General features: G+C 32.5%; 2 protein-coding genes and 1 pseudogene across 2 annotated transcripts; all 3 read right to left on the bottom strand.

The window, feature by feature from the left end:
- Positions 1-12,323: 12,323 nt before the first annotated feature.
- On the bottom strand, positions 12,324-24,309 carry LOC129318399 (protein INVOLVED IN DE NOVO 2-like; annotated as a pseudogene).
- A 15,144-nt stretch (positions 24,310-39,453) lies between these two features.
- On the bottom strand, positions 39,454-45,002 carry LOC129317193 (porphobilinogen deaminase, chloroplastic). Its single transcript, XM_054961558.1, has 5 exons — positions 44,696-45,002; positions 43,082-43,487; positions 41,375-41,581; positions 40,449-40,626; positions 39,454-39,964 (listed from the first exon to the last, which is right to left on the bottom strand). Exons 1-5 carry the CDS (start codon positions 44,914-44,916, stop codon positions 39,852-39,854), a joined length of 1,125 nt encoding a protein of 374 aa, XP_054817533.1. The 5' UTR covers positions 44,917-45,002; the 3' UTR covers positions 39,454-39,851.
- A 2,621-nt stretch (positions 45,003-47,623) lies between these two features.
- Positions 47,624-52,905, bottom strand: LOC129317126 (RNA-binding protein Y14). Its single transcript, XM_054961484.1, has 4 exons — positions 52,541-52,905; positions 50,870-51,006; positions 50,076-50,227; positions 47,624-47,949 (listed from the first exon to the last, which is right to left on the bottom strand). The coding sequence occupies exons 1-4, from the start codon at positions 52,827-52,829 to the stop codon at positions 47,904-47,906; spliced, it is 624 nt and encodes a 207-aa protein (XP_054817459.1). The 5' UTR covers positions 52,830-52,905; the 3' UTR covers positions 47,624-47,903.
- Positions 52,906-72,089: the final 19,184 nt, after the last annotated feature.

The following is a 72,089-nucleotide window of genomic DNA, read 5'->3' as shown; positions in this document are numbered from 1 at the left end:
CTAGTCATTAATTTGTACTCTTATGCATGTCATTTTTTGGCCAATTATCCTCTTTGTGTTTGTTGTAATTACTAGAGATTGTGATACACCTCAGTTATGACTTGTTGGTTTTATGGTGTTGGTCTTCTGGAATGCCTTGTAGCCTTTGTTCATAGTAGGTTTGCTCATTACAGAAGAAGCCCCCTCTTTTTTGATAAGCCATTCTTGTTTGGTATTGTAAATGGATTTTCTTGGGGTAAGACCCTGGTCTAGTCTTAATTTCGTGTTTAGTTTTAGAGTTGTATAACTCATGGTTTAGTTTTAATTAATCCTTGTCTTCATTTGGAGGGGTGTTGCACTAACCACTGTGTGCAACTCTTAATAAAGGCCATACCACATGAAATTTATCATATCACCCTATACTCTCTCTTGAATGAACTCCCCCCAATCCATAATGATGCAAGTCAACTCAATGCACTGACATGCATACTCATATTCATCTCAAATCATAACAATTCATGCAATCATTATTAAGTACACTTAATCCATGAAGTAGGCTACTAAACCAATCATATACTCAATTCAAGCATGCCCAACCATATCCTTATATCCCAAAGGTACATGATGATACAAGAATACATTCAAGCTCAACATAAATGGTCTTGTTTATTACATAGCCACATAACTCATGCCATTAATATACGAGGTCATAATAACAAACACAATAATATAGTAAAATTAAAGTTTTGATTACCTCAACCCTTAGGGTAACACCCCAAGAGTACAAATTTGGATTTTTAAGGCAGCTTTTCAACAACCCGATATGCTCCAAGATTAATAAATCTACATACTGAATTAAGCATATACCATTAATAACTAATCCTCATTAATTATCCCTTAATCATGATTAAGGCCTAATACCCTCATTAAGCATAATTAACTAAAATAAACCCTATTTCTCACTTTTGGTAGCTTTTCGACCCTCATTAAGCTTAATAACCACTATTGACTTGCTTCATTTTGCCTAATCTAGGTTGATTAATATTAAGGTTAACTCTAACCAATGATTAATACTCATAATCATTGTCATTAGCTTAAATCCAAGATTAGAAGTATAGATAACTATCATTCAACTCCATATAAGTCATATGAATGGCTGGAACTTAGCCACAATTTTGAATCTAAGCTTCCCATTTCCTAAAACTCAAGAAAAATGCATAGAAAGAGAGAAGAGAGAATGGAAGCTTACCTAAAAGGTTAGAAGTCTGAAACCACCCTAAATGGACACCAATGTAAACCCCTAGTATAGCTTCTTTGAACCTCTCATGCCATCTCTTTTTTTATGTTCTTTCTTTCTACCTGAGCTTGTATTTTTGGAATTTTAAATTTCTTTACTTTTGCCATGGCACTTAGCACCATCTATCATAGTAAATTGCCTAAAACAAGAACTCTAATAAAGCCCATTAAGTTAGGCCTAAAGTGTGCAATAGCTTCTAAGCCCTATCCTGAATCCCATATAGGGTCTAATGGAACCAAATGGCCAACCTAACTCCTAATTACCTTAATTAATTAATTAATTAATTAAACTCCTCAATTCATTTAAATAATCCTTAGATTAAACTTTGGGATGCTATAACTTTCTCCTCCTATAGAAATTTTGTCCCTAACATTGAACAAGCTCAATAAACACATAAACCAAAAGTAATTAGATTAATCAACCAAAACAACTAGTAATAAATCATTCAACCAAGAAACACCTGATCAGACAAAACAATAAGTCAAACAATCCCTCAATCATATCTAAGCAAACAAGTAAGGGTACTGATGATGTATCTTCTCTTTAATCTCCCAAGTAGCATCTCTAGGCATTATGCCCTTCCTAACTACTTTCACCAACCAAAAAGTCTTGTTCCTTAATTGCTTATCCTTAAAATCCATAACCTACTTTAGCTCGATCTAGTAGGTAATATTTTCTAAAGCTCAACATATTTTGACTCCATGACATGTGATGGGTTAGGATGATACGTTTTCAGCTATGAGATGTGAAACATATCATTTACTCTTAATAAATAAGGTGGTAAAGCAATCTTATAAGACATCGAGCCAATTCTTTTGGAGATCTCAAATAGACTGATGAATCTTAAAGTTAACTTCTTCACTCAAATAGACCTCCCAATACCAGTCATTAGAATTACTTTCAGAAAAACATGGTCTTCGACCACAAACTCAAGTAGTCACCATCTCTTATCCACATAGTTTTTCTATCAACTCTAGATGGTCAATAATCTCTACTTAATCAATTCAATCTTCTTGGTTTAATTCACTAAGTATAACCCCTAATAAGTTCCTCTTGCTAAATTATGTCTAATATAATGGAGATTTGCACTTCAATCGATATAAAGCCTAATATGATGCTATATGTATGCTCAAATGATAATTGTTGTTGTAGGTAGACTCAGCCAATGGAAAATGGCATCCTAATTGCCTCCTAACTCAATTGCACATACCCTCAGCATATATTTTGGAGTATAAATCATCATCTTTGTTTGACCATCCGTCTATAAGTGATAAGCAGAGCTAAACTTCAATCATATACCTATAGCTTGGTATAGGGCTTTCTAGAAGTTCGAGGTGAATCTCAAATCCCTATATGAACTGAGGTTCTCAGGCATCCCATAAAGTTATACTATTTCATGAATATAGATCTCTACCAACTTCACAATGGATGAGAGTTCTTAATAGCCAAAAAGTAAGCTAATTTTATAAGTCAATCTATGATTATCCAAATTGAACCATTCCTAGATGATGTCTTAGTAATCTAAATATGAAGTCTATAGAGATACTACCCCATTTTCACATTGGGATTTCCAAACTCTGTAACAACCTTGCCAGCTTCTAGTGCTCAATCTTCACCTTCTAACAAGTTAGACACTTGGTAATAAATTTTGTAACTTCTTTTTTCATGACCTGCCATTACCACCTTCGCTTCATGTCATGGTACATCTTGGTGGCACCAAGATGAATAGTAACTTACTTTGATGAGCCTCTTTAAGGATCAATGTCTTCACCTCAAGGTCATTCGATACACAGATTTGATCATGGTACATCACAAACATGTCATCATTAAACCAAAACTCAAAAATCTTTCTTGCTTTAATCTCTTCTCTCACCTTCATTAAAAAGTCATCTTTCACAATCCTTCCAAAACTAAGTAGTGACTTCTATCATCTGAATTGGCACCATAAAGATATGAGGATCATTATGAGTCTCACTTATCATAGCCTATGGGTAATTTGTTTTGAAACAAGTTTAGAAAGGATAGTCAAAAGGACATTTTTGGAAACAAAAATACAAAATAGGGGCATTTATGGAAATTAATGTAATTCATAGTGACCAATGACACAGAGAGCCATGTGTCACAACTGATATGTTTTTTACCACGATACATGACACAAAGGGTAAAATCCTCCATTTATGTCGCGTACCACAGCTAATAACACATGTACTGCAATGCACAACATCATATTATTAGCTTGTAACAGATTGTGACAAATGATGTATGGATACTAATGGTTATCAAGTATGGAATGGATGACAAAAGCACCTAGCTTCTCTATGTGATAAAAGAATTTTGGAACACTCCAAAACAAGTTTGATTTGACTTGCTTAGTTATAGGCTCTTTAAGGTGAGACTTCAACTGAAGGTAAGCAAGTTCCATTTCAAGCAAAGATTATCCTGATCCAGGCATGCAATGTCACTCATGCAAAATCAAGATGACACTCTTAGACAATTCAACCATGAGGAAAAAGTGCACTCAAGCACAAATTAAAACATAGAAGTATCTCTAAGACATTTCTACACTTAGCTGCCAAAATATGTGTAGATCACCCTAATTCAAGCGTGGAATGTAACATCTAAAAAAATTTAATCCTGGTTTATTAATCTAATGAGGGTAATTAGTAAGTTAATGAGGTGTGTGGTTAGAAGGTCTTAACTTGGTGTATTTGTGGTGATTTCAGCCCTAAAAGTGGTTCCGGATCAATAGCGAGCCACCCAGGCAAGGAAAGAAGAAGAAAAAGTAAAGAATTGTCCTCTGTGCCACATGTCGTGGTGTGTGGTCAGTCTACTATGGAACACAAAGATGAATTTGAATACATTAAGCTCCTCTGTGTCATGTACCATGGCGAAGGGCAGTGTACGCCACGGCGCACAAGCAAAAAACTGATAAATCGGATACATTTTACGTGTAAAAACAAAAGAAGAGGAGGAGAGGAAAATGAAGAGCTCAACTTAGGCGCTACTAGAGCACGGCATTAGCTTCCATTGTTGAGATTTTGAAGCTTCCAAACACCCAAGGTAAGTTTATGTTGCCTTATTCTTCCTTTCTCTCCCTCATTTATGATAATTTATGGTAGGGTTTGAGTTGGAAGATGGATTTTTTATCCATAGGAGTATCGGTCTTATTTCATTGGTTAAAATGAGTATAATGGGAGTTGTTTAAGGTATTGAAACACCACATTGAAGATTTTAGAAGTGGTTGGTCCATGGGAGCATTTAATATCCGAAAATTAACATAAATATAATAGTTGGGAGAGGTTTATCTACATTAATGATGGTTTGAGGTGTTATTAGTGATAATGTGCATTAATAGAACCTAAAGAGCCCATTAGATATAAATGGGTAGAGATTTATAGGATTGGTAGAATAGAGGAAAGGTGGAATCAATATTGATATTTCCCTTAGAGTGAGATTGTAATGATATTCTTGCTTATGATTGTAGTGTGAATCTTCTGGCACCATTCAAACTTGTTGAAGCTTTGGGAAGTTGGTATAATGAGGGGTAAACCTTTGATCTCTCAAAGGTTTGAGGTAACTGAGGGAAACTTAAATTTTATGGTTGAATGTTAATTATGTTAGTGAAATGTGATTAATAATTTAAATGTATGATGCGTATTGGCAATGTTTGACATGTGAAATGATTTTAGGAAAGAAAATGTTGATTATGCCACTTACTTGTGATTTAAAAATTTACTTGTGGCATGTTGTTACAAAAGTAGAGATTTATGTTATGTAATATGTTGAATGTATGGAGTGATTTAATATGAGTATGTGAGATTGTTAAGCATGAAATTATTACTTGAAATGCATATTACATAAGAAATGTGCATAGCATGATCATTAGTGAGAGTTCACCTAGGGAGAGAAGTAGATTGATCTAAAGTCACGTGGTATTGGCAGTGATTATTGAAATCAGGAACTAGCCTTGACAATGACCATTGAAATCAGGAGGTAGCCCTTATCCCATGGTTGATTCAGGACTGTCCCACTGGTTTTACAAGGGACTTGAACCTAACCAATCTCCACCAGTTCATGAGGAGGCTAGATTAGGGGTACGGCACCCCATGGTTGTTAGTATTGGGAAAAACTAGATTGCATAAATGAGTGAGTTCACCCTGGCCCAGTAGCTCCTCACAAGTGGAAGGCTAGGTTAGCTTAAAAAGTAGAGATGTAAAACCAAATTATTTTTCAACATCAAAATCATTTGATATTTCCAATTAAAGTAGGATATCTATGTGGATTCTTTATCTATGTTATTTGACAATATGATTTTGTTATTAATATTATTAATATACTTAAATTCAATTCTTTTGATTTGATTAGATAAAAGTATATTAAATATATAAGTACTTAAATCTTGCCCTTTTAGAAAACATCAGGCCTAATGACTCGCACTTCATAAACTTTATTTTTAATAAAATTCTTGCTACTTATATTTTTTTTTATAACCATGCTAACTATATTTTAAAAATTATTGCTAAGCTACAGTTAGTCCATTGAATGACTATCTTTCGTTGACAACTTTGTAAATAGTATAACTGGGTGCAGATTTTGTATTTTATATTGATTTGAAAATGATTAGTTGACAAACGAATAACAGCTAATTTAAAAAAACTATCATCAAAATTACTCAAAGTTATATGCTTTTTCTTGAATAATAGTCCATTTTTGAAGTTGTTAGTAATTTGACTCTTGAAAATGAGTATAATGCTAAATTCTTAACTTGCATAAACTTGAAATTTGGGTTCTTCAATGTAGTTTTGGAAGAATGACAAATAAACTCCATTGAAATAGCCAAACGATAAAAGAGTACTATGGAATGGGGGAATTATTTTGAAGCCCCTGATGACTATAGACATGATTTTTTTTACGAAATTATGTTCATGACTCCTTACAAAATAATGAAAAGCATAGTCGTTAAAAGCTAAATTAAAATTACTAATAATAAAGGTAAAGTTGATAATATAGGTTGCATAATTATTATTGCATAACACAACTATGGTTATGGTCAGCTGTATTACTAATATCTAAACAAAAATTACAAATCACTAAGATGAAGTTGTTAAACTATAAAGCATACTTATTATTGTATTAATAACTAACAACTACACTTCTTATTTTAATAACTTTACCTTTCTTATTAACAATTTTAATTTACGTTTTAACAACTACACTCTTTATCATTTTGTCGAGGTTCAAAAATATAATTTTACAAAAAAAAATTATGTCAAATAAATTTTTAGAGATTTCAAAATAATTATTTCGTTTTGTGTTATTTTTTTTCATCATTTAGCTAGCCATTATTCAATATGATTTATGTCAGATTTTTTTTTTTTCTTAATGGTGAAGAGGATTGATGATATCATTGATGTGATTTGCCTATATTAAATGCAAAATTATTGACTAAAGATTCGATTGAATTAAATTAAAGAGGCTACAAATTTAGTGGTGAGTCCGGTGACCTCTCATATTGGGAGTCGCAATGGAATCTTTCATAGGCCCCACGTTTTTAAACCATTCTTTTTTTAAAAAAAATGTTGTTCTTACTTTGGCCCAAAAAGGCTTCAAGATTCTGTTTCGTGGAAAATAATGGCTGGCCGAAGGATCCTTCGCTCATTTATTTTTGTTTCCAATGCATACAATTTATAAGCTTGATATTATTCTTTCCATCTCAAATTATAAAATATATTTAAATAAAATATTATATATCAATAAATTTTAATAAATAAATTTAATAATTTTATCTTTTTAAAATAAAATATAAACTTTTAAAAATAATCATCACTTAATATATTAAAAAAAAGAATGAAAATTAATTATAGAAAGAGAAAGGTTAATATTGAGGTTGGTATATTCAATGAAACCTTAATTTATCCAAAATTTTTTATATTTTAAAATGAAAAATTTTTTTAAAAGTGTCATATAATTTGAGAAGGAATGAGTATGTCTGATCTCATTTACAAGACACATTTTTAAAAATTTATTTAATCTCATTTATTAGTCACGGTGTGACTTTTTAGATAATATTTAAATAATATTTTTAAAATTACCTTTCATGACAAAGAAAAAAATATAATGGCATCACTTTTTATATTTGTCATATAAGGACATATTTAAAATTTTATACACTCTAATTCCTTTTTCTGTTTTTTAACATTGATATTGATAAAAATAATTTATAAAGAGGCTCAGATAAATATGCCCCAGCAAAAGTGCTTGACTGCTTGTAAACTGTTGACCGTATTAATCTAAATCAAAGTATCTAGAATAAAATAATAAAAGCTAATAAAAAGGGTAAGTTTTTGTTTTTTATATTGGTGTTTGACTTGTAAGGATTCATCAAAGTCAAGATATATTTAAAGAATATTTACAGAAATACTTAAAATTTAATCATAGATAAAATTCTCACACATCACAGCTTAGATTTAAGCCTGCGTTTTTGTGGGATATCACCAACAGCTAACCAATTGAATCAATGATAGATATTTGTAATTCATTTACATGACAGATGAATTATCAGAAAATAACATTTTAAAAATTAAAAGCGATTATAGTTCATTATTAAATGAATTAACTTTATTAGACAGTAATTTCTCTATAGATTTGCAAAATCTTATAACTAATTTAAATACTTTTTCTTCAATAAAGGCCATGTACAGACAAAACTTTAGTTAGTGGTTTACTTTTTGGATTCATGCCCTCCTTAGGTTTTCTTGACTGGCGTGAGAAAAGAAAGCTTAACTTCTTCCGTGGCCTCTTGGCTGCTGCTTCTTTCAAATATAATATTACCTCATGAGTTTAAATCAATACTGTCAAAATCAAATCAGGCATCGAACCTGTCAGAGTACTGATTTATTGAACCATAATCAAACCGAGGTCTATTAAACTAATAAAATCATATTAAAGATTGCATTTGAGTAAAATAAAAAGATTTTTGACAATATTTAACCATATCCTTGTTATACATTTTAAATTGGGAGAATTTAAGTTAAGGACAATGGTAAAGACTTAATTATTAGTAGGTCCAAAAAAATTCTAAAATTTTAGTTCAATCCACAGGAAAAAAAATTAAAAGAATTTATATTGTAAAAAAATTAAAATACCCTTCACTCATCATGCAGAATTATTAGTTATTAATTTTGTTACTACACTTATTAATTTATTAATATCACTTATAAATTACATTCATTTGTCAGACAATTAATAACATTAATAGTTAATTTGCGATTGATGTTAGTAAATTAACAAGTAAGTTAACAATTTAACAACTAATGTTACTGCTTATGATTGAATAACTAATATTAAGTCTTATATAATTATTAACATGTCAATTAATGTAATTTACAATTCATATTCATAAATTAATAAATGGAATAAGAAAATTAAGAACTAGTGATTTTGCATAACAAGTTAAAGGTATTTTAGTCTTTTCACCATTAAAATTTTTTAAACTTTTCTCTCCTGGACTAAACTAAAATTTTAGAATTTTTTGAGATCCATCAATAATTAAGTCTCTACCTAGGTCTTTAACTGAAAATTTTCCTTTAAATTTATACTCAATCGTACCAAACTCAATGCCCTTAATAATGTCAATAATCTCAATGATAGTAGGTGGACCAACGTTTGAATCAAAACCTGCAATCCACTTGGCCTGGTCATCTCTAATGCTGAAAATAGGAGTTTTGTGTGATGTTTTTTATCCTTAGAATCTAAGGATTCCATTCCATGGGATTGTGATTCCACTCCGTTCTATCATGGAGGATAAGTTTTGCAACATTATCAACCCATTTGATTCCCGGAAAGAATGAGATGAAATGGATAAAAACGTGGATAACAAATAGGTCAACCATATTCACAAAGAAGGGACAGGATAATTTAATTTATGAGACTAAGAGTCATGATTTATGAATTTTTTGGAAGGTACAGTTTTACACATTTGTGGTATGTAGTATTAAGTTTTCTTATGTTTATCATGGTGGGCAGAGTAATTAGTTCATTTTTATCTTTATTTCATTAGTATATTCTATTCAGATCCTTTCTAACAAACCAAATAGGTTATATATTAATTCTTGTGAGAAATTCTTAGGTTCATTTGAGAAATTTTTAGGTAGGTCGAGTATGCCACATAGTTTGTAGTCTATTTAATAAAAACATGACATTTAGATGATATTAAATATAATTGATTCTGACATAATGATAGTAGAAAGAAAAAAATACAAGAATTTAATATGCATTCTATTGTAAGAATAAAATTAATTAAAATAATATTACGTAAGATTTTATTTAGATGACTTGAAACATTCTAATTGAATATATCACAAATAACGTGGCGCACCTAATTTATTTAAAAATTTATCATATGATTTGTTTGTTTGGTGACTAATGATGAATGCTATTCCTAGAAGATCAAATTTGTCAAGGAATACTGCTGAATAATCTTAAAGGGTCACCTTTTGTATCCAAGAAGCATTAAGTTAACTATCGTCAAGAACTTCATCTAAAATTCTAGGGCCTCGTCATCAAAAATACCAAAAGGTCAAAAGCCAACCCTCATTAATCCTCCAGGGTTCATTATGGGTACTTCATTTTCATTGTGAGTTTCTCAATTCATTATGGTGCAACAACTAATTACCTTTCTTGTTGAATTATGGGTCACTTGTTATTTAAAATATCTGTTTTTTAGGGAGATCAATCTCACTTAAATGCCCCCTGAATGGGGAAAAAAAAAAATTACACCTACAACCAAATATATTTTGAATTGTTTCTATAGAGACCAAAAGGCCCCAAATGCAAATATTCTTCTTCATAAAAAGATGCTTTTACCCTTAACTACACAATTTATGTATAATAAACAGAAATTGTATTATTTATGTATGAACTTTGTTATGTATTTTATGAATATTGTGTTGTATATACGTTGATAAAATTTGTACATTTGGTGAAATGCATATTTTCACCAAGAAATATATTTGCATTTAGAGCCTATAGGCTTGCAGAAACAATCTATAGTATATCAGGCTTTAAATGCAATTCTTCCATTCCACAAACCTTAGGTGCAACTCTCCCTTTTTCTAAGAGAGGGCTATGGAAAAAGCATGCAAGAAAAAACAATAAACTTGAGTCATATCAAAGCTAAGCAAGGTTCTACACCTTAAAGGTGGATTATCAAAAAATAATGCAATTAAAAGAGTTCGTGTGATGCCTAGTGAGCAAGCAAATCAACAGATTATTAGGTTTCCTAAAAGTACAATGAAAAGAGACGTTCCAGTTAATATCTATTGGTTAATCTAAGTACCAACAACATGCAAATAGATTGTAATGTTGTATTCATTGTGATGTCATATAAGTGAAAAAATAAAAATCTGTCAATGAACTCTTTGGCAAAGGAGGAGAGCCAAACCTCTTGTCTTATTTGTATCAAATGAAAGGAATATTTTAGTTTCACAAAGAAGAGAGAGAAAGGAAGAAATGAAATATTCAAAGATCTCTACCTACCGCCATGGATATAATGAATGGCATTAGTCTACTTACACAATGAATCTCTCCCATAATATGATAATAATTATTGGATTTAACTGAACAGTTGTTAAATATCTTTTCTCTTGTAAAATATAATCTTTTGTTACTGTTTGTTCTACAGTGAAAACAACAGTAACATATATATAACATATATTTTTTGGAAAAAAAAAAAAACATCAATAAGGCTGAGATGTCCCTGTACATTATACAGGGCATACTCTAGTTTTGTGATATAATACTCAAAAAGTATTGAATCTCAATTTTTTTTTTTTTGGAGGAAACAATGTTTATGAGGAGTATTAAGATTGTGGTAGTTGTTTTGAATTTTTTAAAGGAAAATATAATACATATTGTCATGGTAAGAAAGAAAATTTATTTGGAGCTTGAAAACAGGTTGACCAGAATTACATAAATTAAAGTTCATTAAGACTTAGCCCATAAGGGTTGGACTCATAAGCCCTGATTTTTGTATGGAGCATCATTTAATAAAAGAGAGAGTCATATTCAAAGATCACTTAAAAAATTTATTTATAGATAAGGATTAATATCAAGTCTCATTTGAAAAACAAGTCTATATTCTCATTTTAACAACAATTCATTTTGCATTAATCTTTCTTTGTCGCTAAATTTTTCAAGTAATTCTTGAATGTGATTCTCTCCTTACAAAACCTAACTCTTATTATAAAAACTTATGACGAAGCTCACAAACTCATATTTAATTTTTTTTTCAAATATAAAATTAATAAATACAAATATAACATATAAATTATAATATATAAAGTTTAAATTGTAATTTTTTTACTCGATAAATAAAAATTACAACACAATACTCATCCTTCTCGACATAGTTCTGATTCTGAATTCTGATCTTCAACATAATCATTTATCATTTGTGACTGTGTGGGGTATTTATGGCCCTGTGACAATAATTTTGAAATTGATCCAAATTTAGTTAGAGTATTTACCCTGAATAATATTTTTAAAATTTACAATTAAAATGTTATTATTATGTCACCCCTTTTAAAATTTAAATTTATATACAAGATGTGATGCTTTTTTTAAATATTATGATTTAATGCCCTACTCATTTTTATCTTCCACTCATTTTTTTTATACAACTCATCATAACTTTTAACAAGTCAAGAAAAAAATAAAAACAGTTTATATACCTGTTAATACCATAAAGTCCTTATGATTATATCTAAAAATACAAAAACTAATATAATAGACAAATGAAACTTAAAAAACTTAATAGCAATGAAAAAATAGCACATACATTAAAAGTACAAGCACCATTAGTTATATTTTCTTCAATTTTAATCATGACTTAGTTAACCCTATTTTAACCACATACGACCTTGACCGGTTTCATAACCGGTCTAAGTTTTTAGTACCTTCACTGTTTAAATGGGATAATTCAAAAGCCTATGCTTTGCGAGAGGATCAATATCATCATATATTCAACACTTAAGCAAAATCAGGGATCTGGAAGAAATAATTATGGTCAAGGATTAAGTACAGAGGAGCATTACACCAAGGGGAAATTATTGAAAAATCCTTGTCCCATAGTCGAAGCATAAAATTCCAATTTAAATTCAACAGTTAAATATTATCCTCAGTTGCTCAGATCTCTAAGACCGTCACAAATTTATTACAGAACTCAGAAACTTGGATTCATGCTTCCCAGCTTCAAAGCGCACTTGGGATTTGGCTTCCTCATGGCATGAGAATATTAATTCCTGTGACCAGTATCAACCCATAAGCAGTATGATCCATACTTCAAACACAGTAACTGAAACATTAATCTGACAAGAATTAAAGGGACCATGTTCTGAATCATATAGAGCTTACAGGAATTTCTTCTGTTGTTAAAATATACTTTTAGTCTTTTAATTTTATACATTCCCTCCATCCCAATTTATATAAGACATTTTTGGAGAAAACTTAGTGCAATAAAATAGAAGATACTTTGACAAAAGCAATATTTTATTAATAATACTTTTTCAATGTTACCATTTACATTATATACTCTATCTCTTCAATATTTTTTTACAAATAGAATATTAAATCAAAAGCATTTTTGGAAGTTTACATTTTTGTTTTGAAAAAATAAAATTATAAAGTGTATTTAATAAATTTTATTAGTATATGTGATTTTGTTTAAAAGTATCTTATAAATTGAATCAAAGGTAGTACAATGTTTTATTTTAATTCCTTAATTTTATAAAATGTTTTTTCAATCTTTTAGCTCTAACTTCCTATATTGAACTTTTAAATATTAACAAAAAAATTTCAAATGTTGAGATATTAAGTTTAACTTTTTTAAAATAATAACAACTAATACAAAAAATAATCATTTGAAGCTAATGGTATTAGATTTTAAAGAATAAAAAAATACTTTATAAAATTAAAAAACCAAACTGAAACCTAATATAAAGTTATAGGATTAAAAAAAAATTAATTTTTTAGGTTAATCAGATCACATGGTTAAAAAGATAGATTCAGTATACTTATCTATTTCATACCAAGCCATCATGCAGCACCCTTCTCGCTTCTGAGTCTTTTCCAATATTTCATTAGGAAAGCCACTCCTTCTTTCAAGGTTGCCTTCCTATCCTCTTTATAGTTCCACAATTCTCTGATTATATACCGCCCACTTGGATTATATTCATTTATCTCAGTCAAAGCTGCTACCACAGCCTCACATGCTCCATCACCATGCTCTTTCCTCAGATTTTTTAGCTTTTCATCTGCAGTGTTTATAACTTCCTGAAAGGAAAAATGAGCAGTGAGATAACAGGTAATCGATTTAGATCCAGTGAGTGACCTATATCTACTCATTCAATAAGTATCCCAATTACAGCCATTAGGTTTCATCAACATTTGAAAATTATAAAGATGCATTTCCATCCAAAAACTCAAAACAATCATCATGATTAGAATACTCCTCGTGTGCACTGTCTCCTTCAAAAATTTGAGATTTGATATTTTCTTAATATCATATGACAAAATCCCTAGCAACTGCTCAATTAAATCAAACAATTGTTATCTGGCCATGTAAGACATTTATTGAATGAGCGGATTTGTGCCAAGTCCTGTCAGCCATCCCATCGCCAAGGAAAGCTGCTTTGATACCACTGATACAGTAAAGAAAGTTGAAGAGAGAGAGAAAGGAAGCAAGACAAGGAAGGAGGAAAAAGAAAGTGGAAGGAGAAGCAAGGAGAGAATGATACACACACACATACGCACACAGCTCTGCAATACAAACTTTCCCCACAATAGAATGCCAATGGCCATTTATAGACAGTTATTCTATCGCTATTAATGGCACGTCCCCTTACTACTAAACTACAGTCCCTTATCTCTATACAATTACAATTGTTGTATCGTACTTCTCTTCCAAAGCAACAGTAATATTTTTTAACCCCATGCAGTCTCGGGCTTCTGCTCCACCTGCCTGATTTCCCTAAACCAGTCCAAGACCCAATTGTTTCTACAACCTTTTCTGCTGTTATCGTTGTTTCTCTCTCTGTCCTGGACAGAATTCTGCATAGATGATCGCTATGGCATTTTGCCTGACTTCCTTCTTCCTGTCGAACTTCATCCTTGGATGATGAATTGCATGGGTGCCCAAAATTCAATAGTAATAGGGACTAGGAGGGAGTATCTCTTTAACTATGGTGCTATCCATAGTTCATTGACATTTCCCCAGCTTCCATCCAACAATGATTCTACCAAATCTCTCACTGAACATTCTTGACTTTGTTCTCTTCCCAGATAGTTACCATTCTAACACCAACTGATGAACCCAAGCTCAATTCACACTGAAAATTGAAATCTTCTAGAATGTATGGCCTATGTCCTACAAATCTAAAAATTGTCACGGTCCAACTTGAGAGGGGCCAAGAAGATAACTTGGAGGATGATCCAGGTCCAGTAACAGAAGCTGTTGGGCTTAGAAAGAGTCAGCGAACCAGAAGGCCCACTTGGAAGTTAAGGGCTCTGAATGATGACACTCAAGAGGAATGTGCATGAGAGCAGAAGGCATGCTGTTTGTGAATTGGAATCTTCTTTCTGGAATTTCTCTCTCTTGTCTGGCAGATTTGCTCTGCAAGTCTGATTTATTTCTGTTATGCTTTTTTGTTATATTTATAGCCGGTCCCAAGCCCAGGTAAAAGAGGAAGATTGTGTTAGACCATCAACAACCAACGTAAAACTTTGTTGAATCTATCATAAACATGGATAATAAACATTATAATGCTAATGCTAGGTCGTTGCCCGTAAGTAACGCGCTGCATGGCTCGAGTACAATGACAAGTGAGTTAGAGCCGCTGCATTGGCGCCCGGATGTAGTGTTAAATGAGCAAGGATTACCACGTCATTCTACATGCGCGGCTAAAAAAGTTAGTCCATGAGAGTAAGATTAGATTTGGTACTTGGAATGTTAGGACATTGAATTGTCAATCTGTACAGGTTGCAGGGGTTATGATTCAAAAGAAAATCAATATCCTATGCCTGCAAGAAACAAAATGGCATGGAAAAGAAGTTAAGGATATTCAAGATTTCAAACTTCAATATGCAGGAAAAGTAAGCACACACAATAGGGTAGGCATCATTATTGATAAGGAGCAGAAGAAGAATGTTGTAGAAGTTAGCAGAGTTGGAGACAGAATTATTTACTTAAAAATGATAGTTGGACGTGAGACTATTAATATTGTTAGCGCTTATACGCCTCAAGTCAAGACAAAAGCCAGTCTTAAGGAATTATTTTGGGAGGACTAAGAGGGGTTAATTCAATACATACCACAGAGTGAAAAGATTTTTATTGGAGGAAATTTTAATAGGCATGTCAGAAGGGAGGCTGGTCAATATGCGAGAGTACATGGTGGTTTTGGTCTTGGAAAGTTAAACAATGAAAGACAAACTCTTCTTGATTTTTCGTTGGCATATGATTTTAAAATTGCCAACACTTGTTTCAAGAGGAGACACAAGCATCTCATCACTTACAAAAATGGAGCCTCAAGGTCACAGATTGATTTTCTTTTGGTTAGGAACACAAATAAAAAACTCTGTAAAAATTGCAAGATGATTCTTGGGGATGCTGTAACGACACAACATAGGATTCTTGTCCTTGATATGTGTATTATGAGTAAAATTCAAAAATATCAACAAGTAGTAGCACGAAGGATTAGGTGGTGGCAATTAAAAGATGAGAAGCAAGATATTTTCAAACAAAATCTTTTAGACAAAGGAATTTGAGAATCTCAAAAAAGTACCAACATCCTATGGGAGGATATGGCTAAAAAGATAAGGGAGATTACAAAAGTAGTTTTGGGAGAATCAAAAGGTTTTGATCTGAGAGATAAGGAGTCTTGGTGGTGGAATAATAGTGTATAAGACAAAATCAAACATAAGAAGAATTGTTTTAAAGCCATACATTTGTGTAACAATGAGAAAAATTGGGAAAAGTACCGTATGGCTAAGAAGGAAATTAAGAAAATTGTGAGTGAAGCTCGTTCTAAAGCATTTGAAAAATTTTATAAGAACCTTGAGACAAAGGAAGGAGAATGAATATTTATAAAATTGCCAAGAGTAGGGAAAAAAAATCAAGAGATCTAGAACAAGTAAAGTGTATAAAGGATTAAGAGAGAAGAATTTTAATTACAGATGATGAAATTAATAACAGATAGGAGACTTACTATTCCAAACTTTTCAATGATAGAGAGAGTTCGTCTAGTAACTTGGAGGATTTAGTAACTTGTAAAAGAGAACAAAATTTGTCATTCTATCAAATAATACGTGATAAAAAGGTAAAGGAAGCTCTTAAGAAAATGGCAAATAGTAGAGCCAACAGACCTGATTGCATATCTATTAAAGTGTAGAAATGTTTAGATGAAGAAAGGGTGAGATAATTAACTAAGTTATTTAATGTGATTTTACGGTCCAAGAAAATGCCTGACAACTGAAGAAGTACATTAATTCCTATTTATAAAAATAAAGGGGATATTCAAAATTGTACTAACTATAGAGGGATTAAAATCATGAGCCACACAATGAAATTGCTGGAGAAAGTAATTGAGCATAGGTTGAGATTGGAAACAAATATTTCTGAGAATCAGTTTGGTTTATGCTAGGTAGATCCACTACAGAGGCGATTTATCTACTAAGGAGATTAATAGAAAAGTATCATTGTAAAGATAAAGATTTACACAAGGTTCTTATTGATTTGGAAAAAACTTATGACCGTACACTAAAAGAAGTGCTTTGGAAAACCTTGAAAAAGAAGAGAGTATGGATTGTTCATATTAAAGTTATAAAAGATATGTATAAGGGGGTAAAAATAATATAAGAACATCTAGTGGTTAATCAAAGGACTTTCCTATAAAGATTGGACTACATTAGAGATCATCTTTGAGTCCTTATCTATTTAACTTGGTCCTAAATGTTTTGACGGAACATATTCAAAGGAAAATTATCAAATGTATGCTCTTCGCGGATGATATAATTGTTATAGCAGAGACAAGAGAATAAATTAATTGTAAACTTGAGTTATGATGGAGGAGGACATTGGAGTCGAAATGTCTATCTGAGTAGGAGTAAGACAGAATATTTATATTGTAAATTTGGTAAGAAACCAGTCGACAGTAATTTAGAAGTAAAATTGGAAGATCAAATTATACCTCAAGTGAACAAATTTAGATATTTAGGAGCCATTATTCAAAATAAAGGCGAAATTAGCGGGGATATTTCACATAGGATTCAAGTTGGGTGATTTAATTAAAAAAAAGCTAAAAAAGTTATTTACGACTGTAAGGTGCCTAATAAACTTAAAAGAAAATTTTATCATACTGCTATCAGACCGACTATGTTATATAACAATGAATGCTAGGATCTAACAAGACAGCAAGAACATAAAGTTGGAGTAACAGAGATGAGAATGTTACGATGGATATGCAGACATATACGTAAAGATAAAATTTGAAATAAGTACATACGCGAAAAAGTGAGAGTAGCATCTATTGAAGAAAAAATGATAGAAAATCATTTGAGATGGTTTGGACATATATAAAGAAGACCACGAGAGGCACCAGTGAGAAAAATGGAACATATAACTTTGAGCCCTGTTAAGAGAGGTAGAGGAAGGCCTAAGAAAACACTCTTGAAAGTTGTTGAACGCGATCTCTTAATTAATAATATTTCTAAAAGCTTGGTAAATGATAAAGCATAATGACGTCTTGCAATCCATATAGCCAACCCCACCTAGTGGGATAAAAGCTTGTTGTTGTTATTGTTGTATGCTTTTTCGTTATGGTGTAAACATTATTTGCATCTTTTTTTTGTGCATTTGCAGTGATTTCTTGCATGTGTCTTGCAATCAGGTGCTTTCATTGAGAGAATGAAGAAGGAACTGCAGGGCAAGGTGAAGAAGGTTCATGAGTTTACGAAAGAGACAAATCAAAGGTTCGCCAAGATTGAGAACTTCATGGCTATTGTTACTCAATCCATTGAGGCAATTAGGCAGGAGAAGGGAAATAAGGGGACTGACAAAACTTTAGATTCCTCAAAGGGACATATTCCTTTAAGAAACTTCAGATTCCTTGAAGGGACATATTCCTTTGAGTAATAGTAGTTCATTGACATTCCCTTCTCCGACCTAAATGCCTCAATGGATTGAGTAACAGTAGCCATGAAGTCCTCAATCTTGGCAAACCTCTTATTAGTCTCTTCCATAAACTCATGAACCTTCTTCATCTCGCTCTGCAGTTCCTTCATTCTCTCAATGAAAGCACTTGATTGTAAGACACGCAAGAAATCACTGCAAATGCACAAAAAAAGATGCAAATCCGAAGCAGTGTATGGTTATCTATCTCGCATATAACGTTTACACCACAATGAAAAAGCATGACAAATAAATCAAACTTGCAAAGCAAATCCGCCAGACAAGAGAGACAAATTCTAGAAAGAAGATTCCGATTCACAAACAGCATGCCTTCTGCTTTCATGCACGTTCCTCTTAAGCGTCATCATTCAAAGCCCTTGACTTCCAAGTGGGCCTTCTGATTCGCTGACTCTTTCTAAGCCCAACAGCTTCTGTTACTGGACGTAGATCATCCTCCGAGTTATCTTCTTGGCCCCTCTCAAGTTGGACCATGACAAAAATCAAACCAGAAACGCAGCTCTCACACAAACTCACTGATTGCCTGACCTCTCTAACCCATCACCTCACATATTATCCCCACTATTCGCCTATTCTCACCCTTCATGACGCTCAACTTTGGCCCATTAGCTAGAAGCCCACCACCAATAAATATAGAGCCTCTTATATGTGTCAAGACTCACTGACCACATTTCTCACAAAATGGTTGTCTCTCACTCTATTTGATATCACCTTTAAATGTAACATGTCCAATCGAATAGGGGTAAAGGCAGAAAATAGTAGTAATAGTAGTAATAGTAAATAGCAAAAAAGGTGCAATAAAAATTAAATACATGAAACAGAATAAAAAACAAATTATGCTTGTCCGCATGTTCTGAGGTGCTTTACATAGAGATGAACATTGGCCAAAATTAGTGCACTAGTGAAACTATAGGGCAAAATTGTTCATCTCAATTCATTCACCGACATCTTTCTTGCTAATTTTCTGGCCATCAAGAATCTATGTAGAGAATTCATGAAAGCCAAGCTCATTTAGCAGAAAACTAAATCAATTCTTATAAACATGGATCCTAAAGCAAAAGGACCTGTTTAAGATACATCCTCATGCAACAGAGTGATATAACTAATGGCTCAGGGAGCCAAAAAGTAGTGACCTAGCCTCCAGCTCCCCTCCCCCCCCCCCCCCCACAAAAAAAAAAAGTATTGGGACTGATGCTTCTTGATCTTGTTTCTAGCTTTCAAGGAATTCATTATCTTCAAATTAAGGTACAGTACATGGATACATGCAAACTAGCTATAACTAAATAAGATAAATGCTCTAGTGATACCAAGAAATGTTGCCAATGAAACCTTATTTATAGACCTCCTAACAACCCTAGCTGAATTAGTTATTAACCATAATAACTATTTCTTCTTCATACACAATTCACATTAGTACATCAGCTGAAATCTCAAGCACGGCAGCCAGATAGAAAAATATCAAGCACACACATGCCAAGGGTGATCGGTGAATACAAAGAGGCAAAGAACGTAATGTAATTCCATATTTCCAGAGGAAACTTGAAAAAAAAAAACAAAAGAAAGAAAGAAAAAAAAAAAGAAACAGAGAGAGGAAAGACATATGTCGGTTGACAGTTGAAAGAAATTATGAAAAGTGATAGATCACCGGAACAAGAGAATACTATCATGCAACCAAAGCTTTTGACAAGGTTTCTTGATGGAATTAAAAAAGGAGCCTAATTGCCCATTTGCCCATTCATGGTTGATTTGTAACTGGTTCCAAATGAGATATATATTCATATAATTAGTTTAGTGACTAATGCAAATTATAAGATTCAAATTACAAATAATACAATTTAGTTAACCAAGAGTTGCCATGCACATGGAAAGCCTTAGCTATCACAGCAATCTGTCAAGAATGCTGCTATTGACAATATTAATATCATGCATGAAATATTATATCTATGAATCAAAGAAATGCACACCTGATTTTTATCACCAACTTGGATAACTTTGAATGGGTGCCATCCTGGGTCCCTCAGATACTCTTCCCACAATGAACAAATTTCCGAAGCTCTTTCTTCAGCCATCTCCTCATTATATTTCTTTTTCATAGCTTCAAGAAATGGTCTATTATCAAGTTCCCCCATTCTCTTTACACCAATGTGGGCACGGGTTATGTCTGTAAGGCCCTGTCAGGAAGATGACCAATAGTTACTAAATTATGCCAGTTAACGGTGGATTGAAGAATAACTAAGAAAGCTTCGAAATTAAAGTGATAATTTAACAGAAACCGAGGTAAAGCTAACAAGTCAAGTATTAAGATAACCACTGGACATGCCATTAATCATAGTCGTTCAACTCCATGCATATTATAACATGTCAATCTGTCATGCACGGATGAAAAGGAACAGGGTAATATGTGACACTTAGATGTTAAAGAAACAAAAAGATACCTCAGCTGCTATGTTATTGTGTCATCAACCATGAAAAAATTAACATAAAACGTTTTAGAAGAAAAGGAACACAAATATACAAAGAAGTGATTTTGTGCAATCAGAAGTGTAGTTAATATGCAATTTTCTTCAGGAGAGAGATTCCTTAAATTAGGTTCATTTACATTTAACTGCCAACCATTTTTTAAATTTAAATAATTCTAAAAATTTTCACGTAGCCAACCCCACCTAATGGGATAAGGCCTGTGTTATTGTTGTTGTTGTTTAGGACAAGTGCAGTAGGATTTCCTACATCATAATTCTCCTCATCTATTGGCATTGAAGGAGAGGGAGATCCAAAGCAGTTTATATAACAAATGAAACCAAATCTCTTACTAGAGAAGGCAAAAACTTAATTTTCCATAAGAAAGAAATATTTAAATGGATCTGATTAAGTAAGTGTTTCTCAAACAAAACTAAATGAATTACAAAGTTGGGGACAAAAGATAAACCCAAAACTTACTTCAGTCAATTCTTTGCGAGCTTCCACCAGCTCGTCATTGCTTTTACGCGCTCTGATAATAAGCATTTGGTTCAATGTATCCACTCTTCAAGTGACTGCTCCTTCTCTCTTAAATCCTTAAGTATACCATCCACTTGTCCAGAACTTCTGCATCTCCATCATCTTTCATGTGCTCCATTACACTTAGTGATCCTTTTAGTTGTTCAATCTCCAGCTCCAACTTCTGCTTCTTATCAATTGATTTTCAAGTTGAATGATTTTAGCATGTAGTTGTTCTTTTTGCCTCTGGATAAAATTGATAGACGAACGGCATCAATAACTTTTTTATTCTAACACTAAAAGGGAAAGTTTTTATAAATAATACTTAAGGGCAGGTAAATGACCTTCTGATCTTCAGCCAATTTCAAAACGTTTTTCATCAGCTTTCTGTTGCTCCAGAGCAGCCAGCTGAAGGGAGCTATTTTTTATTGCATTCTGAAAAGGTAATAATGACCAGAAGAGTTAAATAGAGGCTCTACAAGCTTCATAAAGAAAATTGTTATTAAAGGCTTTAAAAGAGACAATAAAAATAAAAATGCCAAGCTTCATTGTTGATAACTCCCTTTAGACAACATGTTAAGGAGGTGCTGCACCAATATAAATGGCATACCTTCTCCATATCTTCAGCCAACTTTTTTCTTTCACTATCATTGTGGGCCTCTCGCTTTTCCAATTCTTGGCTCCGCAAGTCAAGCTCCTGTTGCTGAGATTCTACTAGTAACTTCAGCCTTTGATGATCATTAAAGATCTTTTGAAAGTGATCCCTTCCACTTGATTGAATTTTCTTTATCTCTGAATGATAGAAGTCATTGGATCAAACAGTGTCATTAGAAGCGCTCAACGTCAGAGATAAATGATGAAAAGTAAGAAAAATTTATGGCTATTCAAGCAGAACCTACTTATTCTATGACTGAACAAATAATCGAGAAACATGAACTCATGAGTCATGATAAACCAAAGACCACACCACCACAAAACCTACCATCTAATCCAAGTGTATAAATATTTTCAGGTTCATTCACTTGTGAAGAATACCTTCATTATAAGATTGAATGAGCTTATCCGTTTCTCCCATGGCAATATCCATACGGAGTGCAGTCTCACTACACCTAACTTCCATCTCCTTTAAATACTTGTTCTTGATCTCAATAATGTTAGTTAAATTTGACACAAGTTTGTCCTGCTTTCGTGCTTCTTCTTCCATAAGTTCAGTTCAGGTTTTGACATTTTGAAATTTCATCCCCCATTTTTCGCAAATTTTCCCCAATAATGTTGCTCAGCTTGTAGTCATCTACACGAGCAACCCATGCATAAAGGCCAGCCTTCTGCTCAGTTTCAGCATACCAATCCTTTTTTCCATGATGATCCGATTCATAATACCTCTCAAATGCCAATGCATTATCTAAGCCAGGCCAGCTTTTATTGAATTCCACAAGGGCAGTTCCAGAGTGACCCCGAAAATTCCACAGAGGGTTGACTCTAACAGGGTTAAAACCCTTGGCTCTGTACTCATCCCGAAGCTTGGACCCACTTCCCCTACACAACGTCCATCTTCTGTTCGTCGAGTGGGAATATTAACTACAATTCCAATCCAAGGCCACACAAACTGCTCATCTTGATTGACAAGATGATTGCCTTCATCAGCACTGTTGATTGAACATCTGCAGGTTTGGATGGACCATCCACTGTCATAAGATCATTTTTCCAATATTTTGCTAAAGCCAAATGATTAGCCTTTTCCCTAGCACTTCTCTTTGTGAACTGCTCTGACCCACCCCAGAAGCATGCTGAAGGAGATCCTTGTACAGGTAATTTCGCTTTCTCTTCTTACAGTAGGGACAATTGAAAGTCTCATCTGAGTTTTTCACTAGGAGTCTCCCATTTTTAAGTTTTTCATAAGATTTTTCTTCATATTCATTCATTTCAGATTCACTAATATCAGTATCTTCATCTGAGCTGTGATCCATCCCAGTTCCTCTAAGGCTTTGATAGTATGGCACCTGAAGATAAACATTAATGTTATACTGATAATTACTTCATATATAACTTCCATCAAGTATAACATGTGCTTGAAAATTCTTCCACATTGAGCCCAAGAAAAGCAATCAACGTGCTCATATATTTCATCATAAATTATAATTGCTTCACTATAATGGTATCAAGGTCATCCAATAGATTTGGTCCATTAGAAATCAGGAAACGCCTTCACATACGGAGCTCCATTTGTCTGACCAAGAGGGTAGAAGTTTAATGAATCACAAAACTATTAAAAGGAACATGTATCCTCCCTATAATTTGCATGGGGAGTCTTCACCATAGTGTAAACAAGGAACAGTCAGATTACCTCTTCTTCTAACAAATAGTAGTGTTTGAACAAATTCTTTTAATCCCTGGTTTTGGTTCTGGTAAGTAGTGAGCAGAGCATGATAACCTAAACCCACACAATTATACAAGGAGAGAGAAACTGGAGATCAGCATATGCTTAAGGAAAAAACTACAGATTAGAGGCAAACGAGTACAAATAGCTAAAAGAAAACAAAAAAATGGACATGCATTATAATATAAGCATAAAAAAGGAGGAGCTCGAGAGAATCAAAGGACTCCAAATGAAATTTGGGTAAAATGCGAGTAACAGAGAGAGCTTCACATTCAACAAATTGGAATCATGCAAGGTCAAAATTTTCTGCGCTGCGCTGGCAACACGGCAATGATGAAGATTCTTTTCTGGGTTCCAGTTTGGGCCAGAAAAGTTCAAAAATTTGCCAGTCATAGGGTTTCCTGCTCTGCACAGTGGCGAATGGCGAGCGTGGCTGTGCAAGTAAACTGAAGCCAGACAAATGGTGCTAGGTAGGGACATGATTTCAAGGGAAAATTTCAGGTGGTGACACTAGACTAGAGATAATGATAAAAAAAACCCCAAATTTTTAAAATTTCACTAAGGACTCATACAGATTTTCATTTGAATTTGTGATAAAAATGATAAAATTATCCTCATTTAAATGATAATAAAATGACTTGTTCGTCCCATATCATATGTTGTTCGTTACTTACGGAGTATTGTTCATTTTTTTACTTCACTTGTTTATAGCCCTAACTTCACTTGATTTTATTCTAAACGTTGGTTTCATGATAAGATGACTTATTTGTTTACATATTGTGTGTTGTTCGTTTACTTATGAAATATTGTTCGTTTCCTTGCCTCACTTGTTTATGGCCCTGGAATGAAATTAAGTGAAGTAGGACTATAAATAAGTAAATTGAGGAAACGAGCAACATTATGTAAGTAAATGAACAACATACATTATGGAAACAAAAAGATGATTATATTATTCATTTAAATGAGGGTAATTTTTATCATTTCTGTTGCAAATTCAAACAAAAATTCATACAAATCCTTCAGTGAAATTTCAAAAATTTAGGAGTCCTCTTTTTTATTATCTTTAATTAAGAGTCCCTCATTGAAATTTTCCTTGATTTTAATTAATGGCATAATGAGGAGTAGTGCGCTTCATAAACAAGAAGGACTAAAATTAAGGATAAAGGTGAAAATTTGACCAACATTATTTTTTTCAAGAACATTAAGTAACTTATCTTATGAGGTGGTACAAAATAAATTTTTAACTTTAAAATTGAAACATCCAGCAACCACCCTTAATTTCACTCGACAAACGTTAGCTAGGACCCACAAAATTTGACTAAAATGACAAGTGGCACTCCACCTTAACATGGGTAAGGTGTAAATTTAACCACAGACTATTTTTCAAAAAGTACTAAATAGTTTGTACTATCAGTGGTATAAGGAAAATTATCAACAATAAAAAAAAAAAAACCATTCAAAGCCTTCCTATCAATTTTGACTTATGAATATCTTCAATCTTCTTGCCTTCCTTTTCAGTCTTAATTCAAGAAGAAAAAGTTTAAAAAATTCTTATTTAATGATATTCACGAGAATGACACACATGAAGTAAAAAAGAACAAGAAAATGACAAAGTTTCATTTCAATTTATGTGGTAATTTGAGTGAAATAGAAAGTTGAATTACGATGCTTCTATACATGGGAGAAAGTTGATTCAACACTTCATTTTTTATAAAAATAATTGATGACTAAATTAAGCTTGAAGTAAGTTTCTCTCACACGTAATAGCATCATAATTCAAACTACTACTTTGTTTGAATTGCCACAAAATTTAAACAAAATGTTGCCTTCTTCCTCTTCTTTTTCTATTTCATTAGTATTGTCCTTATCAATACTTTCAAATAAGAACTTTTAAACCTTTTCTTCTTAAGCTGATATTGAAAACAAAGGCAAGAAGATTAGAGAGATTAATACACTGTGGATCTCATAAGTCTAATGGGAAGTGTTGAATGATCCATTTTTTGTTGTAAAAGCTATCAAGTACTCCTCAAAAATAATTCACAACTAGATTTGCACATTTATTTGCTCATGTGAAATGTCACATGTCATTTTAATTAAAAATATGTGGCCCTACATGGAAAGTAATATCTATTAAATAAAAATTAATGGAGGCTTCTAAATACTCCATTTTTAAAGTTAAGAATTTATTTCATACCACATTTTAATATAAACTACTTATGATTCTGAAAAAATAGTTTATGGCCAAATTTGCACATTTAGCCTAAAATTAAAATTAAATATAAATATAAATATACTAACAATTTATATAGATAATGTAGCTTTTAATTTTTCAAATTTGTCTTAATTTAACATATAATATCTCAATTTATTTTTTATCAATTTAGTCATTTAAATTTGCCACGGTTATGAATCTTGTCCTTGTTGTTACCCCCTGTTAAAATTTACTAATATAGATAACAATATTAATAACAGCAAATATAGATCAATGAAAGGAAGTATAATTATTTATGTAAGAAAAACTAAACTCCCAAATTAAAAGGAAAAAAAGAAAACAAAACACAGCATCAATTAATATAAAGGACCAAATCAATAAAAAATTAAGCTTGAATGATCAAATTAATTATTGAACAAAACTTTAGATTGAAAAGTTTTATTATCCCCAATATATATTACCAAAATTATATAATAAAAATTAGGAAAAATCAAATCTAAGGAGCTATGAAAAAAGTTACTCGCATGCAATGAGAAATACAAATTTATTTTTCTCAAACAGTGACCTGTTATTTGTTATTGCCTCGAGTAACTTCCTTCAACAAAATCTTTAAATGCAATTTCCTCAAAATAAATTTAACATAAGTGAAATATAATAAATGTGGATGATTTTAAAATTTGATTTTGTGCAACAAAAGGGTAATACTTTTTTATGAAGATGGAAAATGTAATAATGAGTGTAAAAAGTCTGATGAAGAAAAGAAAGAAATGAAGATGAACCTTTTATATTTATTTACATTATAATTTTATGTGATATTAGTTTTGGTAATTTGTGAGGTATTTGCAATATATTCATTATATATGTCTTTATATCAAAATTATTGACATTATGTTAAACAAACATCCTCTAAAGTCTGAATCAATCTCATATGAATTAGAAATTAAACATCCTGTAGATCTCATATTTAAATTATTAGGATGTCTATATGTAATCAACCCTAAATATAAAAATATATTAAAGTGAAAGATTTTGACTTTATTTTGAGCAATAAAATAGGTTTTTTTTCTATGAGATACTAAATAATGAATGAAAAAATAAGGAAAAAACATTTTTGCATCATTATAGTATGTGTCAATTTTTAACCATGCTTCTGTGATTTTTCTTTGTTAGAGTTGGTTCTTGTACTTATACGCATTATGCCCATTAGTTCCTAGCGAACTAATACCATTGATGTTATGTGATGTGACTAGCGACTGTGCACTTGGATAATTGAACCTTGATTTTAATGATAAAAAGATACAGAAAAGTTTATTTTGTAGATTTCTGTATAATTGAAAACTTAAGAAAGTTTGATTGTAAACTTAATCTTTGACTCTCATCCTAACTATATTCTTTCATCTTCCTCTCTCATATAAGCCTCGAGATACGTATTTGCTTTATCTCAATTCACTTTAAACAAGATCAATTTGTACTTAAAATATATTAAATTTTTCATGGTGAGTTTTCTTATTCATAGTAGAAGGAACTGCTTCACACCAATACCAAGTCTCTCATACCGCTATCTTCAGGTCATACCGAAATGAAAAGGTCTTTTGTTCTTTCAAGAATTTCCTACCAGTATCATTGTCTTCATACAGGTATAATCATTTGATACCCATCCTTATTTCATACCGATACCAATGTGATTCATACCTGTATAAAGTTGTATTCCCCTATGATACTTCTTCACACCCATATTAAATGTATCCAAGCTTTGTCTTTCACAATGTTCCCTCTTGTATAAATTGATTCATACCCATATGAGTCTCAATCTCCTTCTCTATGAGATTTTCACATTCATATCTGTACCAAAGATTTCCTATCAGTGTGAACTTGAAGAATTTGCTCTATTTTTTAGATACAAAACATAGCATCATTTGATCACTCTTATCTCATTCAAGCCTTAAATTTATTAGTTCCTTCAGCTATGTTCATTTTATACCTTCCTACAAGTCGTTTAAACTGACCACATGTTTGATTTAACACTTTTTTATATCTTGATCTTTTCTCATACCCATATCAAAATTATTTTTACAATATCTAATCATTCTACTACTTTGTTATGAGAGTATGCATTTAGTTGTTACTTTTCTTAAGGGGCGCTAACACTAAGCAAATTGTGGGAAAGCATTGTTTTATTGCCTCAAAGTTGTTCTCTTAGAAGTCAGGCACTTTAATCCTAGATTAGCATCCCTGCTTTGTCTACCCAAGAAGTCATTGACGCACAACCTATCATTCTTATACTCAACCATCTCTTCTTTTGTAGCTTTTTTTATTGGTTGGAGGTTGAGTTTAAGGTGAAATAGCTTCCAATACAAACATTATACCACTTTATCACTTACTTCATCACTTTTGCCATTATAATCACCATTTTGCGCCAATTTTTTCACTCATAGCATGATCGCAAGCCGAACCTTCAAATCACCCTGACTCAAAACCATAGGCTCACGTTAGACCAGTATACAATTTCATTGCCTTGAGCTCACCTTAAGGGTAGAATCACCTTGCCAATGTGTTCTATCTCACTTCCAGACATGGTTTACCCTAATACACAAAATGAGGTGTCATTGACTCCAACATTGTGTCACACAGACATTAAGGAGTCCAATCTCTAACACCACACCTCAATAGGTACTAAGAAGATCATCTCTAACACCACCTCAAAAGGCACTAAGGAAGTATAATTCTCCAACATCGCACCCTGTTGGCATTAAAGAGAATATGCCATATAGTCTTATCACCATACTCCACACAGTGAACTCCCACCCTTATGATCATGCATGCCATATAGTCTTATCACCATACTCCACACAGTGAACTCCCACCCTTATGATCATGCTTCCTAAACCGATTCATAGGTTTCACATTCATGCATGTATCCTCAACACATAGCATATATTTATGTAAAGTATGAAATCACATGTTCTTACTCATTTACTTGATCAAAAACCGTTTTCATGCAACATTCACTCAATGCTATAAAATGCTTAGGTTTAAACATTTCATGCAATAGATAGCATACTCACAACAGTTACAATAATAGCTAAATAGAGAAAGTTATTCAGTTACTTATCCTTCTATCACTAGAAAGGTCACCTATGGATTTCAATTGCCACTATAACTCATCACAAGCCTCCTTTCTCAATTCACACGCTTGATATGCCAATTTAAATGCAATTAGCACAATTAATCAATTGGTCCAATTTGACTAAAAGAACATAATTACTACTCAAGGCTATATTTAGCCATCTATTCTTTTCATTTTTCTATTCTAAGTCCATTACTACTCGATTACCACTTTATATCACCTCAACTAGTCTCATTTCACTCAAACACGATTTTCACTCTAAAATCTCAATGAACTAGAGCCAAATTTGAGCCTATGGGTTCAAAGCTCTATCGTTCAGTTCTAAACCAATCGCAATGCTCTAATTAAAATTTCAAGAACCTTTTTACTACTATTGGGCAATAACAAACCCTAAAATTTCATCGATTCAATTTCTCTATAACTCATATTTAGAGAAATTTAGGTAGAATGGAAGGTAAGAGTTATAAGTAGTTTACCCGATAAATTACTAATTAAAAATGTCTTATAATGCTTTGAAAAGTCTTGCCCTAGCACAACTCAGCTTCCTCTCCCATCTTTTCATGTATTTTTTGATTTCTCTCTCTGAAATTCACTCAAATTTCATGACTTAAGGGATCCTTTTTTGGTCAATGCACCGTAACTCAGGCAGCATATATTGCAACGCATGGTACAGTGAGAAGAATTCTTACTATGTGCACACACTTCTACCCAAAACGCAATCCTCTCACCCGTATTTGTTCATATAACATCCCCATAAGTTAAACGATCCCCAAATCTCCACACACTAGTTACCACTAATTAACAACTTTTATTCCTCTCCTTTTAAAAATTCAAAATTCATAAAGACATAAACACATACCTAAGGAATCAGATGAGGATACTATTGCCTCATCTTATCTTGTGTCTCCCATGTATATCGCCAGGAGCCATGCCTCACCAGAAAACCTTAACCAATTGTATAGTTTTATTCCTTAATTATTTCCCTTTCATATCTACGATTTGCTCTGGCTTAGCCTTATATGTCAAATTCTCTTAAAGCTTAATCTCCTTCGGTTCTATTAAATATAAGGGATCATGCTGATATTTCCTGATTTGCGATATGTGAAACACATGATGCACATTAGATAACTATAATGGCAGAGAAATTCTATGGGCAACTAGTCTAATTCTTTCTAGAATCTCAAAAGGACCAATGAATTAAGGATTCAACTTCTTAGTTCTAATCGACCTCCCGATTCACTTCACTAGTATAACCCTTAGAAACACATGTTCTCCCACTAAGAACTTTAACAGTTTTCCATGCCTATCTGCGTAACTCTTCTGCCTGCTTTGAGCGGTCAATAACTTTGCCTGATTAACTCAATCTTCTTAGTCATTTAATCCACAATGTTCAGTCCCAACAAACTCCTCTCACTCAATTCTGTCTAACAAAGAGGCAATCTACATTTTCTCCTATATAATGCCTCATACGATGCCATCTGAATACTAAAGTGGTAATTATTGTTATAAGTAAACTCAACCAAAGGAAGATGGTTATCCCAGCTACCTTTCAACTCCAATACACAGGCTCTCAACATATCTTCTAGGGTCTGTATGGTTCACTTTGTTTACCTATCCATCTATGGATGATATGCGGTACTGAATCTTAACTCAGTACCTATGGCTCGTTGTAAAACTCCCCAAAACTTAGATGTAAACCTTGGATCCCTATCAAATACTATATTCTTCGGCACACCATGTAGACTCACCACTTCTCAGATATAGATCTCTGCTAACTTTTCTAAAGAATCGCTTATTCGAATAGCCAGAAAATGAGTTGACTTTGTGAGCCTATCAATTATAACCCAAATGGCATCGTGCCCTCTTTGAGTTCTCGGTAACCCAGTTATGAAATCTATAGATATACTATCCCATTTTCACTTAGAAATATCCAATAGTTGCAATATCCTTATTAGTCTCTGGTGCTCTATTTTAACCTTTTGACAGGTTGAACACCGAGTCACAAACTTCTTAACATCTCTCTTCATACTAGGCCACCACCAATACTGCCCCATGTCTTGGTACATCTTTATAGCTCCTGAATGGATTGTGTACTTACTAAAATAAGCTTCACTTAATATCACTTTCCTTAGGTCTATATCAACAGGCACAAAAATCCTGTTCCGGTAAACAATAAAACCAATATCATTGAAACTAAAATCAATGGCATGATGCGCTTCAATCTCTTCTTTAATCTTCAAGAGATATTCATTTTCTAGTTATGTCATTCTCAATTCTCTCCAAAAATCATTATTAACCTCTATAGAATAGGCACCAACTAATGCCTTCAGTGGTGCATCCTGCTGCAACTTAACAAATGATTTCATCAATCTATACTCTTTTACTATAAGACTTACCACATGTAAAGTCTTTTAACTCAGTGCGTCAGCAACCATATTAGCTTTACTCTGATGGTATTTTAATTCAAAGTTGTAATCCTTAAAGAGGTCCATCCATCTTCTCTACCTTATATTCAGCTCCTTCTAATCCACCAGGTATTTTAAACTTTTATAGTCACTAAACATAGTGAACACTACACCATACAGGTAATGGCGCCAAATCTTTAGAGTAAATACTACTACTATGAGCTCTAAATCGTGTATAGGATAGTTCTCTTTATGCGGTCTTAACTTTCAAGAAGCATAAGCTATAACCTAACCATCTTGCATCAAGACAAATCTAAGACCCATCAACGATACATTCATGTACACCTTATAAGGTAATCTCAAATTAAGGATAATCAATACTGGTGCTGTGATTAACTTCTCTTTTAGCTGCTGAAATGCCAATTCACACTAGTTATCCCAAATATAAGCTGATCTTTTTATGTTAGCGTAGTCAAAGGAGAAGCTATTTAGGAAAACCCCTGAATAAATTACCGATAATATCTATCTAATCCCAAAAAAACTACATATTTTCGTGATTAAACTAGGACATTTCCATTTCAACACTGCATCAAACTTATGTGGATCCACAGATATCCCATCTATAGACACCACATGTCCTAAAAATATGACTTCTCTCAGCCAGAACTCATACTTACTGAGCTTGGCATACAACTTATTATCCTTAAAATTATAGAGCACCATCCTCAAATGCTTCACATATTGCTCTCATCCTCATAATAAATTAGAATGTTATCTATAAAGACCACCACAAACTAATCTAAATACGGCCTAACGATTTAGTTCATATAGTCCATGAACACAAGCATATTGGTCAGACCAAATGGCATAACCGTGAACTCATAGTGCCCATATCGAATTTTGAAAGCTGTCTTGGGTACATCCATTGCACTAACTCTCAATTAAGGGTACCCTAACCTCAAATCTATCTTGAAAAAGACTGAGATACCAACCAATTAATCTAAAAGATCATCTATCCTTGGTAAAGGATACTTGTTCTTTACAGTCACCTTATTCAATTGCTGGTAATCTATACAAGGACGTAGACTATTGTCCTTCTTTCTTACAAACAACATTGGAGACCCCTAGGGTGACACACTTGATCTAATAAACCCTCTATCCAACAAGTCTTCAATCTACCTCTTTAATTCAACTAATTCCAATGGTGACATTCTATCTAGGGCCTTTAATATTTGTTCAATTTTAGGAACTAAATCAATTGATAACTCTACTTCCTTTTCAGGAGGTAATCTCGTTACTTCATCTAAAAATATCTTAAGGAACTCACTCACTACCTTGATCTTCTCAATTCCACTATCATACACTGTGCTGGCTACAAAGAACACCATATATGCATCACAACCTTACCGGATTAACTTCTTAACATTAACCACAGATAAGGACTTAGGCTATCCTGAAGAATCCACTGCTGCACACAACAACGATAGTGAAACCACCTTTCAACCACAATTAAGGTAGCATTATTTGTTGCCAGCCAATCCATGTCAATAATCGCATCTATTCCTGTTATAGGAATAGAAATTAGATCAATCTTAGAAACACTGTCCTCAAATCATATCTCCACACCCTAACATGCTCTACTCGTAATATTAGACGATCCAGAAAGCATCATCACCCTAATAAGCACAAGTAATTCTTGTAAAGACAAACTCAGTCTATCCACACATTCCTCAAACACAAAGGAATAAGTGGTGCTAGAATTAAATAAAGCCTCTACTCGGTGACTACCAACAGAAATCATACCTCTGATCAAGTTTGGAGATGCTCTGGCCTCTTCCTATGTGACTACAAACACTCAGCTAGGAATAGTGGATCTTTGCTCAGTCCCTTCAACTCTGACCTCCGAGCACTGCCTGCTATATGTCCTAACTTGCCACACTTAAAGCAAGCCCAACATCTTTCAAGATGAGATCGGCTGTAAATGTTACATTGGGTTGTCCTTCCAGTACTCAAAGTCAATGTTGGAACATTTAACACTTGCCTCAAAGACTTTGGAGGCCTAATTCTCACACCTCAACTTTTCTACATTAACCCTTTTTGCACGGATCAAGACTGAGACCCTCTAATAAAACCTCTCCTTCTCGAGGAATTAGAACTACCAACACTCTACCTAGGCTTCTTTGATATTCCGCCTGTCAGAACTAAAAGGGATGAAAATCTCCCCCATACTATCTCATCTCCTCTCGACATCTGCCTCTCGTGGTAGCTACTCTCAGCTTGTGGCACATCTCCTCATATGTTGTCACATTAAACAGTGCTATCTACCGGCGATACTCAGGTCTCATCTTTTCTAGTAACCTCTCCTCATTCACAATGTACAATATATCATTAATTATTAATACTCTAGATAACATATAAACATGCTACATATACTTAGATCATTTTCATAACGTCTCATAGAATCAACATGTCACATTCAGATTCAAATTTCATAACTTATATGTAACCTAAATTTTAGTAAGTGGAATAGCATAAATAATATCTCAAGTGGTGTTAAATACTATAATATATATTAATTTAAATCTTCAATTACCTCAAACCTTTAAGAGATCAAAAGTTTAATTTCACATTCCTAAGTTCCATTGTACTCGGATCCCAATAGTTTCTAGGATGAACTCATACTACATATAGGTTTTATATAAACAATTGAATTAGTTAGAATTCTTTTTAAGATTCAGATGGATAAACTCTAAGAATTTAAATATGAGATTCAAGCCCAGAGCAAGATCTCAGACATTAAATCTATAAAACAAAGATTTAGAATGTGTAGATTAGTCTTAAAGGACTTACCTTGATGAAATCTAACTCAATTGGGGCTCCTTAGGTCATTGGAGGCTAACCCTAGTAAAAAGGACTTAGAAATTGCACCTCTGGAATGTTTGAAAGTGATTTTTGGTTTTGGTTTTTAGTTGAGACATCTATTTCTAATTTTCCCTAAATGCACTACTTGCCTCAGGGAGACGTCTTGCTCACCTCAACAAGTCTTGTTTTTCTCATCCCAACGTGCTCACCTACTTATCTAGGCAAGTGTCACAGTTTACCCCACTTAATTCAAGTCCTCTAACTCTCATTCAGTCCCAAACCTAAGGTCAACACCCTATCATAAGGGACATTAACATAGGCAGCACTATATAGATTTTGGGGGTGGGGACAAATGTAGCCCCTGAACTTGGAAAAAATTACAAAGAGAGTTTATATATTCTAATATTTTGCACCTTTTGATCCAAATATTTTGCACCCCTTAGTCCAACTTTAAAGATGTTTAGGTTGTAATAAACTTTATATTCTCTTGAAGTTAAGAATGATATTACCAGTTACCACAACAATGGTAGAAAAAGCTTTTTCTATTATGAAACTTAATAATATAGATAAAATGAAAAGATAATAAAAATTTTAATAGGGTTTGATTTTATTTTAACCTTATCCTATTGGCAAGAATTTTATTTTTTTAGCTAGTTAAAACAACCAAAAATAAAAAAATATGAAAATGAAAATTTATTTCTTTTTTAAGCGTTAATTTTCAAAAAAAAAGTTAAAATAAAAAAGGAAATATTGATTCTCTCTATGAAACACATATATTTCAAAAAATATAAATATAAAAATGAAAGTTTATCCTTTTTAAGGATTATTTTTTAAACAAAAAAATAAATAAATCTAATTGGTCTTCATAATTAATTTTAAAAATAGAAGAGAAAATATTGCTTAAATATTTTAAAATATTTTCATTAAATTATCCCAAAAATCAGAAAATTATGGGAATTAAATTTTTAAAAATTAAATCCTTTTTATTTTTTTTAAAATAGAGGAGAAAATATTGCTTAAATTTTTTAAAAATATTTTCACCAAATTATTTGAACAATCAAAAAATGGTCAGAATCAATTTTTTTAAAAAAATAAATCCTTTTGATTTTTTTTAGATCTGATTGTTTCCCTTTATATATATATATATATATATTATTTACACCTAAAAAAACAAAGCTGAAAAAAACAATAATAATAAACCGAGACAAATGAAAAGATATCATAAAAATTTAGCAAATATACTTGAACGGAAAAGAGAGAGAGGAAGGTTAGGTTAAAACGCTGGTAACTCCAACAGTCCTTTAGGTGTCCTAGATGAGGCAAGCACATGGTGAGAGACGAGTCATATATGCAAATGGTTTGTCCATTTTCTTGGTATATATGCTTCTAGCAAGAAGGAGATATTCTGCACTGCTTTCATTAATGGAAGGTGGGGCTTGGCCATGGAAGGAAAAAACTCAAAGTTTGACATAGAAGAGGGTGCCACTGCAAAGGGATGTCGATGCCATGTGATGGAGCAAACATGTAATAGAGCTTGTAACTAAGCCTGAGAGAGATGCGATTTCGGCTATGATTTGAGGTAAGGTTCAGATTCTTCTTCTATAAATAAGAAGATAATAGAAATGGAAAGGGGAGGTCAAAAAAAAGATGATTCAAAGAAAGGAAGTGATTTAATTATTTAAAATTCAAAATGCACCTTTTTAAAAGTGGAGGGTTCAAATCATCTTTGGACCTATAGTTCAGGTCAAAATTGTATATTAACCCTTTTGTATTTTAAAAAATACACTTTAATCAATAATAATTCAATAGTAACAAAAAAAAACATATTTTGCACGTTATATCAATTTTTAAAAAAGATTTTGAAGGATTGTGTAAGTTTCTTGGTTTCAATTGATCGATGAATGTGAAAAATTATAAAACAAAACCAAATGCCTTTATGATAAATAAAGTGATAGAAAAAAAAAGCGTATGAAGAGGAATTTATTTTAGATTTTTTCCTAACAAAGAATGATAATATTTTTTTTTTCACCGATATTATTATGAGATTCCATTACGTCAAAGTATAAATAGAAAAAAATATGAAAGTGAGCTTATAGCGAAATATTATGTTACACTCATATTACTGCCACTGATTGCCTATCGAAACCCCCCAACATGAATAAAAATAGTCAACTTAACACTGTCTTATTCATACCCATCATGATCTCCACCAAAAACTTCTCTACTCATTATTGCAATTTACAACCTTCTTTTATATAGTTTCATTATCATCATCATCATTATTTACCTTTTTTTAATTCCTTCTTCTTATATCTTATAAAATTTGAAACATTATCAAGGATTAATATGCAATTTGGACCCTAAACTATAGATTCAGGGGTGATTTGAATCTTAAACTTTTAAAAAGGTGCATTTTGAATTCTAAACAAACTTTTGTTAAATTGGGGTCTGAAGTGTAATTTTTTTCAAATAAATTTAATGAATGTTTGTTGAAAGTTAACAATAAGGGTCAAATTATTTCAACTTTAACTATTTAAGGTTTAGAATGTATCTTTTTAAAGTTTAGGATTTAAATAGTTCTTGGACTTATAGTTCAGAGTTTAAATTAATATTTAACCTTATTTTTTATTACCATGATAGAATATGATTAATTTTGTGGTAACAATTGAACATTGTTTTTCCTCTTTTGATTGCCATGTAGGTTCTGACATGTGCAATATTCCAACCATCCTATTTTACTCCCTAGTCTAGAAATTAAAATATATAACATTCTAACCACCCCATTTAATCCATTAGGTTCGATCAAAACCTTCCCATTTTTAGACTTCTCTTCAAACCTTGACAGAAAAACGCATAAAGAGGGAGAGGAAACAGTTTGAGAGGCTTACCAACATGATTTCTAGTTTGGGAAAATACATTTACATGTCTTTATAATTTCATTCAATTTTAAATTAGGTTCCTATTATTTATTTTATTTTAATCAAATTCTTGTAATTTCATTTATTATATATATATTAACCCCTGAAGGTTAAAATTAATAATGAATTATTAAATATTAAAAAACAAAAATACTCTTAGAGTTTGCGGAAAATTTAATTTAATTTCCTATTTAATTCACTGTTTATATTTTTATTATAATTTTTTATAAAAATTCTACATGTATAAAAAAATTTAGAAGACAAACTAATTATATAAATTGAGTTATAAAAATTATGCAATTAATTCTAAAACCATTTAATAAAAATATAAAAGTGTTTAATTTTTTTTTTCAAAAGGAAAAATATAATGATTTTAACTTTTAGGAATTAAAAATTTTAACTGATTAAATTATAATGGCCCAGTTGAAATAAAATAAATTATAGAGATCTAATTTAAAATTAAGTAAAATTATAAGAACTTGCAAATATAATTTCCTTTTTAATTTCAACCCTCTCCTAATGGCCAAACAAGGCAAGCTCTGGCGGAGCAAACCGGTCTCTCCTTTGTTCTCCCTTGTTCAGATTTTCGAGAGCCACTTAAGTCTAGAAATTGAACAAGAAAGCCTAATTTGTAGGTTGCATCATCGAATTGGGCCCAACATGATCCAATAGATCCTTTAGACCCAATTCAGTGCTGTCAATAGGTTCATCAAGTCCATTAGTCAGCCATAATCACTTCTAATCTCAGTTACTTTCTAAATTACTAATTTATCCCTATTTAAGTTAATCCTTAGTTAATTTTCAAGATGTTGTGACAACTCTATATTTCTTTTTCAAGAGTTAGAAGCATGGAGGGTCTTAAAATCCTAATCCATGACAATGATAACATTCCGAAATCATATCATTCTTTGAACGAATTACTAATGGTACAACATTTTTTTTTAGATTTCTTGCTATTCAATTTCAACATTCCAGTTGTTAATTTTCATTTCAAGTTATTAATACATATATCTAAATGTTTGCAGCACGTGATGAGAATGCTAAGCTCTACAGTTAGACAACAAGGTAATGATGATCTAAATGTATATTTACTATTTCTAAGCCTGTCTGATTACATATTTCATTTGTTCGCCACATGTACTCTTTTTTTTTTTTTTGCCCAAAGTCACATGAACTCAATTGATAGATATGATAAAGCCTTTCTAGTAATGTATATTTACAAATACTCCATCATTAACACTAAACCCTTGTTTACATAGAAATATCTAGTTTTTTGAAAGCTCATTTTCAAAACAAGGAGCCCATATTCCATCATTCAAACAAGTCATTTTAACATTTTAGTGACAAATAGTTTCTTATAACCCTCAATTTTCATATTATTCAAACAACTTATAATTCACTGACAATTTAAAAATTGTATCCAAATATAAATTCTATTCAACTTTTATTCAAAATTTAGTTTTACAAATGTATTTTTTGCAAATTGTAAATCAAACTCACTTTAAAACACAAGTGGTGCATGAGAAAGAATGTGCGTGTGAGGATGAGAGCGTGTGTGTGTAATGGAGGAGGGGAGGGGGAGGAGCTTTTCCAAATTTCAAATTTCTAGGAAATATTTGAAACTTGATTATTTTTCAGACCGTAAATGAATTTGATCTGCCAACCGTCAAGCATAGAGATACCAAATAGGGGCTTTGTTCATATGGGCTTGGAATCTCTCAGTCTTTTTACCCCATTCCCCCTTGCCCTACTAAAATACACTACAACATTTCAAATTTTAGAGCTTATACATCTAAAATATTTTTACTCACATGCAACTTATTAGTAAAAATTTAAACCATAGCTTACAAAATCATATAATTAAATCCTATTATTGAGATGAAAATTGTGTTAGTAGACGATTTATAAATATTTCTACAAGTATTTTTTAAATTTGAATACCTTACTCCTTATAAGTCTTAAAACCCAACTCACCTAAACGTTTTTCCTTTTGTCAAAAGAAAAAAAAAAATAGTTGCCCGCCTTGCCATGAAAGAGTCCATGAGAGATTGACTAGAAGACAATCTTTTTCATAATTCACTCCTGACAGCCCCATAGCAGTCACAGTACAAATATACGGGGAAAAACAAAAAACAAAACCAAAACCAGGGCCAGTGCATAGAAATACAATCTCAAGTTTAGTATGTGATTGAATAAACACGTTGGCAGAAGAGAATTATTCACATTACAAAATTTGGATTTCCAATCTCCTACAAATACAACAGTTTGAACCAATTCATGGAATGCCCCCCCCCCCTCCAAAAAAAAGGAACCTTATGAGAGGTTCACTTTTGCATACTCAGTTGAAAATAAATCATTTTTTAAGCTACAACTGGTCAAAGAATTAATTAACTTGGCATGCAGTCACCCAAAACCTGACATAGAAATCTCTGTACTTGGTCATCTTTTAAACCAAGTGATTAACTATTGAAAAAACCAGGACCAGCCCGGGAAAGAAGCTCCTTCCCAGCATCCTTGCCCATCTTGACCATATCTTCAACGGCGTATGGACCAGTCCTTGACGTCTCAAGAACTACATGAAGAGAATCAGAGGCCAAGTTTAGTGAACAGTATAAGTTGTTGTGAAGGATTAGAAGTAAGAAGATGAAAGTCTCACTAAATAACGGTGATATACTAATATATATTATTTTTGTTTTAGTTTCATACATGTTTTGATTTGGTCCTTCTACTTCTATTAAAAAAAAAAAAAAAGCAGTAACACAATCCAATGTCGCTCCAGTGTCACATCTCCATGTAATATTTAACAGCAAATCAAAAAAAAATCTCATAACTGGAAAGCCAAAGTTAAATGTTCATTAATGGTGCAAAGTAAGTAAATAAAGTTCGATTTACTTTCTAAATTAAATTTTAAATGGATCGTGTGATGGAAGAGGAATATTGGATCATCTTAAAAAGGAAAGGCAATATAGGGGAGATCAAATTGCAAGTTTTATAGAACTAGAGGAACTAAGATTGCATTCTCAAGCATTAAATGATCTGTAACAACTTGTTCATACCGCGAGTTCCATCAGGAGAAGCAACTAATCCTCTAAATAAACAATCACCATCCTCATTTCTGAAAGCATATCCAGCAATGGGAGTCCGGCAAGACCCATCAAGAGTCTCAAGGAATGCCCTTTCACAAGCAACTGCCAGCCTTGTTTCTTCATGATTTAATGAAGCAAGGTATTCTGCCTGAAGAAGAAACCGGCCGACAGAAGAAAACTTCAAATCTTCCAAAACTTGAAATGAAATTATATTCCCAGGTGGAGTAAGCAAATATAAAACTAAAAGAAACAAACTGATAAGACAAATAAATTAAATACATTTAGCAAAATATGCAATCTGAATATTAAATACAAACTTTCAATTTAAAAATTTCAGAAAGTCATTTTAATTAGAGAACAATCAGAGAAGCAATAAAAAAAAAAAAAGACACGTCTCAGTAATTTTGGAGGTATTATTAAATTGTATGTTGAGCTTGAGATAAAATTTAACTGAATTAGTTATTTAACTGTAAATTGGAGGTATATTCTTCAGCAGTAAGGAATTTAGTAAAATGGAATTAAATCCTGGTTACAGAATCTCTAACAATAAATTCCACGTCTCAATATTAAATTTTAGTATTTAATTACATCAAAATGTCTAATTAAATAAATCACCTAATGGTTAAAACTCTCATAATTCTTGTTTATCAATGCATACGTAGACGTAACTAGGACGTGCCTTGTTTGTAAGCTGTGATCATTTTAAATCTGTAAGCAATTTATATATCTTATCAAGACTCTTCAGATAATAGCACAAGGGCAAAGTTCCTCGGATGGCATTTTATAATATAGTTCAAACTGTCCCCAAGCACTTCTAAGTCCCAACCAGCACAAATACGTGTGGCAATAATATGCAATATAATAATTTCTATCTTGTTTAAAAACAAAAAACTCACCATTTTATCATCATCACTTCTACAGGCTATTCCAATTGCACCTTGGGCAACAGCTGGAAGCATGTCATCAACTGATAGGGTTGACGTCACGTTTTCTGTCATATTTAGGCGTTTGAGTCCAGCTAATGCCAATAATGTAGCTTGGACAACCCCCTCATTGAGCTTTCTTAATCTTGTTTGGACATTGCCACGGAAATTTTCTAGCACCTGAGATTGAAATTATAATGAGTTATGATAGTTAAAAAGTTTTAATTCTAGAAGCACGCTCAAGAACAATACATGACCAACAGGAAAGGCACTGTTTTGTGGAAGATAATAAAATTCACACAGATAGGAGAGATAGGAAATATACATAATGACTAAATAAGGCAAGATTTAGCAACCCCCATGGTCAGAAAATGAGACTCTGAAGGATAACATTGTCTATGATTCTTCAGTCACATCCATTCAATAAACGATGATGAAAGAGGTAAACTAACTAATATCAACATGATTCTGTTACTACCAACCACACCAGATTGTATCATTAATGTTTTAAAAAGAAATATAGTGTTTGACCATGATTAGATTCAGAAGCTGTCTAGCTTGTGTCAGTCACATGGCAAAATAAAGAAGATGAAAATTATGCCCGGACATCTTATGCAACCCTGCCTCCCCAAATAAAAACAGTTATAATCAAAATATAACTCTTGTCAAAATTTGAGTACTTTTAGTCGTCCTTAAAGATTATACTAACATGTAAAAACACTGTGTGTGTGTGTGTGAGTGGGCGCGCACATGGAAGTAGGATAATAAACAGTCCATATTTCTTTAACACCCATACTTAAAGCCCTGTTTGGTTTATTTGATGAGGGAATAAGTTTCTCATCCCCTCACTCCAATACAATATCTATTATTTCATTTTAATAATTCAGCAGTTTCTACCTCTTTTTATTAGTTTCAAAGAAGGGGCAAAAGGTTTAACCCAAAAGAAAGAGGCACAATGATCATTTTACAGTTTCCTTTATGTTAATTTGCAAGATGAAAATTTGTAGCAAAGTCAGATTAGAAATAAAAATCACAGCTGCTCAGAATAATGTTGCAAGCTTGCAAGCTTTTGAATGCTGGAAATTAGGGCACATTGTTAAGTGATTGATCACTAATACTTGGGAGGAACATTGAAGGATGACTGATTGGTAGCTACACTACACCAATGCAATTGTTTTCCCCTATCATAAATAAAAGTGTTGAACAAAAGGCAATCAATGCTCCGACCTACAGCCTCTCCTCTTACTGAAAATATTACTTTCTCCAAAAGATTCTGTCTGTTCTGACATGTTATCATAGCACAGATACTCAATTTTTACATTAAGATTTTCATGGTAAGAGACGATGACCCCTTACCCCTTCCCGAGGCATACTTAATGTAATGGAAATAATAATATGCTGAAAGTAAGATAACATAGTACAAAAGTTATACAAAAATTGAGTATACAAAATATAACGGTCAGATAACCTTCAGCTACCAGTTAAGGTAATCTCAAGTCTTCTAAATATTTGATCCCCCATTATTTTATAAAAGTATAAATATAATTGTTTATGGTTTCAAGATACACCAATAATCGTGAGTTAACAAGAATAGACACGAATAGTTCAATAAGAAACATACAAGTACGATGTGACTGGATCTCATTGTCCAGTGCAACAACAATGACAGCATCAACTTACATTTAGGGATGGATATCGATGGAGTATCTGTGACTTCCGTCTGAGGGAAGCAGTACCAACAACACTTCCAGCAGGTAAATCAGCCAGTGAAGATGCACTCAAGGATATAAAAGCATCCCTGACATCCTCTCGTTGAAGGTTGCAGGGAAGAATAGTCTTATCAGGCAAGTATGTAGGAACGTCCTTCATTGAGTGGACAGCAATGTCAATTTCACCATTTATGAGAGCCTCATCTATTTCTTTGGTGAATAAGCCCTTCCCACCTATGTCTGCAAGTGGTTGTGATAGTATTTTATCACCAGTTGTTTTAATTACCACAATCTGAATGGCCCCCTCTTCAGCTAGCTCTGAATGTATTGCCATGAGTTTGTCTCTGGTCTCATATGCCTGAGCTAAAGCTAGAGGACTGCTCTACACACATAACACACATGAATAACCCAAAATAAAATAGGAACCCAAAAATATTAGTTAAACCAATAACTAAGGTATACATAGTCATCTAGCCAGTAACAACTCAACAAGAAATAAATGCAACTTAACCTTCCGCCTAGAACACAAATCAGATTGTATTTCCTTCAAAAAATTACTTTTAACATAGAAAGCTTGGAAAAGGTATGAAGTCAACTCAATGTTTTAAATTAAGAGGATTACAGGCATTGCATCAACTAGCTAATTTTTTTGTGACTGGTTTTTCTTTCTGGGGAGGTTGACGAGGGATATGGGTGGTTGTGGGTGCTGTCAGGTACACATACAAGGCAAGGTACAGCAATCAAATGTTCCAGTCTTCTGAGTATCAATATACCATTTTTTTTATAACCTTACATCTTGCCAACAATGCTTCTATTGACTTCTACAAATTCATACAAAACAAAAGGAACATTTCTTCCATAATTATTAACATCCAAAACAACTTTACAGTTAAAACAAGGGGCAATCCCAATCCTAAGTTTAACAATATTTCCAAAGGCGGTCTCACTCAGAAGAGAGGATGTAAATTTGATGGCATATGTTAATATGACACAAGTCTGAAACGTTTTTCCATATGACGATTGTTGTTCTGCATTTTTTTCTTCATTACGATCAGAAAATTCAAAATCTATCAAGCTATTTAATACTCCACCATATCTTCATATTTTGAATCACAAAATATAGCATATTTGCACAATGGCATGAGGACAACAAATAAAGCTTAAACAACAATTTCTCAAGCTGCTAGAGGAGTCAACCAATTCATGTCGGAAGTTGACCACAGGTGTGTGATCTAGTGCTACAATAGTACAACTGCAGTAGATTTTGATCCAAAAACCAAAAAAAAAAAAAAAAACGGAAGAAGTGAAGAAAAGAAAATAGGATCGCCGTTTTCTTCAGCCAACCTAATTGTACTTCTATCATATCTTATCATAAGAAAAAGGCCGTTAAGTCGTTTCCGTTCCTTTCTACACTTCTTTTTCATAATGACAAAGGAATAAACTCAATAATACGAAGAAGTAAACGCACAGCTACTAAACCAACAGAATCGAAGACTCAAACCCCACATAAGACCTTAACCCCTTTGAAATTAACACAAAAACATGCCAAAACTAGTACACGCAAAAAACACAGCAAAAATTATACCTTCCTCTTGTACCAATTCTGATGAGAGCAATCTTAGTCTCCTGATTTTGTTGCTCAACGGCAATGGAGGCCTTGAGTACACCAACGGGATGTCTTCTGCGACATTTGGAGAAAGCTGAAGGTAAAGCCAACCGAAGTACAGAAAACGACCGGCCAGAACAGTGACTTGCTAGATCAGAAGGCCTCGTAAACGTGAGTGCAGAGCAAGAGAGAGCCTCCATTTCAGGCACAGCAAGAGCAGAGAAGGTGAAGGTGAAATCTAAACAATGACTTCTGAGACTGAGTGCCCGCAATCTCAATACGATGATAAATGATCTCTAAGATAACGATATGGAAAATATTTTAACTAATGCCCCCCCCGCCCTTTTCTTTTTTTTCCCCCTTCATTGGGTCGAAATTTATATGCAAGGTTGCTCATTAAATTTTAAAAAGAAAATTACGTCGTTCTTTGTAGAAATTAATATTTAAATAGTTTATTTTTTTTATCAGCTTAAGTAGTTTAAATTTAATTTCTATCCCCGTATTTTATCAATATTAGACTAAAATACAGTAACATCCCTCTTATTTTGCTTAAATTAAATATATTTTCTCTCTATTTTTAAAACATACTCTTTAATCTAATTATTGATAATTTAAAAATATTATATTAAATATTCTAAAATACTTACTTCTCCTAAATAATTTAAATTTTTGGGTTAAAATTAATAAAATCAAAAAATAAATATAAATTATATTGAATAATTTATTATATTAAATTCTTATATCAATAAGTTTTCTTAAACTGCTGTTTAAAATATTAATTTTCCAAATTTATGTATTTAAATTTTAGAAAATGTTAATAAATAAGTTTGCGCTGCTAAAAAATTTAAAGTATCAATAAAAAAAGTAAAAAATATATGTGCGTTACTTTTTCTGGTAGTTTGAATGATTTTAAAACATTCATATTTAAAGAAATGGCATTTTAATCCAATATATATGACTTAAAAATCATCTATGGCCAGGTCGATTGAAATGTAATCTTAGAAATGGTGAAAATATTTATATTTTGTAATTACTTGTAAAAAGGGATGTTCATATATGTTTTAAAAATAAAAAAGTATATCTATAATTAAGATAAAATATAAAGGAAGTCAGAGAATTTATTTGATATATTAACATTAAAATTAATTATTTGAATAATTTTATTTTGTTATTCCCAACAATATGTCATTTTTTTCCATTGGGTCAACAATTATACAAAAAGGATTGCTTATAATAATAAAACGAAAATTTGTTACCAGATATTTTTAATTTAATTTATAACATTACATTTTATTAATATTAAATATATGGATAATTTTATTTTTTTTATTTATCATGAATACATAGCATTTTTTTTAAATGTACAATTTATTAAAAATCATTAGTCTATTACAAATAAAGACTCATTCCTAAAGTAGAATGGGCCACAAACAAATGCAAACAACAAAAGAAACAAAAACAGAAATATATATTTGAAAAAAAAAAAAAGTTCAAAGACATGTTCAAGTTGCTATGTGATCGAAGAAATTCACTAGTGCTCTTTTTACCGGAAAAACTCATTGCCACTATCTTGATGTAACAGAGGTCCACAATCCAATAATACAACTGTATGAATATGCAGCTAGCTTCATCTTCACATGATTTGGTGCAAAAAAGGAAAAAACAAGAGAACCAAAAGTTCTTGATAGAGATAGATAAACACAAACAAGAGAAATGTTTTTGTCATTAGCTTCTGTTTTTTTTCCTAACATTCAAGCCTACCTGATCTTACAAGGTGGCCCATAAGAGTTAGAATCAGCCCAACCAACCCATTTTTATGAGTTCATATATATTTTTTTTTACCTTATCCAAACTATGTACGTACTTAAATAGCCCACTCAGTCACTAACCCCCAATTTTTTTTTAAGAAAAACAATCAAAATCTAAAATCAAATTCGTGGGCGATATATCCCATTTGAACAGTTCCATAAGCCACATGACCTAACTCCTTAAACATAAAATAGTAAATGTTTATCAATTCTTTTCTAGTCAAAAACAAAAGTAAATTAAAAAAAAATAGACAACTGAAATACTTAACTTTAAATATTTAATGTATTTTTATTCAATCAAATTAAAAAAATAAATTTTAATATATTAATAATATTAATAACAAAAATTTAATATTACAGGTCATGATTTAATTAAAAACCAGTATATTAAATATATAAAATTAAATACATAAATTTTTTCCAACCAAAAAAAATACATAACCCATATTAGAGATAGTAATTCAAGCTGAATTTGATTGGCTAGTCTGAACCTGTCTAAAAAAATTTAAAGCAAACATTGAAAAATTATAATTTTTTTATATTTAGACCCCTTCGGACTATACCCAAAAATATTCAGGTCAAACTTGATCGTGATCGAACTTGACCTGAACACCCAAATAAAAAATTTATTTTTAAAAAACATATGATATAATAAATATTAATTAATTTTTTAAGTTTTAAATCATTTTATATTAAAATATCATAAATTAGAATCCTATACATCTTTTAAGTATCAAAAAAAATATTTTATATTTTTTATAAAAAATAATTAATTTTAAAGTTAAAAAATTAATTAAAAATGATTTTTAAAATAAAATTCAAATATTCAAGCCGCCCAAAAGAATTTGAGCCGGATTTGACTATGCAGGCTTTTCAGGAAACTGGGCCCATTTCAATTCGGGCCTATTCAAGTCGGACTTATTTAGGCCATGCCTGAATTCCCAGTTCATCCCATATGAGTAAACCTATAATTTAGGCTACAAAGTCTAAAGTACAAGAGATTTTCTTCTTTTCGACAAATATCTGTATTTTAACATATGCAGGAAATTTTCTTCTTTTCCACAAAATGGTGTCATTCTAGCCATGAAAACTAACGAAATTCCTGAAGCATAATATCATTGCATATAACAATAATAATAACCACCACCAGAACACATCACTACATTGTAATCCTGGAATGTTATACATGATCCACCATAGACTAAGATGAGCTCGAGCAATCCGGTAAAGGACGCTTGAAAGACAAATTCGCAACCACCAACAAAGATATTAACTCAAAAGTAGAACAAGTATCAGGAAAATCTGTCACGAATTGACCGAAAATAAACCAACTTTGCTCATTAAGGCCTGCAAAAATCATCCAAACACTGCACACCAAGTCAATATCTCCTCCGAGGACTCCTTGAGCGTCGTTCCCGTGTCGGTCTGCACAGACATACAACAACAACAATAAGTCTTTATCCCAGTAGGTTAAGAATTTCAAATGCCATAAGTTCTAACAAGAGGATCAAGAACACGGAACTAGAATTTATAATCAAACTAGGATGGAAAGTCAAAGCTGAAAGAGGAATGGTGGAAAGTAATGTTGACACAGTTCATACACGAACTATAATTTTATCCAATCAAATTAAGACATGTAGACTTTAATGTGTTAATAATATTAACAACAAAAAATTGTTATAGAATAAATAATCTATGAAAGAGAGACATGTCCTAATTTAATTAGAAACGATCACCTTAAAAGGCTAAATATATAAATTTTTTTCCTTTTGAGAAATGTATAAAAATTATGCTTCTTTATCTCCCTCTCACCCATCAGTGACTATGCACATGGTAAATCATGTGTTTCTCTAATATCCTCAAAAAATTAATAATATATGAGCATGAACGTGAGACATAGAAGCCAGCATTTCTGATCTATTATGCTCCAGACACACAATGCAACAAAGCAAAACCATAAGTTATCATTGACATCTACAATATTTGTGCTAAAGGCATGATCTTTAACGTTTTATGGGAGGACAATAGGTAGTAAGCTACAACAATAGAAAAGGTCACTTTTCTTTTTCAATCAAAATACCATGAAGGCAAAGCTTAAGAGTAACAAATTCGAAAATGCAGATAATTTCCCTATTTTCTTGCTCAGCAATGTTCTGCCCATCTTTTATTGCTTCATACGGCGAGTTTCCTCCACAGAACACTAACTCAAAAGGTCATGAAAATTTAAAAATAACAAATACAGCTTCTAGCATTAGACAGCAAAGACAGAATAAAGGTTTTTGAAGTTACAATGGAATTACGTGTCCCTGCAGCCTATAAAAAGACCACCTTCTTAAGCCAGCCACCTCATTTTCAAGAATAGAAAGACTAAATCTACCACAGAAAGTGGAGTATAAATAAAAGAGGATGACTCATCCTATTAGTCGAGAGTTATACTAAGACCCGCAACCAATCATACAGCAAAAATCATTGATTTAATCATTCAGGCGAATGCAGCTAGTGGGACAAAAAAAGATAGTGTTGTTGATATGCTAAACATGGGGGCCAAAAAAAAAAAAAAAACTAATGTCAAATTGATAGGCCACCTCTACTCACGTACAGTAGAAAGAAGAGGAAATGTGACTGACTTAGTTAAAATATTTCTGTTTTTTATGATTTTAGTTGTTTCTTTCGATTCAGGAACCTGTTGAATGTGTCCTAGAATTTAGGAGGTAGTTATTATTTCCAATAAACATTATCAAGTCTCTTGTGAGTCTGTTTGAGTCAGTTTTGTCCACTAAGTCTGAAATTCAGGGAAGTAAGTAGTTTTATAGAGTTTTCAGTTATTTTTCAGCTTACTTATATGGCTGCTCGTCTGAAGGATTATTCAGAATTAATCAAGTTTCTTTTCAGTCTCTGGAGATTCTCCTTGACTTGGCTATTATTTTCTTTGAGTGAGATACTTGCTTAGAGAAAATTAGCAGATTATTTTCCTTGTTTACCCTTGTTCCTACCACAAATTCTAAAATGGAGCAAACATTCAAACCTTCTATGCTCATTTCATTGCAAGTCTCATCATGGACATGGCATGGCACAATGACATCCAAAACAAGTGTTTTCACAAGACAAACAAAATACATGTCCCAAAAATGAACATGCAGCTTTAAATGCAAGTTTGATAAAGCCCAAGATCCATTTTTCCAGCAAATTAAACATCTACAGCATTCTATTTTATACATTTGGGACACTCATTCCAAACGATACTTTCTTGGTTCGTTTATGGGTGACTCAAATAATTTGAACAAGGTAAAATGACACAAATTCTTTGCAGCATTGCCAGAAGAGATGTAAACATAAATACCCCCTTTTTAGCTCTTAAAATTAAATATGACCAGATGTGAGTAATTTCAACCAAAATACAAGTCAACTCAGAAACAATATTGTATAGATCATGATACATAATTCTGTACATTTTAAATTCAAGAAATGCAAATAGTATAAAACTATTAATTAATGCCCTTGTACTATCAAACAACATAAACTACCAATGTTCAAAAATCAACAATACGTACCTAGCATTCTTTCTTCTCATTGGCCCATTAATAGGTCCACTGCTGAAAGCCCAGTCCACATAAATGGTTTGAGTAAGAAGCTCAGATCCATTCAAATTCTCTATTGCATTCCGGGCTTCTTCAGCGTGCTCATATTCAATCAGTGCATAACCCTAAAATCAAAATAATCAGGAATTGATATCCACACAAAAATCAAACCATTCAAGTGATCAAGTTACTAACAAAAACAATGATAGCAACTACACGACTAGAATTGGCCAATTCTCTGTTCATCTAACCGATTCAAATGTCAAACAATACTGTATATTCAATAGACATCTGTAGCTGGCACAAAATTCAAAACATGCATGAATCCTCTTCATAGTAATTAAGTAAAGAGAGGGGGAAAAGAGATGTGAATAAACAGAAGAAAGCAACACCAAAAATAGTGCTTCAACCAGCACTAAACCTAGAAGACTTAGACACATGCCAATTATATTCTATAGTAATTCACATGACTAGATAAGAGCATAAAATTACAATATTGCCCCCATACTTTCTTCCTTATAACCCATAAGAGATCATTGCAGTAATTATTAAGCATTTCCAAAATTAAAGAAAATATTGTTTAGCCATTTCATTAGTGAGTGGTGTACACAGATAATCAATTAGCCAACACCATCATTTTCTCCTTCCTAGCTTCTAAATTATTAACCAAAAGGTGAAGCCTAATGCATCACGTCTGGAATAAACATTTAAATATTAGATTAAAAACATTGCAATATAAAGTTGACAAGATAAAATTCATTACTTACTTTCACAAATCCAGTGCGACGGTCAAGATTCAAATGTAGATTTTTAATCTCTCCATATTCACCAAATGCATTTTGGAGATCATCCTCCTGTGCTTCCTCATGCACTCCCGTGACCAATATAATCCATCCTTCAATGGCTGCATACAACATTCCCACAAGAAAATAAGACTGAAATAATGTTTCGATCAGAAAATAAATAGTTCAAAATGGTCTTGGAAAGCAATGAAAACCAGAATAATTTTAGGAACTCTAAAAATATGTTAGAAGTCAAATAAGTACTACATCTAAATATGAATGGATGCGAATTAGTTTCATGATTACAAAAAGCCTGCTAAGAGTGTGATAGTTTATGTATGTGAGATATCCCCCCTTTCTCAGTGTAATAAATAGTAGGCTCATCAATACAATGAACCAATTCAATCTCTCAGCACGCACATTCCCTTGTAACATTTAGCCAAGAATAAAATGTTACCGTGAAAAACAATGTTTAATTACAAATCTACAGGCAAAGCAGAGTTCTCATAAGGTAATCATATAATCACGGTCAACCATGTCATAACCCAGCTTAGACAGCACACCGCCAAAAAAGGTTTCTCTCCTTAGTCCTATGATGTCCTGGGAAGTAGGAACCAAAAAAAGGGGGGAAAAAAAAAAGCTTGCTCAAAACTGAGAAGCCACACTCAAAGAAGCTACAAAAAAGTTCAAACTTGATAAGAAAGGGAAGTGTTTCCCAGACATTGCAGGAAAAATGAGCGACCTTTACAAAATGGTTCCGAAGGGTGACCCATGACCTACATATCAGAAGAGAGAGCAATAGGCGCTATAAGAACGGTTCTTAACATGATTTCAACGAAAGATGATGACTAAGTGAATTTTGTAGAACTTCTTGACCTAGAACTCGCTGTTCTCCCCCATATACTCTTACAAGATTTTTCTACTGTTCATTCTGTTTCAAACTCTGCCGTAGCATCAAGTGGAATCACATGGCTAGATGTAGAAGATTTAGAAGAGACGAAAAAAATCGTAGATAACGGCTAGGTGAGTTTCTTAACCTATGACTCATTGTTCTCTCGGATCTTCAGTCTTTTATGCAATTTTCTACCGTTTATTTTGTTTCACACTCTCGCCTTCTGCATCACCATCCTTGTATGCTGAGATACAACATCAGTAACAAACCATACTGTTTTATATAGAAGAGACCCATCCAACAGAAGGAAAAAATGTTCATATCACTTTAAGCTCTTTATATTGGTCCTAGACAGGTTAGCTGAAGTTAAAACTAAAGATAAATCAACACATTCGTTTCATCCAACTTTACTGTTTCACAACTCAAATTCGTGTGTTTGGATCACATATCAACGTACCAAAAACATTTTATCACGCCGGACTATATAAAGCTATGGTACAAGCATTGCCAATTTCAAATTGTGCACAACTCTATCGGCCCAGTTCTCTCTATTACCCCAATAAAGAAAGTCCCTAAAATGCACATCTCTTTCCCATTCAAGAGTGCAATGCCAAAACCACAATTGAAACAAAAACCCTAATCCAAAACATGTTCGTACAGAAAGTTACGAAACAAAACGCACAGACCACTGAAGGATTCATATATATATATATATATATAAACGTTCGGAGCTAGGGAAATATCAAAGGGAAAAAGAAACTCACATCGCTGAGGACCGGGCCCACCCTCGGCGGCGAGGGAGTCGAAATCGGACCCAGAAAGGCCGGTGTTACGATTGGCATCGGTTTCCTGACGAAAGCCCCGGCCTTTGGTTTTCTTAGGGCCGGCAAGTGAGGAAGTAGCGCCACCAGTGATGGCTGATTTGAGCTTCGGGAGAGGAGGAGCATGGGGAGATGCAGAGGCGTCGGCGTCGGCGCCGCCATCTTCGTCCATCAAGTCATCGTCCTCAGGCTCGAAGTCCACCGCCTCTCCGTCGGCTGCGGCTCCCTGCATCACTCTGTCGTCGTTCGACCTGTAAAGCTCGACGGCTGCTCTGATTTCACGCTCGGAGGTTGAAAAGCAACTTATGGAGGCGTTGGAGGGAGATGTGGGGTATTTAATCAACGGGGAAATTAAAGAAATTCGCGAATCGATTATTTCCCTCGTTTATTTAGTTGACTCAATTAATTTTATTTTAAAAAACCACTTTAAAATCCCATAGAATCACTTAAAATATACAAAAATCTCATGAATTTATCAAATAGCTATCAGATTCTCAAGAACTTAAATGTGAATAAGTGTGAAAATAAAATTACCGATTTGCCCTGTATTTGAACTACTTGAAAATCATAATGTTTCCTACTAACCCATGAAAGCTCAAACCCATGGTGAACAGTTCCTCTTTCTCACCTCTCTCAAAGTTCATCGTCGACCATTGTTCTCTTAGTCACATTCCCTCCATCTTGTGTGTGATGCTTCATCAGTCGATTGTGACAGTGATTTCCACTGACCCACCGAAAGCTCAAATCCACGGCAGACGAATCTCTATTTTTGTTTCTCGCCTCTCCCAAGTTTCATTGCTGACCACCCTTCTCTAAATTGCATTGCCTCCGTCTTGTGGGTCTTGGTTTGTTGGTCAATAGCTCAACAGTGATGATGATTCATTTCAGCCACTAAGTTTTCACACATCATACAAGCTATCATGTCTGAGAATTCTCATTTCGCCTTCGAGTTTGAGTGTTCAACCAATTCTGACCCCTAAGGTAAATTTTTATTAGCTAAACCCTTTCTTTGACCAACCTTAGATTCGAGTATTGTAAATGTCTGCTTAAATGTCAAAAATTTAGAAATTATTTTGCTAAATCTTTTTATCATTTTGGATCTTAGTTTTTAATTTTTCTTTGAGGACAAAGAAATTAAGTGCTTTTATCATCTTTTAAGAGTTCAAGCAGTGGGCTCCTGGGTAAAACTATAGAGGTATTTATGGTATGTGTATGTACAGAGAGAAACAGGTTGTAAAAGTATATCGAGAGAGTTATGTGCCTTTATGTCTAATATACTACTATCAAGCTTTATTAGCAAGACACATGCTATGGATAATGGGATGGCCAAATGATAGTGGGAAGCTTGTGCCTTCTCATGTATCATGGGGATCTACATAGGGTTCTTTATCATTTGATACAAATAACTTATGTTTATGCTTGTCAGAAAATGATTGATGCAGTTATTTTGTGTTAAGATTGCTAGTACTATTAGTTAGTGCCCCATATGAATGATCTGTTGAAATGTGATGCTTTATTTGGTTTTATCAAATGCCCAATCAAGTATTTTCATAATTCATTCTGAATGATAAAAAATTCACTAATAAAAGACATATAATATATAGTCACAATGAAGCATACAACAAAACAAATTAGTCCTCAAACTGTGAAGAGAAGCCTCTTGCTATCTTGAGTATTGTTTGTAATTTCTTCCATCACCAATTATGTACAGTGTAGAATTTGAGATTACTTGATTTATGATGGAGATGCTTTGACTCCAACAATAGGGAAATGTTTTCAACAAATGAAATGGTTATCTTTACTGGTGCAAACTTACAACCAACCTACTTAGATCAAGCCTTTTAGCTTTTAGAAGATACGGGGAATTGTTTGGTGCACTAAGTTCCTATTTCTTAGGTATCTATTGTTCTTGGATATGAGATTTTAGGTAACAAGAGCATTGTTATCTACTATTTAGCAATCTTATGTATGATGATTGAAATTTATCAAAGAAAAGACGCTTTTGTTACACCATACAAATAGAAGTTGACAAAACTAAGAATTTAAGGACATAAGATTCTCAACATTTTAAATCTATAATTTAAATTTCTATGAATTTCTCCATTGACAATAACTGCTTACTCTATTGACAACAACCATATACTTTATTGACAAAAACCATTTACACCATTAATGATAACTAATTACTCCAATGACTACAACCATAAGCTCCATTGACAACAACAATATGCTCCATTGACTAGTAAACCATTTTCAACATATCTAATTGAACTTTTCTATTTTTTATCTAGATAAAAGAAGATGGAAGAGAAAGCAAAGACAACAATAAAGAAATATATTATTCCATTCCCTATGCACTGCTCTCCTAGTCAATTTAGTAAAGTAGCAAAATATATGAAGGGAAATGAGAAATTATGAAAAAGAGTAAAGAAGTTAGGATTCGATAGACTATTTGATGTCTCTTGTAAAAAAATTCAAAGAGATATTTGTAGAGAGTTGATGCGTGCATTTAACCCCCCAACTCATGAAAAATACATAAGGGGGAAAATCAAGCAAATGAAGGCCAATAATGTTAATGATTTGATGGGCTTATGTAGTGAGGGTAAGCAGATCACCGGAGATGTCAATGTTGATAACAATGCTTTCAAGAATTTGAAAAATACTTATTATAGAAGGACTCATAAGGAAATAGCTAAAATGATTACATCTGAAAATGAGCTAGCTAAGTTTGAGTTACTTTTTCTAATGTACACATTAGGAACCTTGTTATTGCCAACCATAAGTCTTAAGGTGAGCGACCGTATATTGAAGGTCATTTATGAGACACAGAAGAAACCAAGCACATATGATTGGACTATATTTATTTTTAATGAACTTTGCAAGGAAATAGAAGACTATAAAAAATTGCTGAGTAAAGGGAAGGGAAGGGTGAGGAAGAATGTTGGAAGATGTATCTACTTCCCAATAGTAAGTATGTGTTTAATTTACATCATGAAAGAATGATAGCCTTTCAAAGTTTTTTATATAAAATTTTTATGTTTACACTAATTTGTTAAAGATGCAGGTTTGGGGCTTTCAAAATTTTTCAGTTGGCCAAGGTTGCCCAAAGGCTATAGATGCTCTGAAATATTGGGACGATGATAAAGTCAATGCAAGAGTAAAGTTAGAGAAAAAGAGCAATGGAGGCATCTTGCATGAACTAACTACTGTAGATGGTAGTTCATCTACCAAGGTGTATCAAGAACCAGTATTTGCTCACCTGCTATGCATAAAATGGAGTATAATGAATAGATATATGTGGTCTTGTTTATGCACTGAGTTAGAAATTATTTTTCAAGCAAGGAGGTTATATGGAAAAGTATTATCTTTTGTGTCTAATATTAGAGAGGAGCTAATGAACTTGAAATCAATGTTGCTCGAACAAGGGTCAAAAGAGGAAGAAGGTGAAAAATCAGGAGAGAAAGAAGATGATGATGAAGGGATAAATTTTGAGGAAAAAAATGAAGATGAAAAATTAGAAGAGGAAGGAGATAAAGAAGAAGATGTTGAACGAAAAGGTTTTGAGGAGAAAAATGGAGCTAAACAATCAAAAGAGGAAGACAATGAAGAAGAAGCTACCGAAGGGAAAGGTGTTGGGAAAAGAATAAAGATGAAAAATTAGAAGGGGAAGAAGATAAAGAAGAAGATGCTGAAGGGAAAGGTTCCGATGAAAGAAAAGGATGAAAACGACAATTTAAAAGAGGAAGAGAACAACGAAGAAGCTACAAGAGGGAAAGATTATGACGAGGAGGAAGGGAAAGGCGAAAAACAATCAAGTAAACATCCTAGAAAATCAAAAAGAGATAAAAGACCTATTGTGAAATCTCTACGAGTTAGAATTAACATTGGAAAGAAGAGAAATAATGAATAACAAGGAGTGATTATTTCAAATATGCACAACATCATGTAAGGAAGATGAGGGACACAAGTAAGTCCCAATACTACACCTAAAATCCAAGTGACTAAAATATTATTGACAATCTATTTTTTTCTATTTTCTTCAACAGGATCATTGTAGATTTGTATGGCTACTACTTGACTCATGTAGAGCTATAATGTTTTAGTAGAATGAGATGGATTAGTGATAGGGTCATGTCAATTGTTGCTTGGACTTTAGTAGGTGACCAAAAGGAGAATGAAGGGAAAGTCTATAGACATATTTTTAGTTCTGATTTAATGCTAAAAATGATCAACAACCTTTTGAAATGGATGATAGATGATAACAAGAGAGAAATATTTCCTGAGCTTGTTGAATGTAACATTGCTGATTGTGATTTTACTTTTGGCCAAACTCTTTTCCTTAGTTATTAGTTTTGCTATGTCTTCGAGATTAGGACCAAGAACTTCTATGTCTTAGATTCATTATTCAGTAATAGGGAGTATTGGCAGAGATAGCAAGAAGAGGAAGAAGAAGAGAATACTGAGAAGAATGGCAAGGGAAAGGAGGAGAAGAAGAAGAAGAAGAAAGGACAATTAGATCCTAAAGAAATAATGGCAATAGCATGTGTATGTCTATACTTGCCACTCGACATTGCTAACATTTATATTTGTCATTGTCCTACTGCCTAGTTGTAAATCAACATTGCTAACATTTGTGTAGAGGAATTGCTTTCACTCTCTACTTTGGGCAGTCAAACCACAATTATTTGAGGATAATGTTAACATAGACATTATATGAGCTAAAGTTCATGTACAAACTGATATGTGAGTTTGTTTTCTATTTATATATCATTAAGCTTATAGTTACATGTGAAACCTGAATTCTACATTATTTTTTTAATTTTGTTTGTAGCCATACTTATAAGGTGCACATTATGACATGGTTACAATTATGGGACAACACTGCGAACAAGAATGGGTATATGATGCCAAAATACTCCCAAGTATGCATTTTTCATTTTACCTTTTCACTCTTTCATGTAATCCATATTTGTTGTTGTACCTTATAAGACTGACTTGTGGCACAAGATGACCTTTATAGGAAGGAGATAGAATTCTTATGGTGTTTACTAAGTCATCATAACAACGTGAATGAGTGTGAATCCATATCCTTGTTAGAAGGATCCCAAGAAAGGAAGAAGAGGAAATAGAAGATTATTGATAAAACTTTAGGATATAACTTTATTGATAATAATGTCATTTTGTATAGCTAGCCTATTTCATGTAGTTAACTTAGATAATGTTGTTATGAATGCTCATTACAAATTTGTAAATATGGCAAATAGTTTGTTTTATTAATTAAATGTTGACAAGTGGCTAGCTATGATTGACAAGTGCTTTTCACTTTATTGACAAGCTATGCATTTGTCATTGAATAGTGCAAATATAGTAGGTGCTGTTGTTCCCTTTAAAAATTAAGTCGTTACAAGAACTTGTTAGCTACTTGCCGTTGGCAATTGACAAGTGGTTATCCCTATATTGACAAGCTATGCATTCACCATTGTAAGTACTGATACATTAGGTACTGCAGCACAATTATGTAAGCAATCAGATGTACAATGCATAATGCTTTCATAATTCACCACATTAGGCAACTCAGTAGTCAAATTATCCTAAGGCTTATCATATGTATCATTTTTCCTTTTAAAAATCAACTAATTACAAGAATCTGTTGACTACTTTTCGTTGCTAATTGACAAGTGGTTATCACTATTACATTAGGTGTAATAATTTCCTTTAAAAATCAACCAATTGTAAGAACCTATTAACTACTTACCATTGGCCATTAACTACAAGTTATCACTTTATAGATAAGCTATGCATTCTCTATCGAAAAGTACTGATACATTAGGTGCAATAAACAAAAAAATAAATTCTAGATGCATAAACAAAAAATACACTTGTCTCTAATATTTTCTAGCATGGATTAGGATTCTTACAAGTCTTGAAGGTATGATCAGTTATCTGGCATTTTCCACAATGATTTTGGAATTGAGATTCCCTTCTTTTACTCTTTGGCCTACTTGGAGGCCTTCTAGTCATTGGTGGCTCCAAGAAGATTTGGGTTAATAAATTTGTCACCATTAATGTTTCTGGACATGTAGTCATATGTGGCTACCGACCTCATGTTGCTAGTATATATCTTCTGTTAAGTGATAAACTTGTAATATTCATCCACAAAATTGTACATATTGCCATGAATTAGCTTGATTGCTGCACATGCATGTACACATGGTATTCTACTCATTTACCATACTAAACAAGAACATGTATGTGCTGCAAGATCTACATTCAAATGTATTATTCCACTAAGTGATATAGTTTGCACAGTGATCAAATTTTCTTCATAAAATTGTGCATGTAAATTTTTAGCTCTCACTACTTGCTCCATAACTTTTGCCTTAATATCAAGCCTAATGCCTTGTTTCCAATTTCCCATAACTACTTTTCCAGCAACCATCTTCTTTGTCAATTTCTCTCTATGCTTAAGCATCAAGACATTTAATATTATGTTTTCTCTCTTTAACAATCCAAGCATTAAAGGATTCTGTAAGATTAGTTATGATGTTATCTCATCATTTATATGCAACCTTGCATTGAGCCCATAAAGCTACATCCCCTAGAGTTTCAACCCATTATGCCAACTATGGACAAAATATTCTTAGATTCTTCATTGCAACATTAAATTCAGCCTCATGCCTTACATAGGCAATTGCATTAAGCAATTTCAACACATCATCTTTTATATTGCTTGAGGTACACCTCTTACCTCTATTAATTTTCATAAATGCTGTGCTAAAATTTTCCTTCACATGATAATTGCAAAATTCATGTCTCTCACCACCACCAATATAGCTTGCACAACACCAATAATCACATTATTTTAGTCAGAAACAATTGTTAACTTCACTGATCTTTTTATCTCTTTAACATTTTTAGAAACCAAGACCAATATTCTAATGTTTCCCCCATAATAATGGCATATGCTAGTGAAAACAAGTCATTGCTGTGCCATATGTACATGCTGACAACATTGTTCCCTTGTATGGACTACTTAGATGACATCTATCTATATAAAGTATGGCTCGACAACCTCTTAAAAAAATCAGATATAGAGTATCCATAAGCAATGAATGACCTCTCAAATATGTTATTTAAGGCATCCTATTTCATAATTGTTATCGGATCAGTTTCCATTAATTGATCATCAATCTAAGGAATTATGCTATAAGAATCTTTTGCACGACCATATGTTTCCCACAATGCTTTTTCTCTTCCCCTATAAGATTGACTATAGCTCAATTGCATACCATACTCTCTATACAAGTCTCTTGCAAGTTTATTGGCACTTTTGTCTATATTAGACCTTAGAGCATCAACCATGATTGATAATGTTAATTTTGATCTTGGTGAGTGTGACACAATTAGGTTGTCTTGCGCATTGTGGATGTGATCATTGTTGAATTTTGAAACCCTTAAAATCTTAGCATCTTTTCCTATTGAATATGTTGCAATATTCCATTCATAGCCCTCAACCTTGAAATATGAAATGATCTTGTCTTTTTATTCTTTTTAAACTTATATGAAAACTTGTGGGAGATGCTACACTTATATAATGCTTCTCTAAAGGTATCAACATTGAGAAAAACTTGCCTTTTACCTACAAACAATTCCTTCCATTTCATAGAATTCATTTCAAGTATTGGTGTAAGTACCATTTATACTACACATGCCAATTTTGAGTCTTCAATCTTAGGATAGATACTTTGTGGAGACAAAGAGCATCCATCTAAACTTCCCAACAAATTATCAATCTTGCATTTAATGATAGCATGAGAATTGTACTTTTCAACATTATTTACATTAACAACAAAATTTACACAACTTACACATGTTGGTTCTCTATTGGGAAATTTGTTGATACTTGTATGGTGTCATTCCCATTTGCAACTACATATATATGTTCACTTTGTTTGTTATAGTTGATCAGATGTTCTACTACATCATCATCAAGTAGATCTACAAGTGTGCTTACATCAATGTTGACTATGAATTTTAATTGGATTATATTGCTTTCATTCTCTATAATTGATGATATCATTCTTGTCAACTCTTCATACATTATCCCTTCCTTTATTGTTCTTGTTCTAACACTCCTCCCAACATATTGCATACCTCCTTGGTCATCATTTTGAAAATGCTCTCCTATATGAAAAAAATATAATATATGTTCTCTAGAAGAACTTGCCATTTTATAGGTAACCTTGCACTATACACAGTGTATTGACAACACATTCATCTAATATTAATAAGACGCAGTGTTATTTCATAGTAGGGATTTTTCAACAAAATAAGCTTATATCAAATTCTTGTGAATAATATATAAAATGTCCTATATAAAAAAAAAACATAACATAATACATTTTTCTGTAACATCCTAGTTTTTCATTCTAGGAATTTCTAGTGTTTATAAGGGTATAATGTTAAAATTAAGTGAATTTCTAATTAATGATGTTTTTAGGAGACTAATGTAGCTAATGGGTCATTAGATAACCTTAGAAAATAGCTAGATTAGAGTTTGATTAGGCCATGGCATGGAGAGAGATTCAAAACATTTGTGGAGCTCTCTGTGCCATGTGCTGTGGTGGATGAGCTAATGCGTCATGGTGCATGTGCAAATTTTTTGCACTTATCAATTCATGAAATTAGATAGAAAATGAAAAGTGGGATAGAGAGAACACAAGAATGCTAGAGGAGATGTGGAAGCATTTAGAGTAAAATTTAGCTTTGGGTAGGCTTCCTACACCTCTCCCTCTCTCTATATTCGAGTTTCCTAAGGTTTGGGATATGTTGGGGCTTTAATTTCATGTTTTCTTGGGTAACAGCTAAACCCATTGTCTTAGTTAAGGTCTTAGGGAGTTAAATTAAGCCTTTAAACTTACATTTATGGATTATATAGTGATTTAGAGTTTTTGGTTAGGGTTCGGACAAACCCTAGTTAGAAATTGGGTGATTAAGAGCAATAAGGGTGATGGAATGGTATTGTTTATGTGTTTGGGTATTAAATAGAATTAATAGAGTGTGTTAGAAGAATTATTGGGGCTAAATCAAGGTTTTGGGTATTATGGATACCTAAAATTGTGTTATAAGTGAGGTAATTAATGCGTACATTGACAATTGAGAGTTTAATCTTGTAGATTAGCCTTTGATCAAGCATTGTGGTACTAGTGTCGTTGCTTGACCACGGTAACCCTTTTAGCGACAAAAGGGTTGAGGTAACTAGACTGTCTAATATTCCTTTTTGTGTGTTTGGATGGTCATGTGTTAGATTTCAAAGATAATACTTTAGTTTTGTTTAACATAGTAATAATATGAAGTTATGATTGTGAAGATATGTGAAGTGGAATGAAAAGTTTGTTTTAATGTTTTAGTAATTGAAAGTTCAAGGCTATTTTTTAAGTATACTTGTAAAATCTCTAATTCTTAAACACATAATTAGCACATAATTAACTTTCAGGTAGAACTACCATGATATTTGTAACTAATTTAATAATAAAAGATGTCATGAAAAGAAAAGAATCACCCTTAGCTATATAAAAATTTAAAAAGGCTAACAAGAAAACCTCCTAGAAATGAGATCCCATAAATAATTAAATCTCAAAATTAAGTTTAAAAGGTCATTTAGCCATTATAAAACAAAGTAAAAAATATTTGGGATGCATGAAAAATAATTAGAGTTGAAAACAAGTCAAAATGAGGTAAAAAAGGATCATTTTTGCTTAACAGGGATAATTGGCTGTGGCCAAAGAATATTAAGTCATGACCAACACTTCCAGTGAAGTTTTTGGTTGCAGCCAAATGGTCTTGGGTAGTCCTTTAGCTACAGCCAAAAATCTATTGGCTGGACCAAAGATATGATAGTAACTGTCATAACAGCTCTCCAACCATGAACTTCTAACATGCATAACTTTTAACTCAAACCTCTGATTGAGGTGATTCAAGCATCCACACATCAAAAATTTCATAATCTAGCTAATAGTTTTAGTTTCATATCAATCCAACATTAGATGAAGAATTTGGGCATCCAGAACCACAATTTCACATTTTTACCTTTAAACAAACAACCAAGTGTCCAAATCTTAAACCATAAGCCATGATGACAACAACAACAATAACAATCGATTCTTATTTTAGAATAACACGGATAATCTAATAATTGGCCCACTCTAACCAAAAGCCATAAAAGGTACCTGTAATAGCAACCCAGCGCCTAAACTCAAAATTCAAATCTCTAACAATTATTTAACAATAGAATTGTTTACTTTTAACATTATTACATATCTACCTCATTCACACATTCAACTATGAAAGTGTTACTAGTATAAGGTAAATACTTATATCTTCACAATGTTTCATATGTTCATATTTTAAAAATTTTCATCTAAAACCTTCACCTTTAGTACATAATGAAAACCAATCACTTTACTTGATAAATGAATACTATACAATAATCTATTAGTGAACAATTTAAGGATGCCACCTTAGGTGGATAATTCTTTAAAAAATAAAATTCTCTTGATGTATAGATTTGAAAGTATTATGCTCAACAAATTTAGTAAACATCTACTATGTTTTCCACATAAAAAAATTTGGATAACCAAGATAAAATATGGTTCTACTCGAGTATTAGACTCCTCCAAAAAACACTCTAAGTATATAGTGTTTTGAGCTAGTAGGATAAAATTTATTCTTACTTGAGAGCTTTAACTCATAGAACATATTTTCATAACAATTCCAGATGAAAGAGAACACTTTTTTTAAGGCATTGACAAACTGCTCTTAAGCGTTTTTGATGAGTCTATATAAAATAATTTTATCTATTCTAAATTTGATCACCCTTTACACCCATCATCTAATTCACCTAACAATTTCATAGATTTCTACTCTAGGTTCAATTTATTTTGACCTATTCATATAATTCTATCCATTTTTAATGTAACATGGCAAGTTACAAATCAAGCAATAACTATTTCATTATCTTTAACATCATTTTCCAACCATCTATTCAGAATTACCAATCATGTTTGAAAAGGGTAAGACTCACTTCATAAGAGTTCAATATACCCAAACATGTTTGAATAGATTTATAGTTATCTCAACTAGGAAATTTTCACTTTATCCAATATTTCACAACAACGAGCATATTTAAAAATGATTAATTGTATCATAATTAATTATGAAGATCAACAAGTGTAATATGCAATTTTAATTTTATTCTCAAAGCAACAATGAACAAGCCCAGAACAAGCACCACACAATTATAGTATATGTATATATATGTACACACACAAAATAATAAAACAATAGGTATCCCAATATAATAAGGGAAAATTAAATGTTACTGCAATCCTCTACCATAAACTGGAGTTCCTTGCCCTTATGAACATCAAAGTTATAACTATCCTTATACCCCTCTAGGACACAAGCTTGGTCCTTTTATTAAGTCCATTTCTTTCACAATTTTCCTAAAGTTTAGAATCAATGACTTAACTTAATATACCTTTATTCATCAACATTAGTTGCAATACTTTCATCAAATCCATATAATACTCTTCGGAGTTGATCCAGTGCCTATTATGTATCCTTAACCTCTAATGATAATTTGATAATAATAATCCTTGAGGGCCCACATTTAGCTATCCTCAAATACCAATATTTCATATTCACTTCTTCATAACTCTTGTTTTTTTTAATGGTCATCAAACATATAAGACATGACAATTGAGACTCTATTTCACAATTAGATTATAATACATGTAGAAATATACCTTGTGATTTTATGCTTGCTCAAACCTTTTCATTTCTTGACTAGAGAGAGAGACCTCAAAAGTGAACAATCTTTCCATTTCCAAACATAAAGTTTGAGAAATATTTTGTTCATTTGTTTATGAGGAAGTATCTAGTTGTCATATTTTGTTTGAAAGGGTAAGCCTTTCAAGTAGACACTTCAAAAGTGCTTTTGGCATAAGACTTTAAAACATCAAGGAAATAATCTTGTTCACTAAATCATTTGTCTTGAGAACAAAGGTTCATACAAACTTTAATGTGAAGAAATCTTCAAAAGACATACATATTCATTTTTAAGTATAATAAGTATCTACATATAGATTTAAACTTCAAACAAAAAGTTCTTCATTCATTAAACATTCTTAACTCTCACATTAGAGAATGTCTTAACTGCCCCTATCTTGACCTTAAAGCACCTAACATTAATAAATATGTAAATCCTTCCATATATCAATACTCCTAATAGTTAACCTCTATTTCCTCAAATTAATCTCATTCACCCATCAACTTAATCAATATTTAAATTTCTCATTCTTGAAAAATCCACTGTCCATATAACAATGGTTCATAAGGTGATTGTTACTTACGACTCCAATTCACCTTGTCAATTAGGTAACATATTTCTAAAACTAAACTATATAGTAATGCCTTAGGATTTGTCATTTCCTTAACTTCCTTGTTACCAATAAAACTTCCTAATAGCAATATATATATATATATATATGTATGTATGTATATATGTATGTATATAGCAACGTATAAAATCATAAAATTTTTCATGATTCAACAATACACATATATAGCAGTCATTTCGTCTAATCAAGTCCCAATGAGTCTAAACTTTTACAAATTAATTTTTACACAACCTTTAGTTTGAAACATTTTATCTATTACCAATTTATAAATCTTTGAATTCTTCATTTCACTTAAACTCCATTTTCTTGCCAAACTATGTGTATAAATCTCCTCTTTGAAAGAGGAACTATTAGATAAATATTCAACCAATTTCCTTCAATGACCAAGTCAATTGGAGAAACAATGAGAGTACTCAATCCACATGTGAATATTTTTGCTACACATCTAGTATAGTCTAACTAGAAAGTGAAATTTTCACCTCTCAATTAGATATATTCTTTTTCAATAATGCACATTTTTACCAACATATAACCATTTTTATTTATCTTAGTTTCATTGCCATAAGGACAAACATGTTAACTTATTTATTCTCCCCTCCTAAGGATGCGGCACACCTTAAAAGAGTAAGCACCAATAATAAATCTTTAACTATGGAAAGGGAAAGATATATGTATAGAATACATATTGCCAACTTTCTAAATGCTCAATGCACAGACAGAAGTACTAGGTCTCGAAACTTGAGAATCTGATACAAATTATAAAATCTCAAATTTTTAAACACATAATTAGCACATAATTAATGATAAGATAGAGCTATCATGATATTTATAACTAATTTAATAATAAAAGATGTCATGGAAAGAAAAGGATCACCCTTGGCTATATAAAAATTTAAAAAGGCTAAGTAAGAAAACCTTGTAGAGATGGGATCCCATAAATAATTAAATTTCAAAATTGAGTTTAAAAGGTCATTTAGCTATTATAAAATGAAGTAAAAAGTATTTAGAAAGCATGAAAGATAATTAGAGTTGAAAACAAGTCAAAATGAGATAAAAAGGGTCATTTTTGCTTAACAGGGTTACTTGATTGCAACTAGAGAACATTAAGTTGCGGCCAACACTTCCAGTGCATTTTTTGGCTACAACCAATTGCCTCTTGGCTATGGCTAAGTGGTCTCAGGAAGTCCTTTGGCTGCAGCCAAAAATTTATTGGCTGCAGCTAAAGATATGAGAGCAACTATCATAACAGCTCCCTAACCATGAACTTCTAATGCGCATAACTTTTGACTCAGACCTCCAATTGAGGTGATTCAAATGTCCACATGCCAACAATTTTATAATCTAGCTAATAGATTTATCTTCATATCAATCCAATATTAGATGAAAAATTTAGACATCTGAAACCACAATTTCATATTTTTATCTCTAAACTATCAAATGACGTGTCCAAATCTCAAACCATAAGACATTAGCCCACATAAAGGCTTGAACCATACTCAATAAGCCCTAATACAATTCCAAATAGTCATAATCATCAAACAACTCTTAATATAAGAGTTGACCACCCAACCACCATAAAGCACATAATAAGGGGGTGAAAATGTAATTATTTGCCTTCAAGCTAAATAATCACTCAAAACATGTTAAACTCATATAACTTGTCAAGATATATTTGTTCAAACTATCTTGGCACACTACCATGATCAGATTAGGGGTTTAGACCCTTCTATGGCTAAAAAAAATCTAAAAATAACTAAATTCAATGTTTAGGACTAAAAATGCAATTAAACTCCAAACAAAATAAGTCAATATGAAAGACCCCTAGTTGGCAAGTATTATATTCAAATTATACATAAAAGATAAAACTAGAGACATTATAATTAATTACTTAGTCTCTGGCTTCATAGGCCTCTCCTTTGCCCTTAGCTTAATCCTTGCCTGTAAACATTAAACTACAAGAGTGAGATAAACATCTCAATAACCAAGTAATTTAATCAAGCATATTAAAGTATGGCAATCACAACAATTAAGTGTTTAATATTACATGAGGCAAACCAACATTATTCACAATGCTTCTTTATGATGTGTTTTGCATGATCAAATGCAACCGCCTTATACCACTCCTTATATCATCTGACCAAATCCATAAGCTATTATCTCATATAGGTTTAACCCATATGACTAGACTAGCCCCACTCTTCAATTGTGGAAGGTCACCTGGCCAAAGGCTCCCATACTCACTCTTGGGCTTTGAATTCTCCCTACTCAAATTTTAGGATATCATAAATACCCGATCCATACTATCCAATCTAAGACTAGTGATACTAAGCATCATGCCTGACTCGTGCCATACCTGTAGGTTGTTGGCAATACTAAGTACATATAGTAATGAAGTATGCCAACCATTGTGCATAAACTTAGTAAAGGCTATACCACGTGAATTTTCTATCATAATCCCTCTATTATGACAAGGTGACACCTGTTATGATCATGCAAGTGATAGGGAATTAGTCGCTTATCCTCAAAATTACACTAAAGCTAACCCTAATGCAATATAGGGCCAACCCTAGGTCATCTCCCAAGGAATGGTTTTAAGTCTAATTGAAAGTTATCTAGTGAAATAAATCAACCAAAGTTTGTAGGAATTTAGTTATCTAGCTAATTATCTAAACTAATTACCTAATATGCAAGTAATTAAAATTCTAGTGAAAGTGAGTGAAATGAACTTCCCTTTTTACAATAATGGAACCCTAAAGATTAGTTGATTTTGGACTCATTATCTTCTCATGATTAGGCTAAGTTTAGCTTCCCTTTCCTCTTGACTAAAGCTGTCATGACTTAAGAAAATTATCCTAAGCCAATTAACCTAATTAGCTAATCTCCCTAGGTCTTAGATTAAAGTCCCTAGTTCAATTAACCAATTGGTGAAGACATTAGCCAAGTGATTCATTCAAAATCCTCTCTCAACAGCCATGGTCAAACACATAAATTGAGCAATCACAAGATTATGTCAAGCTACTCAACAACACAAGCATTAACACCACAAGATTATGCAATATTAACACAAGAAATTCACTAATTGAAAAACACAAGATTATGTGCCAAACAAATAGTGGCAAAATTCAGTCATGGCTGTCCAAGGAAGAAATTAAATGAAACAATCCTTTCTCTTTACATCAACATCAAATTCAAATTAGAATTTATAAGCTAAGATGATTAAACCCTAGATTAAGGAATCTAACCATCTAGTAAAAAGAGAAGAGGATAGGAAACAAAAGAACTTAGCCAATTTGAAGCTCAAGACTCATCCTCCATCTTCATCTCTCTAGGATTCCACAAAGAAACTTAGCCAATCTTCATCTTCAAGAACCCTAGTGATTGCTTGTGAAGGCCAAACTCCATAGCTCTTGAATGATGAAAATGAGCTTCAATCCTTGTGAAAATGGAAGGGATGGAACGAAAATGAAGAGAGGAGAAGAATGGTATGAGTTTTGTGGAGGTTTGGTGGCTGAAAAATGGAGGTTAGGGTGCTGGAAAATGAAGAACAAAAGAGAAAATGGAGAACACTATGAACAAGAGAGAGAGAATGTGGAAGATGAATGAGATATGTGTTGGATCCCATTTGGGACTTAAAATGGCGTGCTCCTTGGTGTCTCCCATCAGCTGAAGCTTAATTAAATTAAGGAAAAAGAAATTAAAATGTAAATGGGAGCCTTATCACACTTGCAAGGTGGCAACTTCCTATTGGTTTGTAGATGATTTCAATGTGTGCCTAATTTCCCATGTGTCATCCACATCATTTTAGCTGATCTAATCCCTCAAAATAATCATAATTCACGTGCAAACCATCAGCCATTATCCTCAAGGAGTGTTGACCTCAATTGCCCAATTGATGCACAAGTCACATGCCACCTATGTCACATAAATCACATAATTCAATTAAATAGCATATGATATAATAAAATATAATTCATGTCCAGAATTAAATTCATAATTAGAAGGGAGAATTTATTAAATTAACCAAGTTTCAGGCTGCACAAAATTATATAAAAATTTTCACACAAAGGCAAACCAAAAACTAGGACAAACTAAGACACTTAAGAAAGTGTTGACTTTTTTATTTAATTACTCCCAAACTAAAATAAATTTTAAAAATATAATTTCACCATTCATCAACTGGACATAAAATGCACTTTGTCAATTTTTCTTGTACATTTTCTCAAAAGTTCATTTTTTTGGACCAAAATGCCCCTAGTGCACTGATCTTAGAAACTTAGGCAAAGTTCCAAATCTAATGCAATGTGTGCACTTGAAGGTGATAAATCATTAATAAAATGGTCCTAATTGACAAATAAAAGTGGGTAACAAATGTGTTCTATCAACAAGTTCGAGCAAACCCTAGCAAAGCTTGGTGCGTCTCTTCCATTCTCTCTTTTCTTTCTCTCTGTTTTTTGCATCAGTTCGTGTATTAATTCTATAGATTTTGCATCGTGCACCACAACACTTGTCCCAACGCGCTGCGGCATGTGGTACAGAGAAGGAAATTCTTGCTTGATAGCCCTGTGTGCGGCAGCGTACCGTGTTACACTGTGGCATGTGGCACAGAGGCTGTTTAGCTTATTTTTCTCCACTTTTTGGTTGCCAAGTAACCCAATTTCACTTTGGGCCTCAATTATACCTGAAATTCTAACTAAAAAGACTTATTATTCTCCTTTGACCACACACCACGGCAACTTACTTAATTATACTTATTAATCTTAGTAAATCATGGAATTAAAAATTGGGATGTTACAGCAGGCGACTAAGTAAATTAATAACAATAAACTTTAGAGATTAAGAAGTTCATATTATCTTCCTCTTAACATCATCATAACTTACGACTTTGATACCATTAGTGAAACAACTAGTTATGTGCTACTATAGGGTTTGACTGATACCGATCCGAGTCACAGTAGAACATGAAAGGTTCTCAATCTTCTTTCTTGCTGAGATTAACAAGTCAGAAGTCTCTTAATCCTGGTTATAGACCTTTCATAGAACCACTTCCTTCAGACTAGCACAACACATCCTTCCTTCATTTCCTACCGGAGGCATAGCTATGGCAACACATAACCAATAATCTCCTTTATAGGATCATTGTGAAAATCATAACTTAGTTAAGGATTAGATAATAATCCCCCCTTAATCCCCAAAAAAAAATTACTCAGACATACCTATTAATCTTCAATACTTGTAAAGTTAGAATAATTGAAACAAATACTTTTATTGATGGTAGGAAAAGAGAATAGAGAATTCCAAACTCAAGATTACAAGAGAGAGAGACAAAGAGCAGAAGTTGAGTTCGTGCATTACCTCTGAGATTACAAGGCTTTATATAGAGCTGGAATTCCAACTCTAGTTACTTGACTCAGGTTGATTGAAGATAAAAAGTAACTTTAATAATTACAAAAGACAAACCTACTTTTAACTAATTGTAAAAGTAAAGAAATAATTACAAGAAATAAAATTACTTTCGGTTACTTTTGACTTTGTCTTCTACTTTGTCTACTACTAGCCTTTGTTTGCATAATGGGCCAAATACTTTTGTATTGTCAGCTACTTTTCTGCCATCTTATTCTTGTCTTTATATGTCAGCAAGCCTAATCCAAAATATTCATGTTCATAGATGGATCTTTATAGTCCTTATCAGCTTGTCTTCTTTCCTCACAATACTTGTATTTATGAATTGTATATTTAGATAATACTTGACATATTTTCCTTTTAGTTCCTTTATCATTTTCCATTTGATTATTTCTTAGTCTTTCATACCAATTATTAAAATTCCTTAAGTTCCTGTTATTTCTTCTTACGGAGAACATACATATAGTGGGTCTAGTGAAATATGTCCATTAAGCTTCATCTGCAGCTATTGTTTTATTGAGTTCTTGAAAAATAATGTTCACTTCCTGTGCTCTGATAGTGGAAATTTTATATTGGAGATCTTCATCATTCATAATGTCTTCTTTTTCTTCTTGATCATACTCAAAAGGTCATCTTGTTGTCTTAATTTAATTAGATTAATTGGAGGATAAAATCTTTCTAGAGTTATTTCAACTATTGTTGAGTAACACCGAATATAAACTTGGTATTGAGTTACTATTCTAAAATAATGTTTTGCAGCATCTTTGATGGAATCTGGATGTTTGGATATTTTTGAAATGTCATTAGAAGGATATATTGAGTGTATAAGGCCATAACTGAAAAGGCTTTTTACAAGTTTTGGGTTTGTTCCTGGATAGACAATGACTTTGTTGAAGGAGTAATGAGAAACATATTTGATATTGTTGGTTCTTGAAAGGAAAAAATGGTTGGTCTTATTAATGAGAAGTTTAAAGTAATTATATTGATCTATGGTTTTAAAGGAAGGTGGTGAGCTTACTGGACTTGGACTTCTTCTCCTTGAAGAGGTAGAAGTTTTAGTAACTATTTGGGCTTTGGCTTTTTGGGCTTCTTTTACTATTTCAGTGAATGGAATTATTAGACAAGATCTAGTTGGATTATGAGGTTAGAATTGAGAATCAGATGTCTGGGTAGATACATCAATTACTTGTTTTACTTGTCTTCAAGGGGATTGGGACAATGGTTTCTTAGATTTCTTTAAGGCCTCCACTTTATTTGTCAAAATATTCACCTCATTTCTAGGATGAGCTATTGTTTCAAATAATGATTGAATACTTGTATTTAATTGTTTAGCAATCAGGCTTATATTCATTTCTAGAATATTCACCTTCATGCTTACTTGGTTTAGTGGGGTCATTATTGGTCTTGTTGGTGAACTACCACCAACACTATTTGTCATCATATTTGTCTCTTTTCTATTTGGCTCCATCTGGACAAATAATCTGCAACAAGATTATTTTTACCTTTGATATATTCAATTTCATATTCATAATAAGACATATCTAATTGCCATTTAATTAACATTTTATTATATGATTGAATTGTTTTTATTCCTTTATTCAACCAATGTTTTACTTGAGTATTATCAGTTC

The sequence above is a fragment of the Prosopis cineraria genome, unplaced genomic scaffold, assembly GCF_029017545.1.
Source record: "Prosopis cineraria cultivar Desert tree isolate PC_DT_omini unplaced genomic scaffold, ASM2901754v1 PC8, whole genome shotgun sequence".
Classification (NCBI taxonomy): Eukaryota; Viridiplantae; Streptophyta; class Magnoliopsida; order Fabales; family Fabaceae; genus Prosopis; species Prosopis cineraria.
This window is presented reverse-complemented; position numbering and strand designations above follow the sequence as displayed.

Bases quoted from the DNA above. Each gene is read 5' to 3' on its own strand.
- LOC129317126 (XM_054961484.1), bottom strand. From the start codon at position 52,829: ATGCAGGGAGCCGCAGCCGACGGAGAGGCGGTGGACTTCGAGCCTGAG. The intron at 50,228-50,869 runs GTAAGTAATGAA...TTTTGATTTTAG, and splicing joins GTCGCACTGGATTTGTGAAA to GGTTATGCACTGATTGAATA. The intron at 47,950-50,075 runs GTACGTATTGTT...ATGTCTGTGCAG, and splicing joins ATGAGAAGAAAGAATGCTAG to ACCGACACGGGAACGACGCT.
- LOC129317193 (XM_054961558.1), bottom strand. From the start codon at position 44,916: ATGGAGGCTCTCTCTTGCTCTGCACTCACGTTTACGAGGCCTTCTGAT. The intron at 43,488-44,695 runs GTATAATTTTTG...TGTGTAGAGCAG, and splicing joins AGAATTGGTACAAGAGGAAG to TCCTCTAGCTTTAGCTCAGG. The intron at 40,627-41,374 runs GTGAGTTTTTTG...TTTCTTCTTCAG, and splicing joins GAAGTGATGATGATAAAATG to GCAGAATACCTTGCTTCATT.